The sequence below is a fragment of the Dermacentor andersoni genome, chromosome 10 (assembly GCF_023375885.2).
Source record: "Dermacentor andersoni chromosome 10, qqDerAnde1_hic_scaffold, whole genome shotgun sequence".
Lineage (NCBI taxonomy): Eukaryota > Metazoa > Arthropoda > Arachnida > Ixodida > Ixodidae > Dermacentor > Dermacentor andersoni.
The window spans coordinates 54731859-54792806 of NC_092823.1; the positions used below are offsets into that span (position 1 = coordinate 54731859).

A 60948-nucleotide genomic window follows, 5' to 3' on the forward strand; every position below is an offset into this window, starting at 1 on the left:
TAGTTGGAGCATGGCTGCCAACGTTTTAGCGCAAGAGGTAAGCGGAAGCAACGAGAAGGCGATAGGAAGTGCGCCAACCTAAATCTCGGCGCACCCGCTGCCGCTCGACGAAACATTCGCAACTTTGAGTCGGCCACCCAGTGCGGTGCACGCGACCGGCAGAATACACACAACCAGCCTCGGTAAAGGCGCATTCGTCTCCAATGCTCGGACTTGATAACTTAGCAAACGCGTTTAACATGACCGAAAGGGGACCGCACCACACCAAACAGCACGAGGACGTCCTGAGGCACGGTACAAACCAGATGCGGTTGACCGAGCTAAATCCTGAAACTGGGTGCTTGCTAATGTAAAGCGAATCCGCGAAATGATCGAGTGTGAGCTTGCGAGGCAACTGCGCTTTTTTACCACAACCGGTTGCGCGTCTCCTTTCAGTCGCGTTTCCCGCAAACGGATTGCGCCCGACTCCCAGGTGCGAACCTTTCATAGGATGACAGCGGACGCTAGCGAGCTTCGGTGGGCGCTCTTTCTGCCCATCTCTTCTTCCTTCCGCTTACCTTCTTCTGCGCCGCCAACGATGACAGCTCCCACATAACGACTTGTCCCAAATTTACCGATGTTGAGGAAGCCGAAGGCGCCCAGCCGGAAGTTCGGGGCCACCACGACGAGATCACCGAGTGCCGCGAGCCAGCGGCCGTCGTAGTAATTGTTGTCGCCGTTCTGGAACTCGATCGCGTGGAAGAACACCAGCACCGTCTTCCGGCAACCCGGCGTAGTGTACTCCGTGCACGGCGTCCACACGTTCAAGGGGAGGCAGTCCTCGGTCGTGCCCGCGTTGCAGCGGATTACCTGCGCGTCCGCAGCCATTCAATGCCTGTTTACTTTCGGGAGGCCCTCTTCATGGGACGCACTAAGTTAGTTTAGCCCGGCGCAACACTTCGTTCATAGGATGGATCCCGTGTTTTCTTCGTACGTCCGGCAGGGTGGCCTGAGTAGAAATAATACCTCAGTGCATAATCTCTGTTCCTGCAGTGTCTATAGACCCACTGACTGTAATTCCTGCGGGCTTGGCTGCAAATGACACATACGCACGACACCGTGGTGGTATTAATACGGTACACCGCTCAGAGAACCCAAATCATCATTAATGAAATGTATAATAGCTGCAAGCTGACGCGAAGGAGCGGCGCTGTTGACATGTTGATCTGTTGTTCTGGCCAGTACCGATGGGGTGAGAATGACTTTTTTTTCCATTCTTGTGCAGAAGGCCGCGCACGAACACCTTCTCTTGCTTTCGCTAATCGTTTTCTATTTCCTCCGCAGTATGACGCGAACATCGCACTTTATCTGATTCCGTTATTTTCTCCAAGGGTATTGTTATAGTCTCAGGTGTTTCGGGTCCAACTGCGGAGTCTGCTTGTTTCTGTTTGTTTTTTACAGCGAAGCTGTATATGGCTCGTGTTCCGTGTATTTTTCGTGTTTGTGCGTCAGCAATATAAATATGAGCGTGAGCCGATCCCACAAATAGTGCGGTACCGTACCGACCCACGGCGGAGGTGAAGCAGGCTTCAAGCACTCCGCCCCTAATAATATTAATGATTTATTGTTGCCATCTACAATCTTCTTACATCAGATAATAATAATAATAATAATAATAATAATAATAATAATAATAATAATAATAATAATAATAATAATAATAATAATAATAAATAAATAAAATAAATAAAGATGCTGGTATAGTGGGATCGTTTTTGAACAGCAGATGGACTCACGAATAGAAAGCTCTGCCATATACGCAAAAGACAAAATGTATCTACAACCATACACCCTTGACTCGCGAGAAGGCGATGCCACCAACATTGGATATATCTGTGCCGTACAAAAGAAAGAGGGTATAGGGATATCTACCGTGTAAACATATTCAGGCACACCCAAGTGGGATATAGAGAAATTCATGACCACGCGCTTCGCATGGGCTAGCGGTGATGACACTACCCCTGTGGTCATCGTTGCAGACTTCAATGGACATTTCAAAAATAGACAAGAAATGCTTCTCACCTTGTGCTAGAACAGTTTAGTTTGAAGGGCCACGACAATCCAAGGCCCCTATAACGTAAAACTATTCCAATATGCTTTTATTCCATTCTCATGACGTCAAATTTGCGTAACCACCGACGCAAGCACCGGGCGGTGACCCCCAGGGTTGTTTAAACACACCAATCAAACGCTCTGCTCGTTCATAGGAGGTCACTTTTGTTTGCTTGAAAAACGAATAACATTGCCTACACTGAGCGGCTGGTCTTATCTAATTGGCTGATAAGAGGCGATAAGCACGCTCAAGTGGAGAGGGATTATATGGGGCCGAGCCACTGCACTGAAAACCGATAATCGGATGAAGAGGGTGATGTCGGCGCCTGCGATTGGTCCGTTTTCCCTTCCTTAGCTCGCGGTGGCTGGTCGAAAATCGCGGCGGCATGCAACGGAAGGTTATGAATGCCGCTTAAAAGGATCCTCAGCAAAGAAAAGTTGGCTGAGCGAGGTTGTAAACGTGCCGAAAGTGCTCGAAAACGTTATGCGGCCACGGAAAAAAATTTATTGTACGCAAATAAACCCATCAGGTTCGAATAGCCAGTGCCTGCGCGATCGGCACCAGCCATCTTTTATTCCTTTTGGAACGGGGCCGCCTGCGGCTATTCAAAGAAAAATTCAGTTTTGTTCGGCATATTAATGCATCTTTAACGCGTACACGTCATTTTGACGTGGTCAGTTATTGCGGTTTTGTGACGTTGCGTGACAGCAGGTGAAGTGGGTGCAGCCCGAAAACTTTTGACCAATAGCCGAGGGCCAGTGGCGAAAAGGCATCGAATCAAAAATAACTATTTTTCTTTTGTTCAGTCCAGTCATGCATAATTAGAGTGTACCCGTCATATCATATGGGGAGCTATCGCGCTTTGTCTGAGGTCGCGTGACTTTTTAAGAACGGCCCAGCTGAGGTGCAAGTTTTGCCAGCCAGTTGCGACAGTGGCGTCAACTTTTCTTGGAAAGTCACCGTCATCCTCTAGCCAAACGGCGTCACTAAGTCTAGTGTGTACCAAGGACAATGCGCCACGTCCCCCACTCTGCGTCGCGGGATTGCCGAGATGAGTTCGACAAACCAGGCTTTATGACTGAACACGCCAACGCCGACCTGGCCTGCCGCGAGCGGGGGAGTTGCCGAGGGAACGTATTTGGCGGCAACGTCCCACGCGCCTTTCAACACGCAAGACGATGGAGAACCGGCGGCCGCGCAGCGGGGGTGAGCTCGGGGAATAAGATGCGCCTTTCCGGACGTAAGCCCCGAGTTCTGCGAAGACCGTCTGACGTCGGTGGGGACCGTGAACTTGTGCGGAAGTGTGTGTGTGTAAGCCCTCCCGAAGAGAGGCGGCTCGTCTACGGTGCCTGGTCGAACGTTTCCCTCACCTTGGGATCGAGGGAGGACCGAGTGTTTATAAACCGCCGTTGTGCGGCTGCTCAGTGAACTTTCTCTCGCAGTCATGCTAGACTGATGAACTGCAACGTCCTTATGTAGATACTGTAAATAAATCCATATTCCTCGTCCTCGATGAGAAGCAGTCCTTCCCTTCAACAATGCCCTCAGCGTGGATAAGTTGGAGGACGGCATGGGCCAGCTACCATCTAATTCATGCCCGACTCCAATCTTGACAGCTGGTTACGAACGGTGGGATTGACCTCCCAATCCTTACAGACTGACAGGTGAAGTGGGGGTGGCCCCAAAAAGTTTTTGACCAATCGCGGAGGGCTGATTGCAGCATTGGAATAGAAAAGTTTGGAATAGCTTTACGTTGCGCCCCAAGTCACTGAACTACTCAACAACGGTCGTGTACAGATTTATATTCGGCCAAGAATCTGTCTAAGGTTGTGACAGAACCAATCAGTGTATGTCGCAGTATTCACAAATCTATCTTCACTGCCATTACCAAATTGATAAAATAAATAAATAAATAGATAAATAAATAAATGAGTAAATAAATAAATAAATTAATAAATAAATAAAAACAGCTTCACTGGTCATCCACCTTCACAGAGTGAAATGGCTACTTAATATTTTTATACCTTTCTTTGCAGCGAGAAAAACAAAGCACCTACATAATTTGCCTGAGGCTTAGCACAAACGCACTTGGAAAGGCGGGGTGGCGGAAGCTTTGTTCTAGGGGCCTCCTTTTTGAATCCACAAGCATCGGATTGGAATAGTACGAGAAAATGGACTGTGAAAAACTTCCATAATTTCGGGCTCGTACCACAGCGCCGGTACTTCACTATGCCGTCATGGATTCAAAGTATTTTTGCCTGCATGAATCGTCCTTGTTGGGAAAACGTACTCAAAGCTGGCTATATGCTGAAACTTTGGTTCATTCACAATCAATTATTATCAACTGCTCCCGATCAGATGCTGTCCTCATCTTATGACGACAAGGAGAAAGCGGACATTCCAAACCAGACTTTTATTTTGAGTTCCCCCTCATTTACCAACATTGACGTTCCTGGTGTTCAGAGAGTTTAGAACTTTTCAGTCTTCAGTGTTCAGAACTTTAGACACCTTTCTAGTTACCACTTAAACCTCAGATTGCTGAGGACATACACACGCTCTTACAAGTCAGAACTTTACAGGCACTGAAACACTCCTGGTTACAACACTTTGTCATAGCACGCTCCAATAGCAAGCCCTCGTCAGTGGTCCGATTATTCTTTATGCTACAACCATTAACACTTTTAGCCACGAGAACAAACCAACGACCAATAAACGAGTGCTGAGACGGACCTGCGCGTTTGCCGAGTACGCTTTCTGGGCACATCCGGGCTTCGGAATCCTGGCATCGATTTCCGCGCGGCTGTCCGGGGAAACCGCGGAAGCATCCCTGCATTCGCAAAGAATAGGAGCGGAAGTAAATTTCCGCCACTCAACAGAGTCAAGGAAGAAACATGGATTAAGGTGCGCAGTGGTTGGCTTCAGAGCAAGATGCAGGCCGCTGGGAAACGTTTGCAGCCTCCAGATCCATACCGACATCGGTTAAAAACAAGTAAATGGTCTGGCAACTCGACAAAACCGGAAGTTTCTCAGAAATATTCCGCATAATCTGCTTTGTGTGGGTCATATGCTATACCTATACAATGCTACGAGCATTGCGCATAGCGCGAACATTGAATATGCAATAACAATGTCCCACGAGAACGTGGACCTAGTGGGTAGAAGTACTATGCAGACTTGCAAAGCTCTCGGCTTTAGAACTAAGGACCAAGTTTGACCGATTGAAATTTGTATACCCAATTATTCAAAACCAGGTTAAAATTAATCTCTGATTTCTGTGTAATTTCCTCAGATCAACGCTCCAGACACAAGCACAGTTTATACATACAGCCGCCAGTTACACGGAATGATATATTCAAGTATAGTTTTTTTCCGAGGGCGATCAAAGAATGGAATGAATTACCCAATCCAATTGTCACATGCTCTCTCTTCTGTCAGTGCTTTTACTGCTAGTTTGGAGAATATTATTTTCCCGGATATGGACGCGTCATAGCAACTGTTTCTGTTTCTGATGCGCACAATGCAAGTGTTTTGTCTTTAATCACTGCATGTCACTTTTTACAGAAACTGCCATTGTATTGTTTTTTGATCTGCATGTACCGATATTTTGTATCTTTTTTGTTGTTTTTCTATCCACTCCTGTAATGTTCCATTCTTGGGCTGACAGTATAAATAAACAAACAAACAATCTACAGGCGTCAAATTTACCGCAAACAGCGGAGCACGTGCGCGAAGCATAAATGAGTCTATAGTAGGGGTCGTCGGCAAGTCTTTGCCATTCAGTTCCGCCACTCACATCCAGTTTGCCCGCAGGGTTCTATAGGATTCTCACCCTACTGCGATAAGTAATTGCGTGTTTCTTTCTGTTGTTTTTTAAACGAAGCTTTCTTTGCCTCTTCCTTTTTTTCCGCCATGGCGCCGCAACCATCTGTAACCATCTGGAGATGGTTGCAGATGCTGCGAAGTTGCAACTTCGCAACCATCTGCAAGTGTACACCGACAACTTGCTGTTCTGAGACGTCCAATCACTTGGTGCGGCAGACGTCGTTCCAACGCTCCAGCGCCACGCACATCAACGAGCGACGCACCAGGGACCATCGAGGACATCCGATAACAATGGTGGCTTGTTGCGGCGATGTCTTCTAGCGCTCGCAAGGGAGGAAGGCGGAGCGCGTGCGTGTCGTCTTCTCATGTATTCCAGCTGTTGCGGGTGAACGTGGCCGCGCGTCTCCTATCTTGGAGGCAATCTGCGCTGAGCTCGAAGGCTAGCCGGTCTGCCATAGCTGATTCGTGCGCGCTGTGTTGTCGCGCGCCTTGTTCGCGTTGAAGTGAGAGGGCGAGAAGGGGGCACGAAGGGGAATTCGCTCGCCACTGCCTCCGCTATTCATGTCCGATGAAGAGCGCGGGTGTCCGCGGTGAAGAGCGCTGATGACCGCGAGCTCCGCGGTCATCGAGTGAGATGTGTTCATGTTTACCTCTGCGCGCCTGACACTGTGCTTGTGTGCTTGTTAATTTAGTTAGTAGGCGAATATTTACAGCAGTGTCTGCAGCTTAGAAATGACTAACTTTACTTCGTATAGCTGTCTAAATACTTGCTGTCGCAATCAATGCTTCGCGTGTCGGGGACTTCTTTACCTAATCTCTTGTACATCTTCAAATAGTTCTTTGCTATATCCTCCTTACCTGTTCTTTTACTCGCCCCTCTCCCTTCTTGACTGCTGACCGCGGTTCAGGTGTCAGCAGATTGTGCTAGGCAGTTACTGCGGTCAGTAGCAATTTTTAAAGCGAAGCTTTCTTTGCCTCTTCCCTCGATTTCCCCACTGTTGCTGCTGTGGCTGCTGCTTTCGGGCACACCGCACCGCGGGGTGGTTCAGAGCGTGTGTACACATGACGGGAGTGAGTCAGAGAGAAAAGATGACGCGAGAAACTCGTTTGCACCTCACCGCGTCGAATATGCACAATGCCCTCTAGAGCTCTCTGGGCGTCGCCACATTAGCCTCTTGACAACTGTAATTATCAGTGACTCTCCACAAAAGCATTGCAGAAAGTACAGCGCTTCCCTTTCTGCTAACGTGCGGGTCCAAAGAGAACGTAGATAGAGCTGTAGAGAGGAAGGAGGAGGAGGGGCGGAGGTGACGTAAGAAGGCAAGGAAACCCTACAACCATACGACAGTGGTTGCGGGGAAACTGGATAAGGTTAAGCTCAATGTACGGTACAGTACGTTCCTGCCATTTGTTAAAAGTAATCAACACGCATATATGTCAAGCGGACAAATTACGCTGGGCGTGCAGAAGCAGAGCCGCATTAACTAAAGCGCACCGCGGGGTTCAGGCGACACTACGGAAGCGGTCGACCGTGAAACCAACACTTCTGTGCCCGCTGCGGTAGCTTTGCGCCAATATCATTGCTAGAGGTCGAGGGTTTGATCCCAACCGCGGCAGGCGCATTTCGCCAGAGGCGAAATAGGAAACATATGTGCACTTGGAATTTGGGACACGTTAAGAACGTCACGGTGTCAAAATTAATCCGGATTCCGCCACTACTACGCCTCATAATTCAATTGTGGTTTTGGCACGTACAGCCCCATAATTCAATTCAAGCTTAATACTTCTTCCACGATGCGATGTGCCATGTGAGGGAACGACAGAGATTGTGAAATATGGTGAGCAACAACGCCTCAAGCAAACACGTCATATAAACGCACCTCACCTGTGCGTTCTGCGTACTACGCAGACAAACAGTTGTGGTGCAGGCAAGGTAATGATTAACATCAACTCACCACTCTCGTGTTGGACTTAACCTTGAAGAAATTAAGGTTTCGCCGTCTACATCACCGCTAACTATCTTCAATCAAAGCAACCAGCACAGAAAGCTTCGCTTAGATCGATTCCCGCAGTGCCTGAGATCTGTATATCCTTTTATCCTTCGCATCTTTTTCCTTTATTTATCTAGTTATTTAAAATGAACTATCGATTAGTATTACTACCCCTCCAAATGGGGATCGTTTGTTTCGTCCGAACCGAAGGCTCCCTCTCCCCTCTTCCCGGGGTTCCCTCTCCCCGGGGCAAGCCATCTCGCAAAACCGTGAGGTCGTTGGGAGGTGATGCACACTCCCAGCTCCGAAGGCCGGGATTTCTCTCCCGTGTGAATGCCCCTTTATAGTCTCTCTTCAAGAAATGAAGAGCTACAACAACACGTGGCCACAGTTCCGGACTAAGTGGACCAAGTCCACGGACCAAGGGGCGGGAGATTCCAGATTCCCTTCCTTTGGGAACCGGCCAGAGTCTTTTGTTGAGGCGTTGTATTACTGTGGCTATACTACAGGATGACAATGGCAGTGCACGACATAGGCACTGCCCGTGCCTCCGTCGGATATACGCACTCTCGGTTGTACGGCCCTCTGAGCAGTTGTATGAGCACTGGAGATTCCATACTACAGCCGAATTTCTTCTCTGTGGATGAATGTTACCTGAAATTCAGAACCCCAGTGCAAACGGGGCACCGTGGACTTTGCAGTGGAAGCGCCAATTTCAGTTTGTGCGCCTGAATTCCGAATAAATCTAGTTTTTTTCGTTTTTCTTTCGACAAGCCTGTGGTTCGTATACATCTGTTCGCGGGCATACATACAAAATATGCAGGTCCAAGGTTGTCTTAGCAAAAAAACATGAAGTGGGAGGCAACGGAACTCGTACAATAGCTGCACGCTCTGTTTACAACGTGAAATATTCCCGACATTTTCAACGACGAAGTTCTCGAATACCCCGCATGGGTGTAGTTGGAAGTTTCGTCTTGGCAACTTTGAGTGACGTTTAAGTGCTTATATGCTTCTCGATGAATTTGACATTGCGCAGCCATCTGCTATTGTTCTACATTGCTAGTTCTCTTGATTTCCCGATGTCCTAGGTTAGTTTCGGCGGTACAGGGCTCGTTTCCGCGGAGCGTGAAGAACTCGTCTTCAAAAAAGCTTACTTACCGAACGAAATATTACTGACGTTTGTTGCAGTTCCGCGTCATACCCAGGTGAAAGTCAACTTTCCCGTTTCAACGAGAAGAATAAAGAAAACCAAGGATCTCGATTTTTCTTACCGCAAAACCACAGAAACCGAAGCCAAGGAACTCGTAGGGAGTACTAATTTTCTTTTAACTGAAAGGCGGAAGTAATAAGGAAAATAAATTTATGCAGGCTCGACTCGAACCCACGTCTTCTGTATTGTGTCTGGTGCTCTACCATTGACTTACAGCCGCAGTGGTCCCACCTTCAGTTGAGTCTCCCACGAAAATAACTATAGGCAACCACGGTGCTATTCTTCACGGGACGTTGCAAGAATGGCGCTTCAAGCAGCTTGAGAATGATGGCCATATTTTACACGGATTGTTTGTAAAATGTCTCGGCTTCGGACTGCTCTGTGACTTTGTAAATTTATCACTGTGATTTAGGCATGTTGCGTATGTGTATCATCATATGTGCCCATGTACTGGTTGCGATACACATAAACACCTTCGGAATTTGTAAAAAATGACAATTTCACCAACACATTGCGTTAAAAATGCAAAAAGTCGAAGCGATTTCACATGTGCGCGACGACTAATTTCACTGTTGTGTTCAGGAAACGAAGACTGATTTAAAATCTAGAAAGGTAAAGATTATGAGCGTCATGTGTGATCCTTATTAGTTTCACCTGTATATATACTCATCACAATCCCTTCTCACCTGGTTCTTCGAAGCTTTGTTTCGCGGTTGCTATGGAACAAGAAATATCGCATCAGCCTACGTCTTACAAGCGTAAGAATTTAACGCCACAAGAAAGTTTAGAGCCACAAGCAGAAGAGTTAGACCGGTCCACGTGCTGCTCCGTGCTAGCTGAACGACTGCAGCTCAAGAATTTCCTCTAGTAGTTTCAGTAGGAAGCTGTGCACCACCGACCACCTTCTTTGATATTTGCATATGTCTACTAGACGGAGTCCCGGAGGCGTTAGCTAGCGCCACTCCCAGCCACGGTGGAGGATGTAGCAAATCCTCTCAACCGCAGACGTCGTCTGTTAGCTCTACGAGGCTTGCCATTGGTTCTCTTCAACATACCTATACGCTGCACAGCAGGTTGACGGTCAACACGGCTAGCATTCGCGTCCTGACGCTTGTACGGGGGGCACACTCACGCAAACCGCAGCGGTCCCACGGGGCTGCGGGCGAACGGGATGGCCCGGAACATGTAGACGGGCCGGCTCTCGATGCTGGACCGAAGCCCGCGGAAGATTGCAAGTCCGGGTACGTCGACCTGCACCTCTCCGTTGTCCCAGGTGCGCATCAGCAGCCACAGCACGGCCAGCGCGTTGAGGGCGAACACCGACATCACCGCCGCGACGAACAGCCGTCGCCGGTGGTCTGTCAGGTTGCTGCACGTGATGATGATGGTGGTGGTGATGAACAATGGAGTTTATAGACGCGGAGCCTACGATGGGACGGAGAGCACCAAAGCAGTGATGACTGTAGGCTCAACCTAATTATAATACTAGATGGACAGACCGTCGACGTATTAAGCGCGGGATTAAAAAAACTTCGCAGATGTATACCGATTCGAGCAACTATTGAAGGCCGCGAAACTGTCCGAGGGAGCTTCCACACCTTTAGGAAATATTGGATGTCTGTTTGGGCTTTGCAAATGCACCACTATATCCGTTGCGACTCCTGCACTTTAGCCGAGCCTTTCCATATGCTTTACTATACCCGAGCTTTGTGCAGAGAGCTGCGCTTTTGCTTTAAAATCAATTTTGAAAAAAGAAGGAACACTATGACGCGGCATAAACATATGCAGAGACTCAAATCGATCATAGATAAAAAAAAAAGACTCGATACACGTCCGCTAGGAGCATCGAAAATGGGCAACACGTTTGTCGATTTGAGACCCTCCTAGCAGGCCTCCCTCATGCAGTGTGTGAAACGCTACGTGAGAGACAAGTATTGCGGATTACTGGCAAAGAAAACTCCGCGATAATTTGTGTATTCGAGTGAGCTTCATACTCAAGGCAGCATTTAATTTACAACTCTTAATACGCTCGAAAGAAAACTTGGGGCTTGGACCCAGGCTTGGACCCGGGCTACGGTGCTTGCCGTCCGTCCGTCCGTCCGTCCGTCCGTCCGTCCGTCCGTCCGTCCGTCCGTCCGTCCGTCCGTCCGTCCGTCCGTCCGTCCGTCCGTCCGTCCGTCCGTCCGTCCGTCCGTCCGTCCGTCCGTCCGTCCGTCCGTCCGTCCGTCCGTCCGTCCGTCCGTCCGTCCGTCCGTCCGTCCGTCCGTCCGTCCGTCCGTCCGTCCGTCCGTCCGTCCGTCCATCCATCCATCCATCCATCCATCCATCCATCCATCCATCCATCCATCCATCCATCCATCCATCCATCCATCCATCCATCCATCCATCCATCCATCCATCCATCCATCCATCCATCCATCCATCCATCCATCCATCCATCCATCCATCCATCCATCCATCCATCCATCCATCCATCCATCCATCCATCCATCCATCCATCCATCCATCCATCCATCCATCCATCCATCCATCCATCCATCCATCCATCCATCCATCCATCCATCCATCCATCCATCCATCCATCCATCCATCCATCCATCCATCCATCCATCCATCCATCCATCCATCCATCCATCCATCCATCCATCCATCCATCCATCCATCCATCCATCCATCCATCCATCCATCCATCCATCCATCCATCCATCCATCCATCCATCCATCCATCCATCCATCCATCCATCCATCCATCCATCCATCCATCCATCCATCCATCCATCCATCCATCCATCCATCCATCCATCCATCCATCCATCCATCCATCCATCCATCCATCCATCCATCCATCCATCCATCCATCCATCCATCCATCCATCCATCCATCCATCCATCCATCCATCCATCCATCCATCCATCCATCCATCCATCCATCCATCCATCCATCCATCCATCCATCCATCCATCCATCCATCCATCCATCCATCCATCCATCCATCCATCCATCCATCCATCCATCCATCCATCCATCCATCCATCCATCCATCCATCCATCCATCCATCCATCCATCCATCCATCCATCCATCCATCCATCCATCCATCCATCCATCCATCCATCCATCCATCCATCCATCCATCCATCCATCCATCCATCCATCCATCCATCCATCCATCCATCCATCCATCCATCCATCCATCCATCCATCCATCCATCCATCCATCCATCCATCCATCCATCCATCCATCCATCCATCCATCCATCCATCCATCCATCCATCCATCCATCCATCCATCCATCCATCCATCCATCCATCCATCCATCCATCCATCCATCCATCCATCCATCCATCCATCCATCCATCCATCCATCCATCCATCCATCCATCCATCCATCCATCCATCCATCCATCCATCCATCCATCCATCCATCCATCCATCCATCCATCCATCCATCCATCCATCCATCCATCCATCCATCCATCCATCCATCCATCCATCCATCCATCCATCCATCCATCCATCCATCCATCCATCCATCCATCCATCCATCCATCCATCCATCCATCCATCCATCCATCCATCCATCCATCCATCCATCCATCCATCCATCCATCCATCCATCCATCCATCCATCCATCCATCCATCCATCCATCCATCCATCCATCCATCCATCCATCCATCCATCCATCCATCCATCCATCCATCCATCCATCCATCCATCCATCCATCCATCCATCATGGGATCTTCTCGCACAAGCACTTCACACAGAACACCACGACAACGGCGAATGCTCACCTGGAAAGTCCATATTGCTATCGTAATAAATATTAATCTCCGTCGTATAGAAACGCCTTCGCGCGGTTTATCGCAGTTCGCATCTATTATTATTTTTTTCATGTCGCGTATTACCGGTCTTACGTTGCAGGTCGGCTAGGAGGGCCCGAATAGACAAACATGTTGTGAGTATGGCCACTGGGAATTTCGGCTAAGGATATATTAGCACGTACGTTCATGGTCATGAACGCGAAGTACAGCGAAGGCATTACATTGGTTCTAGTGAAGCGTTTTATGAATTTTGCGTAAATTCGAACAATGCAAAACAGCCCTTCACTCTCTCCCCCCTTTCCCGATGTCTTTCGAACGGTGCTACAGCTCTGTCGTACGACTTCACTGTCTTTCTGTGAGTTGCTGTGATTGCAATACATCTGCGAACGTGTTTTTCTTTTTCTTTTCCATTATTTCTGTACCGTACGGACCACTGCGCACGTTCTTGCGGATAAATAAACGCAACACCAACCTTGTTTTCGGATCGTCACGAACTCGAGTTGAGCGGATCGACGGCCTCATACGGGCCTGCCCCTCGTGCTGCTGCGGTGATAGATCTACATGCTCCGCTTCATTCGGCCTGGCAGGCGCTGCTGCTTCGACATGCACCGCCTCCTTAAAAAGAAAAAGGTGTATGCGAGAATTATTAAAGTCTAAGGTTAACAGCGACATCTGTGATAAAACTGAAATAAACTAATTAGAGAGAGAGAGAGAGAGAGGGAGGGCGAAGGGCGAAAAGGTCGCCCGACCTCAGCCAAACCTCCCCCTCCCCCCTCGGGAGATTTAATACTTTCTGCCTATGGTACAGGCACTTGTACAGTTTATCCATGTAGTTATTTTTTTATTGAAAGCCATTGGCGTAGCGCAAATAAGGCGACAGGCACAGAATAAAAACACGCGCAGCGCTTTCTGTGCCTCTTCGTCCCGTCTCATTTGCGCCACGCCAATGGCATTCAATATGACGCACCAACAAGCCCAACGTGTAATCTTAGTGCATTTGTGTTCATCCATATTCCTGAGCCTTACTGGAAAACTAATTTTGCTTTGCGCTTTCATGACTTCAAAAGAGGCCCAGCCCATGTCGCCCTGCACTGTCTCATTTGTGGTTTTACCGTGGGCTCCCAAAGCCAACCGGCCTGCTGATCTTGGGTTAACTTCCAACCCTTTCAAGATATACGATTTTGAGGGTGGAATCTGGCGGCTGATCTGACGGCTCCTATGCGCCATCTGGTGACGGAGAGCGCTTAGGAAGCAAGACAGATATCGATGCACCTACGATTAAGTGGAAATGCGAGTCATGGAATGCTTTGCAATAAATTGTGGTCTTCCTTCCAATGTTTGTCAATCACGTCAACGTCGAATTCGAGGCTGACGGTGCAGTCGTATTGGCTCTTCTAAATGGTTGCTGTTTTAACCATGAAGTGTTTTAGCTCCTGTTTTCGGCAAACTTCAAATGACCTTGAGCCAAATGCCAGAGCCGTCATCCGGGCACTAAGATGAGAACATCTGTGCATCGTTGCGAGAACAGATCATCCGGTAACCAGTCAGAACATAAGAAAATGCGGCCTCTGGCCTCAGCCCTTTGTACAGGACCGCATTACATGGGCTAGTTACTGGCCAAACAAGTTACAAAAATTATTGCTTCCGATTTGTTCCTAATGTTTGTTCACAACATCACTCAAGCTGGAACTTCTACTACGCTGAAGTTTTGTCATTTCCAATAGCGAGGTTCAGATGGCAGATACAGTGTACCATACACTTGATTGTCATCTTTTGACACCGAGGCAGGGTTGCCTGTGCTCTTTTTAACGCCAGCGGTCCGGGAGTTCCCCGGCGCCGGTATTGCTCCGCCTCCTTCGAGAGGCGGTGCCACGGTGCGTGACCAGGTCGACAGCATCCGCGCTCCGCGCATGAATCTGAGATGGTTGTGAGTAGTCTTCGTGATTACTGCAACCAATCTGCTTTGCCGGTAGCCATTTCGTACTTACATCTAATCTCGATTAGGGGAGAGCAAGCATATTTTCGGTTCCATTCTTGCGCAAGCAGCGGCACACTTTGGCAAGAAGAAACAGTGCTGTATTTTGCTGCTTTGCTTACCTTTTCCTGTACAGCGACCATGCCAGCATTAGGTTGAGGTGGCTGAGCCGGGCCTGTCGTTTCGGGTGGCTGTAACGAGATATTGCGCAGTACTGATCGTGCATTGAAACGCTGCTACACGGTCAGCATATATATATATATATATATATATGCAGACAGCGTTCGTGTCGGCGTTCGTGTTGTCCACTTCAGTACTCTTGTGTCCTGTCTGCACGCCTCACTTCTTGTTTGCATTATATATATATATATATATATATATATATATATATATATATATATATATATATATATATATATATATATATATATATATATATATATATATATATATATATATAGAGAGAGAGAGAGAGAGAGAGTTGCAGTTGGCTCTTCACTTTCAATTTCAAGAAATAATTTATTCGTCTCTCTCAAGTGTATGGACCCACCGTCTTACACTTCCGACGGCTGCACCGAAAAGGCAAATCACGCACTACAACTATGCTGCCCGCAGCAGCGTCTGGGAACTGGGAATTAACAGGCTACATCCTTTCGCCGTATATATATATATATATATATATATATATATATATATATTTGTATTCAATAAATATCGGCGGACAGACTCCCCTTCTCAACTTTGTGTACAGGCAGACCTACCGACATTACAGGCTAGATCTAAATATGAGAGACTTAAATATATTTACCTAATAATTCATCATCATGTTCATATAGGCATACAGACTTTTTTGAAATTCTTTCTGGTGAAACCACTAGACATCGTCATTCAATATTTATTCGTCCCCCTGTTATACATACCGATTGTTTCAAGTATAGCTTTTTTCCAAGAGCTATCAAAGAATGGAACTCCTTGTCGGAAGAAGCCGTTTCATCCTCATCAATTGATTTCTTCGCAAAACACTTTGGAACTATCCTAGTTTGTAAATAATATACTTAACTTTGTGTCCTTGTCATCTTCAGCGGTTTACGCTGTTACCTCTTGGTGTTATTAACTTTAATTTATCGTCCCTTTTTGTGTTTCAATGTACAATTTTCCATGTACAAAATATGTGATTTATAATTGTTCGTATTCCTGTCCTGCTATAGCCCTGTGTAAGGGCTGGCAGTATCTGTAAATAATATATATATATATAGAGAGAGAGAGAGAGAGTTGCAGTTGGTTCTTCACTTTCAATTTCAAGAAATAATTTATTTGTCTCTCTCAAGTATATGGACCCACCGTCTTACACTTCCGACGGCTGCACCGAGAAGGCAAATCACGCACTACAACTATGCTGCCCGCAGCAGCGTCTGGGAATTAACAGGCTACATCTTTTCGCCGCGTCTGCCGATATTTTTTTTCAAATGTTGCAACCAGTGGCGTAGCCGCAAATTTTTTTCGATGGAGGCCGGGTATCTATCTGACCGGGGACCGAGCGCGTGAAGGGAGAGGCCGAGTGGCAGGGCACGCCCCATTACACGCAGATATTTCGGGAAGGTAAAAGATGCTACCCCCTGGCTACACCGCTAGCTGTTGCGCGACATTGTTGTGTGCGTTCAGGAAGTAAAATATACGCTACTATGCTTAATTAACTCCAGGTTAGGCACCACTGACTGCGTCACTGGTTCGGAACCTGGAAGGCGAATCAAGTGGTATGACACCACCGATTCGTCCATGCAGATGAACCAATGAACTACTTCACAAACGTCGTCGTAACGACTTCGAAGAGGGGTAGACGTAAAGTTTTGTTCACATCACTGTTTGGAGTTTATGCGAATATCGATCATGTCGAGTTATGGTTCCTTTGCTTGCGCAAACTTGTTCCTGATATGCAGAATGGATTTACCGATGTGTCAGGCTAGCCGATGACATTTCTTCAAAGCAATGTACTCGTTAGCGTTAGCGACTTGCATGTGCGCATTAGAAATTTAACCGAGTGTGCTGACTACTGTCTGAATACGTCACAGTGATGAGGGCAGCTGCTAAGCCAGCAAAGCGTGACGGTTTTTGTTGCTCTTCCTTTACAATTCTGAAAGCTGCCTTTAGACATAAATGAATACATAAATGCAGAAAACAAAGTTGTTTCATGCAGGTACTCCAATAGTAAACGGTAGCTTTTGTTCATGCTCGGATAAATCTCACAAAATAGCTTGCCGAAACGCATTTCCAAACTCTGTATCTTCCATATGCAACTTATCATGCGCATCTTACCTTAGTTACCATCTTGTCCACTTCCGTCTCGTCCTTGACGAGGGTCGGCTTCGGTGGAACTGGGATGCTGGTGGAAGCCCCCGATTCCAGAGAGGCTAATGACGGCTGCTGAATCACCTTGTTACACGTGTAGCAGCAAGAGAAAAAAAAATTGTACTGTCTTTCTGTCCTTCCGATCGCAATGAATGAGCATTTCTGTTCCCCACGTAAGAATAAAACTGAAACTTCCAGTCCAAAAATTTATCCTGTAGCGATTGCCGTATTTTCTTTTCTTTTTTTCATTTTTATTTCGCTTTACAGATGGAGAATCATAGCATCTTAGGGACGCCCCTAATTAGCATGCAAGCGCTAATAGCAGCGTAATTTTTTGACGAAGTCATGATGATGAACAGTTCATTTGTGCGCATTTCTGTTAGGCGCCATAATGACAACTTTTCTATAAAGGAAAATAGATTCTCAGGCTGCATTGAATACTAATGAGGTGCCTTGTACTAAGAGTTAACGACATTGAAAACATCGCCCACTCATAGAGGAAACATATTATTCGCAATGAACAGCTCCTCGAACCCTAAATGTGAGTAATCCACTTGGACATATCAGCGCTAGTGCTTCACACATATAGGCCGCATTTTTGCGTGCTATTGGCACCTGGGAAATCACTCAGGCCAGTTTTTGAGAACTAACTACACTGCCCACGTCCTCTGACGCATGAGAGGCCGACAGACGACACGAAGTTCGAGGCTTTAATAATTTGTTGCAAGCAGATTTTCTACATTGCCATACAAGGCCGCCGCTATCTCCAATCTACAAGTTGTTGGGGCAATTCGAAGCAATTCCCACTGCTAAAATTTATCTCTCTTGCGATTAAAAAAAATACAGTATTGCAAGCTTGCGGCGAGTTGAAGAGAAAAAATTTTGCCTTCTTCCTTCGAAGTATTTCCTTAAATGGCATTGTACTAACTGTAAATCCTGAAGATATTCTCTATTCCAACAACCATTGAATGCTTCCTCCACGCCTTCACTGCGCAGCGATTCTATGAAGGCTGATATCGGAACTGAATCTTCCACCTTTTCGTAATCTTCCAATCTTTCACGGTAGTTTATAGGCTTTCCTAGGTTGGTGAAGTTGTACGCTAGATTCCTTTCCCAAACAGCCACGACCTTAGAACCGCTCTACAAGCTCCTCAGGAAAGATTGTCCGTGGGAACGGACAAAAGAGTGTGAAACCAGCTTTCAGAAATGCAAGCTGCTCCTGAGCGAGGACTCAGTGCTAGCTTTGTAAGATGGAAACAAACCACTGCGCATGACATGTGACACATCGGCATACGGCCTTGGAGCGGTGCTCGCGCACACCGAAGGTCACGGCGAGAGACCTATCGCATTCGTGTCACGCACGCATGGAGCGACCGAAAGAAGCTATGTACAAATTGAGCGCGAAGCTCTAGCCATTATTTTTGGCATTACAAAGTTTCATAAGCGCTTGTTCGGTCGGCCGTTCGAGATTGTGACTGACTGAGATAGCCGCTGACGCAGTTGTTTGATTCAAAGAGACACAGCAGTCCAGTAGCGACAGCAAGAGTGCATCCTGAAGTAAATGAAGGGCCAACAAGTGGGCCAAGCAGATGGCTTATCGAGGCTTCCGTTGGAAACTACAACGGGGGAAGAGCAAGTAATAATTTTATTTTCTCCTCTATCAGAGGTTCCCTTTAGAGCCCAGGAAGTGGCTGAAGAAACAAGCAGGGATGAGGTTCTGAGAGCGGTAGTGAACATGACGGGGCGCGGTTGGCCTCAAGAAACAGAAGAGCAATGCCGCCCGTATTTTAATCGTTGACACGAGTTACCGTATAAATGACACCACTACACCACCATTACAGTATAACTAGCCTTCCCAAGCAGGGGGGGCTGGTCTTCAGATATTACGTGATGTACTGGCCAGTCGTCGTCAACAAACCTCTTGTGAAACTGTCGTCTCATTAATAGTTCGCACATTTCTCAATAATCCCATCAATGACCCTAACCTGACTTAAACTGAATATACCTTTTTAAAGCCTTCCTCATCCAGAATTGATTGAAGTGAGGTGGTATTTTCGTTCTGTGCACTGCACACTCTCTGGTTGTGAATTGCGCCTCGTTTCCGATTTTTTTTTTACTTATTTCGGACGGTCGCAGAAACAGCCGTTTTACAAGGACAGTTGGCGCAGCCGCGTACTCTCCGTACTAGGCGCAAATTCTTTTTCGTCTTCCACGAGTAAAGAGGCACCGATTCAAGCACGCGTTAAGGAATTGGTCAGAGCTGCTGGAAGTAATTATTTCGTCTGAAAGGACCAGCGACTGCATACCTCCGGCTTCGGAGCCTCTAGTGAGGCCGCAGATGAGCGTCGTCTCTTCGAGCGACGGCCCTTCTTGACGTCACTGCGCTCCTGGATTGCGCTGATCGTCGAGTGATCCGATTCAGGCCTCTCCAGGTCAGCCGCCTTGTCCGTGCCGGCCACCTGCATAGTGACTTCGAGAGTTAGTAGGAACCTGGTCTGGTCGGGAATAACCGCGAGGATAAAAACATTCAAATCCGGCACAAGGCGAGAATATAAGAAAACATAATTAGAGGCTTTTGCGAATTGGCGAGGTAGCAGCAGTGGCATACAATACGAGCGCGGCCTCTTCGTTTTTAGTACTTGGCTGTCTGCATCACAAAGACAAAAAAACTATGCACTATGATTATCGGGCAGGAACGTAGATAAGACGTGTATGTGGAGAGAAAAGCACGGAACATATCTAAATCCAATGTAGGGATTCTATACAACTTGTGCCGCAGTGACACCTTCATTCCGGGGACTTGTCAAGAGCGTGCGCGTGTTCAGTGACGCGTACCGAGTTGTACGCACCCAGTGGCGAAGCTGTGTACTATAGAGCAGACAGCAGTCAGTGGCAAGCTGACCGTTAGGGCGCATACCCAGTGAACCGAATTGTCTACGTGTATGCACAACATCTCCGACGAGGAAATGACGACGCACTAGCACTCAAAACATGGAGAGAGCCAGTGAAGCTCTATTCTAAAATAGAACAGATACCGTGCAAAAGAGAAAAGAGGTAACATGACGTCATGGATCGGAGTGAAAACGCCTTGTGCTATCTAGGTGGTGTTGGATTAGCTAGCTGTGCCAGTAGTGGCGTCTTGCTCTCCGTCGCAGCCGAGCGCACGTGGAGCAGTTTTTCTCCTGCTCCGAAATGGGTAGACCCCGCGTCATACGTACTCCTGAGGAGCAAGCAGCTTTCGATCAGCAACGCCGCGAGCAGAAGCGGGAGCAAGCTCGTCTACGCCGTGCCGATGCTGTAACCCGGGCACAAGAACAGGATCGTGCAGTCGATCGCAAGCAGCAACTGTGTACCGGGAATCCTGTAGCCTACCAAGCCGTCGTTTAGTGAACCGTCCGGCTTAACCCAGTGATAAACACCGTGGCCGCACGTGTCAGCATCGCTGGTTAACCATCGGCATGGAGTGCTTGGGCCGTGATTTTTTTCTGCCATTCCTCTTTCCCAGTATGCCTCGTCATAGAAACTATGCCCAGCGACTTTAAACGACAGCGCTCAATTTCTTTTCAGCCTCTTTTTTATAGCCAGCCGCCGCCGACAACGACTGCACGTGACGTCACCCTACTAACATGTTAAAACTAACCTGCCGATGATGATAAGGCCGCCTTTGACCAACATAGGTTCTTTCGAAACGCAGGCCAGCCTTTCTGCGACACCTTATCCCTGTTCGCGACTTTTATACCAAAATGTGCCTTAAGTATCCTAAGACTAATCGCATTGGTAATTTGTTGAATACGATCAATTTTCAGGGTTGCAATGCCTCCTGAAGCCAAAAAGACGAACTTTAAACATTATGCATGTCCGCCCACCATCAGTCCCACGCGGGCAGAACCACGATACTTGCGGCTTTCTTTGACCTTAGCGCCAGAGTTCTCTCCGGTATTTTTTGCGGGGGACCAAATGCGTGGATCTAGGCCACGCGCATCCTACTCATGTTCTAATCGTTGTAGGGCAGGCAATACGGCACGGGCATAAAAGGTACACGAGAGAACACAGAGCGCTGGTGTGCCTTCTATGTTCGCATCGTCAAGCCTGCACTACAGCAAATTACACGATGGCGTACCAACAAGCTCATAGAGCTAGCCGCACCCTGTTGAACACGTGACTAATCACTCCCAATCATCGCGGTACAACGTGTATATGATTGCACATTACCTGCGCCTGCTGGGCATCGATTACGGCGGAACTGCTCTTCCTCGAGCGACGGCCCTTCTTGACTCGGCTTCCCTCCTGAATGGTACTGGTAGCCGTGTTGTCCCTGCCAGGCTGGCCCAGCTGTGTGGCCGGTTCTGAGGTCGCCGTGTTTTGTTCGCCCACCTGCGTCGTGCGCGCGCGCCAAGTACCGCCACTGTCAGACTTAGCACTGACAATGATAATACAGTTACGGCCATTCTAACAAACATGGGCTGTGAGGCACAAACAATGATATGGAAGTAAGACGCATGAACCTAGCAATTTCAGCGTACACCGGTGAGAAACCTCAAGCAGGCCGCAGGAGAACAAGAAACGCGCCTAAACTCAGAGCCCGAACGCCATTCCACTTCAAGGAAAATTAGAACATCATTGTGTTTACTTCTGGTCATACAGAAAAGATTGGAAGCAAGAAAGAACACTTAAATATTGTTTCTGGCAAGAAACAATGGTATCTCTTGCGAGGGAGTCTTTAGCCTTTCTGCATACTTCTTACGGCACACTCTTAAAAAATTACGGCAGAACCCACCGCATGATGAATGTCGAGCTTGATGCGATTAGCATTAAAGCTGCGAACCATAGTCATGACACGCTCACGGCACGCTTCTCGGTAAATATGGTCATGCATATTGAGCAACAAAATTCCAATAAAGAAGGGCGTCAGGCAGGGAGATAGGATCTCTTTAATGCTATTCACAGCTTGTTTACAGAAGGTATTCAGAGACCTTGATAGGGAAGAATTGGGGATAAGAGTTAATGGAGAATACCTTAGTAACTTGCGAGTCGCTGATGATGTTGCCTTGCTTAGTAACTCAGGGGACCAATTGCAATGCATGCTCACTGACCTGGAGAGGCAAATCAGAAGATTGGGTCTAAAAATTAATCTGCAGATAACTAAAGTAATGTTTAACAGTCTCGGAAGAGAACAGCAATATACAATAGGTATCGAGGCACTGGAAGTGGTAAGGGAATACATCTACTTAGGGCAGGTAGTGACGGTGGATCCGGATCATGAGACAGAAATAATCGGAAGAATAAGAATGGACTGGGGTGCGTTTGGCAGGCATTTTCAGATCATGAACAGCAGGTTGCCATTATCCCTCAAGAGAAAAGTGTATAATAGCTGTGTCTTACCCATACTCACCTACGGGGCAGAAACGTGGAGGCTTACGAAAAGGGTTCTACTTAACTTGAGGACGACGCAACGAGCTATGGAAAGGAGAATGATGGGTGTAACGTTAAGGGATAAGAAGAGAGCAGATTGGGTGAGGGAAGAAACGCGAGTTAATCACATCTTAGTTGAAATCAAGAACAAGAAATGGGCATGGGCTGGACATGTATTGAGGAGGCAAGATAACCCATGGTCATTGAGGGTTACGGGCTGGATTCCAAGAGAAGGGAAGCGTTGCAGGGGGCGGCAGAAAGTTAGGTGGGTGGTTGAGATTGAGAAGCTTGTAGGGACATGGCCGCAATCAGCACATGACCGGGGTAGTTGGAGAAGCATGGGATAGGTCTTTGCCCTGCAGTGGGCGTAGCCAGGCTGATGATGACGATTGAGTAACAAAAGTTCCTGCTGTAATATTCAATGTTGCAGCAGCAACAACTCGATTTGGACGAGTTGCTTCATCTTGCGTAAAGCTTAAAGCAGCGCGAAGAATACGAGGACAGGAATCGAAAACAAACAGGACAGGACGTGCTGTTGAGAAGTTGTATAAGCTTACTGCATTGCCAAAGCAGGAGATAACTGTTTTAGCACAGCGTCACCCAGCCTTGGAAAACTTCAGATAATTTTTCTAAATAAGCACCTCTACTTGCAGGAAGTAGGCATGCCTTTCAACCATTCTGGTTATTCTTGGTGTTTTTTATACCTTATAAAAGCTGGTTGTTTTTAAAAAAATTTTCCTGTTGGCAGTACAGCGCTCGTCCTGCTGTGTTAATTGTTTACGATTCCTCTCCTCGTCTACTTCGCGCTGCTTCAAGCTTTATTCAAAACTCCTTCCTTAGCTGACAGCGGTGGGCGGCAAATTCAGTAAATAAACTTGAATTAAAGACTAAATGAATGAACGAAATCTAGAATTAATAAATGAATAAAAAAATTATTGTATAGTTGAACCCACCAAGCGAGAAAATGTCGATGTTATAGCTATTAGCATTATAACGCTGCGGATACAATACTCTTTCCTTGGCTACCACCCGTGAGGTGCTGATTCAGCGAAATAAAGACGGTAGAGTTAATTACCTAAACCAAAAATTAACAATAAAATAACTAATTGTTTAATTATTACAATCTGACAGGGTACTAGTCTTCACCTCGGCATTCAGCGTCTGGATGCTGCTGCGCTTTTTGGAAGAGCGGCTCCGCTTAGATTGCTTGGAACGCTGCATTGAAGAGCTCGATGATTGGTCGGGCTCCTGGCGCTCCATTTTAGAAAGGGGACGGTATGGTACGGGAACACGGGTGGACGCTCTTCGTGATCTCTGGTAAACTGAAAGAAACGACAGCGGATTAGTCTCGGTGCCGACCTTGAATTCATTGTATAGTATGCCACCGTCGTCCCTAATCTGATGCCTCATTGCCGCGCACTGGCTAGTAGGGCACAACGAAAAATATTCTGCGAAATGGTACCTGCCCTGTCGTAAGTGAACCTTGCTCGGTTGCACCTAAAATAACGGCCTTGCAGCCCGCCACCGTTCGACTTTTTCTTCTCCGTGCGAGCTCACGGCTGATGATGATGATGATGAAGCCACGATGAATGGCACAAACCAACCGTGGGCTATATGCCACAAAACTGGCAGTAATGATGATGATGATGAATCCTCAACAAATGGCACAAACCCACTATGGGGGATAGGCCACGAATCGGGTGGTAATATGATTGAATGAATAAAAGAATTTGGTTAATGAATAACTAACACAAAAAGTAAAATAAATATATAATCCAAGATGAAAAATAAACTGTGAATACATGAGTAAAACTTGTGATCAATACTATAGTAAACCTTGCGTTGATAGGAATACAAAAAAAAAGAATAATAATTAAAAAGAAACATATACCTAAACTTGGGTAAGCTAAATTTTTGAATAACAATACTAGAAGGATTTAAACTGTATATTTCTGCTTTTTTTTGAATTTCGTAGACTTAAGTAGAAGTAAATCAATTGTGGAAACTAAGAACTATTAACAAGGCATTCTTTTTGTGCCACATAGAAAATTATAAATGTCTAGGCATACGTTCCTGTGGCTGTATCCCTATACTGTTGCCCCAAGGGAGAGAATAGTAGTGCTGTTTAAAGGCAATCCTAAATTTTGAAGAGGGATTTCTAGACATATTTTTCGATGAACAGAAAATCGCCGACAAGATAATAAAAATGATCTATAAATTCCGGTTCATTGCAGAGGTAGCATAGAGGGGATACCGCCAGACCACACCTGTGCAAGTAAAAATTAAGTGTTGGAATACGGCAACGCAGCCTCGTAAATGAAACTTCTAATTTCCGGTTAGGACACCATTTCCGTTTCCAAGAATAATTTAGGTGCAAAAAATCTGTACATTTTGCTAATGACAGGGCTTTTTTGTCTTCGCTCAAAGAAAATTGTCTATATCTGGCTGCAGTGACGTGCGCCGTTGCCGGCAGCACAGATAACACAAGTAATATTATTACGAGCGCCGTTGCACGCGGAGCGGAAATCTTTCTCTTTTCCTATATCATCACCATGAGAAAAGCAAGAAGTGGCAGTTTGGCACGGAAGGCGGCGCATTGATAGTGTTAGCCAAGGATTAGAGTATTACACGAAGTAATGCTCTTTGTTTTTTTCGGCCACGTAAATTGTAGTAAACATTCGCTTACTGCCTCAATCAACGAGCATGGGGTCAACAGTGCACAGAAATGCATGAGCTATCTCGCTAGACAACCGCGAGCACTCGCTGTGACAGCGCTGGCGTCATGAAGAGCGCCGGCAACGACCAGCTATCGTTTCGTGCTTCTGCTCGCTTCACCGCGTGTCTGAGGCTTAGATTACGCGACCTCCAAGACTATAGGCGTACGAGAATACAGAGCACACGAAACCATCGGCCATCTCGGCTCGGCCTTGGCCTTTGCATCCACTGCACGATAACGCCAAGATAAGGCGGGCGCAGGTCGCGTATGCACTCAGCCGCGCGGACAGTCGTGCGGAGATTGTTGGGCTGGAGGAGAAGCACGCTCCCCAACCATGGCGCACTTGATCACCTGACGTCCAACACTGGTTGCGTGGGAATACGGCGATCATCGAGCCACCATTCTTCTTTGACTCACTCTCGCACGCTTTTCTTTCTCACCTGCCGCATACGGCAAGTGGCTGGCTCATTCTTATGTCGCCCGGACTTTATACTGAATGTCACAGCAACGGCGACGATGGCAAAAATTCACCGGGAGCGTCCGTATAACTAATTGCTACGGTAATAGTTATAATCATCAAGCATGCTGCCAAGCACGCTTCATAAAATCAAGTATGCTGCCACTGCAACGGTTTTGTCGATGCGCGACAACGTTTATAGATGCTTTTTAAAAGTAGTTGTAAACGTTGGATGCGCGAGAGGAAAACGACACCCTCCTTGTCGTTTGCTGTGCGCTTGACGAGTGCATAGCAAACTGTATTGTGCAAACTGTGTTTCTGTGTTGTGTATGAATGCCAAAGGGCATTCATACACAACACAGAAACATAGAGCTGACTCAGTTGAGTATCTCATTATTCAGTACAAATTGGCGAATTCTGTACTACGCTCCTGCATACATAAGACAGTTTCCTACAATTTCTCATAGACAGTAAATGACTGCAGAGGCCATGTTTGTTTGCTTTGCACAACACAACTCTACCGAATTTTCGTCGCAACAGATCTTTGTGCATAATAAACACATTATCAAGAGCAGCTGATTCACGTCTTTCGCATATCAGTAAAAACAACTTCCTTTTTTATTCTTTACAACGGGTATAGTTGCTAGTACAAAAACATGCTATACTTAATAAATTTTCTCCTTGTGCTAATCGACAGTAATTATTTCGCAAATTGTAATAAAGAGGTCTATAGTTTTTTTTCATGTTTGGTTTGGTTCCACGATACATTTAACACTAGTAGAGCTTCATTCACAGCTGTGGCATCGCTAATAAGGTATCATTACTAAATTCCTCACGAGCATATCGCAGACGCTGATAATTTGTAATGTACTTATTTTGTTCTATCACCATCTACGCATAAATGGCACATTTCGAAGACAAGTGGCACCGGATGTTTTTGTTGATAGACAGTAAATGCAGAAGAGATAAGGGAGAAAGGAAAGGCAGGGAGCTTAAACAGACTGAGTCCAGTTTGCAACCCTACAGGTGGGGAGGGTGAGGGGGTAGTGAAACACAAAGAGAGAAGAGAATGTACAGAGAAAAGTTTCTGAATATATATAGCACGGGTTTGATTCTTCACTGCGCCAGATATATATTAATGAATCTTTCTTTCTTTTTCTGACTGAGGAGCGGCAATTATCCAGTGGGACATGCTGTTACGATTGGGGGCTCAATCCCATCGCTCGTGATCCGTTGTCAAGATTGGAGTTGGGCATGAATTAGAAGGTAGCTGGCCCATGCCGTCGTCCAACTTATCTACGCTGAGGACGTTGATGAAGGGAAGGACTGCTTCTCATCGAGAACAAGGAATATGGGTTTATTTACAGTATTTATATCAGTCTAACATGACTGTTTGAGAAAGTACATCAGTCTAACATGACTGCTTGAGAGAGAGTGTCCTGAGCAGCCGCACAACAGCGGTTTTTAAACACTCGGTCCTCTCCCGATACAAGGTGATGCGAACGTTCGTTTCGTCATCGCAAACTAGCCGCCTCCCCTCAGGACGGTCTACACACACAAATGCACACACGTGCGGAGGTCCGGAACCGACGTCAGAGGGGCCCGGTAGAACTCGGAGCCGTTCCGAGTAGCGCGTTGTCTTGCGTCTAATGTAATTAAACATATTCAGTAATTTAAACATATTCAATGCTAAAAATAGTTACGTGAAACTAAAGCGACGGTTGAGGAAGTTGAGAAAGCTAGAATACCGAGGCTGCCCCACACACAACCACAGCGGTAGCGGCGTTCGCATGCCCTCTCATGCACGGTTGCTCCTCTAGCGGCGGGCGCTGGCTCTATATGAAACTGAGGCGGCAGTTTCGTGACCAGAAAAAAAAATGGAAGGACTCTGGTATTACACATGATTAGTTAGATTCCTCTTACATAAATTAGTCGTTTTCTAGGCAGTACTACACACCTTCGATTTCCATCCACATGTACGCCCATTCTCCATAGTGGGTGTGAGCCATCAACAAAGGCGAAAAAAAGATAAGTTCTGCGAGTACAGAAGAAGAAGAAGAATCTATGGCCCAGAACGAACGACTCCAAGGAGCGCAGTCCCCACCGGCCGGTCCTCGTACAGTACCTCCGACGCCCCCACCTCGAAGAAACCGCATTAAAGCAAGTGGCGCCGTCGTCGGCCTCTCCTGCTCCCTTCTGATTTTTCTGGCCGCCTGTGCCCTGGTCTTGCTCTCGGTACGGCTGGCCGCCATGCGGCGCAATGACACCGTCCTCCGGGAGACGCCGTTCTGCTGTCCCAAGCAGGCGGCCGCACTGTTCGCCGTCATCGACAACCAGGCGGATCCCTGCGAGGACTTCTACGCGTACGTCTGCAGGAACGCCGTCGAGCAAGGCTTCGCACAGAAGCACGCCGCCCACGACATACTGGTAAGTGGCCTTCGAATGGCACAGCGTTGTCTGAATGAGGGCCCGGAAATCCAGACGTCAGGTGGAACGCACATCGCGTAGCAGTATGTTTTCCATCCATAAAATGTGTAGTAGCGTCCACGAGCCGGTCGGACGAGTAGCCGACAGAATGAGGCCTAACAGCCGGTGCGCGGAGGGCCTCAGAGAAGAACAACGACTTCCCTGTTCGGGGACCAAGCAACGAGTGAGCTTTATTCAGCCAACAGATAGAAGGTAGAAAACGGGGCGGTACACTGCGCAGACAGACTTGACCGAAATGTCATACAATATTGAGTGCGGGCTAGTGCTAGTGATCAGACCCATATATCATCTGTTACCGCACCTAAAGAAATCGATGAACTTGATCGACATTTTTCTATGGATTGTTAAACATTTTGGTTGGAATAGTTCTAGCACCATCATGCACCGTCTAAAGTGAACACTAAACTCTTCCTATCTCTCAGGTTTCACAATTTTTGGCAGATTGGGAAGTCGGGAAACATAAACCTTCGACTGCAGGTATCGTAGAAACTAGCCTCCGGTACTCCTAGCACTTCTCCAATAATAGGAATCAATACTCCAGCTTTCGTCTACTCGAAAAAATATTTCTGAATTGACAGCAGCAGTGAGGACACAAAAGCTTTTCTCGAGTTTTCAATTTCCCGATCTGAAATATAGGGTTTCCTTAACGATGTCTCACACAACGCTAGACGCCTGTGAGTTCGAATTACATGGATAATCGTGTTCGACCAATATCAAGTCCAGCGTTATTATTCCCCCCGAGGGTTGTTTCTATCCCTAATCCTTCGGCAGCGTATGTGAAAATTATTACGATCAGCCCTTCCCGTCGCGTGGGTTTTTCACTTGCACAAGAGATGGCAGTCGACTTAAGGCCGACATTCGATCGCAGGTTGAATAGCAGTCTAATAGCGCGCATTCTGAACACCGCATGTGCAGGTGCCTTTACTCAGGGCTGTAACACAGTACACAACACCCCATATTACTGTACAGCATTGTGCACGAAATAAACAAACCATGTGGAACCAGCGTCAGTTGGGCGCACAATAGTCCATCTTGCTTACCCAGTAAAGCTGTTCGGACGAAATAATCAAGTATGCCGAGGCTTCTGCGTGGTCTCCGATTTTGCAGCCATTACTTCGTGTGCCTAAAGAGCGCAATAAACAAACGAGGTACTGGTATTGACACCAAGAACTGTCATAATTTTTTTGCATCATCTGATTTACAAAAGCTGGGAACTAAGAACCAGGTGCACCTTTTGTATTTTTCTGATTTGTCATTCTTGGTACAGTTGTGATAAAAACAGCAAATAATTACTTTCGTTCGTGTTTCTTGAGGTGCTTGTTTGAGGTTTCACACAATAATTCTGAAAAATTGTCTTAGCAGCTATTGGTGCTATACGTCCGTTCAGAACACCTGTGATCAGGCTATACATTTATGCATTGCAGCTTACTTTGCGCCAACGTGGTCAGGCTATAATGTGTTAAAACATAATAGCACAGGAAATGAGCGTATTTCACGCAATAACGAGAGGTTTAGGCTTTATCTATCCGCAGGCGTGTTTTATTATGCTGTAACGAAAGATATCTAACATGCCTGCTCGCTTCCTCTGGGGTGACGTAACCACGGCACCTATGTGTCTGGCAGCACTCAACCGATAATAAGGAGGTCGAGGATCTTGATCTTGTGTTAGTTACAGCCATACGTAGACAACCGGCAACAAAGCGAGAGAAATCACAGGATAAAATAATTGTCATGCTTTACTGTTATGTATAAATCTTCAGAAAAGTGACGAAATACTCCCAAGTAGAAATTACTTCGTATAACCTCCCAACTTGACGTTCATTTTTGTAGGCTAGCCACCACTCTGTTGGAGATAACTCGCCAATGTCAGCGCGTGCGCTGTTCTACTGAACTATGCAGTCACGCAAACTTTTCCGCTTTAGAACTACGCACTAGGATTGACCCTTGAAACGTTTTTCTTCTAATTACGCCTACCTAGGCTAAATTTATTTTCCCTAATTTCGGTGTAGTTTCACCATATCGACGCTTCATACGCAGGTACATTTTATACATACAGTCGCTGATACATGCAAATACAGCTTTTCTTACAAGCGTGATTAAAGGACCAGATGAATTACCCAATCCAGTCATCACATCTTCCTCCGTCAGTGCTTTTACTCCTGGTTTGGAGACTCTTATCTTCTCTGATATGAATACGTCTTAGGGCATATTTCTGTTTCTGATGCGCATAACACAAGTGTATTTAGTTTTTCTTCACCGCATGCCACTTTTTTATGGACACTGTCATTTTACTGGTTTGTCATTTTTCTGTCGACATATAGCGAAATCTTGTGTTGGAGAGAGAGAGGCAAAGAAGAGCAGCGAGTAAGGGTGGCAGTGGAGGAGGTAAATGGGACGAGGAGGAAGATGAAGTACTGCTTGCAGAAATGCAAATAACTTTAAAACAAATTACTGTGTCAATACCTTGAATACAAACTTTGCAAGATTGGAATTCGTTATAAGGCATTATACAATTTGGCGCACAACAGTTTCAGAAAGACCAGTTGGTCAAGCCAAAAGCCCCTTGAGCGTCATTTCCGTTTCTCGCTATTGCGTGAGGGCAAGAAAATAGCCAATCAGCGCGAATTTCATGTGGCCCAAACTGGTATTTCCACTCTACGTAGGAAACGCCATTGGTGGGTGGCCGCATAGAAGATGTGTCGGACATAAGGAGCAGTTCCGCATGGACGCATAAAAACAAAGGTCATAAAGAAAAATACAGGTGAAAGAATTGACCCAACTTCAGATAACTTCTCTCAACTTCGCATAACACGACAATTCGACGACTTTCAACATGGAGAAATGAATCCGCTTGGGACAACTCAGCTGTTATATAACCGTGCGATAGAGCGCATGCGCTGAACGGGCTTATTTAGGGAGAATTAGGAAATAGGTAATCGGCATGATCGTGGGGGAGTCGAAACAGCAGACTACGCAGTTAGGGAACTACTATGGCAAGTTTGCCGGTGGCAAGCCTGCTTTGTGCATAATTGCTTAGGGTTTCTAAATTAGTAAGCCCTTGCCGGCCAATTTTGAAACTATATTCGTTCGATTTATATTAACCATTGAAACTTATTTAAGTGAGATCACACGAATCATCGAATTGACGTTATTAGGTATACACTTTCGACGTTGTCCCGTGGCCGGCATTAGGTATTCAAATTCCTCGGTAAACACAGACGGCCTCGATGAAATGCCCATTGGGAATGCATATTTATCTAGCATTCGAATTTCTCAATAAGTCAAAGGAGAAATAGCGCTTTGCTTATGATGCCTATTTCTTCATCGTCACTAGAGTAAATCTAGCGCTCTTCAAATCTATGACTGTACCTTATTTCCTGTGTTGTGAACACCAGAATGAGCCACTGGCGACTCGCTGAAGTTTTCACAGTAGTTTAAATAAGTGTTTGGCAAATTAAAATGCTCCCTGAAAGATATCAATTTACCCTTTTGCATGAAGTTAAAGAACCGTACACATGCAGAGCTTCTACCATCAGTACCCCACTCCTTTCTCCCCTTTCGTAGTTATCACAGGCTATCTCACGGCATCTGCGATGTTGTGTTAAGCCATATAACATGACATGCCACACTCCTTGACTTCTCACCTATTTCTTTACTCGAACATAATATTGCATATCCCAATCCTTATTGCTGCCTAAATCTGTTACAATCTATTCTAAGTAACCCCTAAATGCTAATAAATAAGCACGTCCTCCAACTTGCAGTGGGACATCGACGCGCACATCATGACGGGCACCTCGAACTACAGCTCGAAATCCGCTGCGGCGCTTCAAGCCTTCTACGAATCGTGCATCAAAGAGGTATGGCAGCCAGATATGCGACTGAAAGACGCCGTGGCGGCCGTTTTAGAAATCGCCAACACCACCAAGCGAATGAGCAAAGCCCAACTACTTCGCTTCGGCCTGGAAGTGCACGCCCGGTACACTCTCAATTTCTGTTTCATTATTTCGCGGGACGGAACCGATGTTTACATCCAAAGAAACTTGTTTCGCATCGGCACCTACAAGAAGCTCTGCGATGAGTCTTGCCACGCCACCGCCCTATCGGCAGTAAACGCGCACATCGGTGCAAACTGCACGGTCGAGCAGATTGCCGCGTGGGGGCGGCTGTTTAGCAACAGGTTCACTCAACCAAGCCTCACAACTTGGGACGAGCTCCTCGCCGCCTTTGGAGGCATCGAAGCCGAGGAGTTCAAGGCCATATTTCTCGAGTTCGGCGTAGACATGGACGCCGCAGAATCCGTACTCGTGGACTCCAAGGCGCAAATGTTCGCCGACATTGAACGCCTGTGGAAGGTCGCCAATCAGCCTTGGTCGCTTTGCTACGTGCTGGTCTACCTCGCCCTGGACACCATCGAACTACTCGTTGAGGGTGACGCGACAATTACCTCACCGACGGCTTCTATCAGGGAAGTCTGTGGAAACCACCTGCTCCGCTGCCTACAGATGTGGCAGGTTACGTACGTTGCTGCCCTGACGAGCGCCGACAAGGACCGCCAACTGCGCGCCATCTTCGAGGCGACGCGCCGGAGCTTCGCCGGCTACGAGCCGCTCAGACGGCTCGTGGCGGCCGGCGACGACACGGCGCACTTTGAGAGCCTCGTGCACAACATGTCCCTCATGCTTCCGAGGGACCTCGTCCTGCCGCAGATGGGCATGCCCGTGTTGAACAAGAGCGGTTTCGTGCGCAACGTCTTCCGCATTATGAGCTTCGAGTACGACACGCAAGTTGAAAAGCTGCGACGAGGGCTGCCCGACTTCGACAGCTCCCCGGAATTGACGATAAACCGTATGCTGTTTGTGGACCAGAGGACGCTGTACGTGACTGCGTCCGCTTACGCTTGGTTGAGCGAGGGCACCACTGATCCCCTGCTCGCTGATGCTCCGGTGATCGCAAGTCGCATGGCGTCCTTGATGTGGCGGAAGGTTGAGAAATGGGACGGCTGGTCTGGAAGTACTCGGAACGCGCTGCATTCTTTTCGGTAAGATCCTCCTCGTTAGTTAGCGTCAAGCCTGGGAAGCTATAGCAGACGCTAATTCCACCAGTTGGTGGAATTCGCCGTCTTGCCTGCTCTGATTAGCTCACATGGCAGCAATGCTTTCTCCGACTGGCTCAAAAAGTCGGAAATGGCGGCGCTCAGCGAAATGCTGAAATTGTACTCACGTGTGCAATTGCGTAATCGGGGTGTTAGTCTACAAACTGTCACATTCCGCCATTTTATCAGCTCTGACAGGCCCACACGGCTACGATGGCTTCTCTGATGGGCTCAAAACACCAGAGAATCTAAAATTGATTAAATTCGCAAAATTATCTCCCATCCTCTGGGTCACCATCAGAGCCTGAAAGGTACTTCGTTACATATGTGGTGACGGCGGAGGAGGGGTTACAGGGACCTCCTTGTTCTTGTACCTGCATGAAAGCCGTGTGTAACCATTCTTTCTTCAGCATACAACAGTGGCTTGCGCCAAACGGGCTTCAGTGACTTGTAGCGCTGCGCAGATTATATTCAAGAAGCTAGTCTGGCAAAGGTAACAAGGAGCAACAAAAGCCTCTGGAGCAACTGACGTTCACTTCATGATCACCTCAGAACAACTGGTGGGCACTTATAACCCCCTTAGAATGATCATGCAGATATGTGATTGCAGGGTATAAAATAGAACAAAGTATTTATCTAAAAAAAATCAAGGTATGAACGAGCACCTTATAAACATAATCGCCTTCTTAAAGGCCATTCGCATTTCGATTTTTAAATTACACGATGGTCCAATATAAGTTGCCAGTAGGGAATTGGAGATGTCATGCACCCTTTGCCTGTTTTTCAAGTTGAGCTTGTGTGATTCTGCAAATCCCGCTGAAATTCCCCAGTTAGCCTGTGTTGAACTCCCGGTGAGTCTTCACCAGTGGCACCGTCAAATACTCGAACCACTGGCTGACGGTATCATGCCGGTGTCAGGTCACAGCACGTGTAACATTTCGTTCGACACTGCGTTTTCTACTGGTGGAATATGGTTCCCATGAAGTAGGTATACTCTACTGTCTCAGTAAAGTATCTATGTATAGTGCCTCTATATAAATTGCTATCTTCGATGCTACATAATCGCTGGCAAGGGAGTGGGAAGGCTGTTCATGTTCCCGTTAATTGTGAGTGAGATAGGTCAAGTAGCATGAATGCATTTCGCCAGGTCTTCATCTTCAAGAAGCAGCTTCATAATCTGTAGTGTTGTCATTGTGTCGACGTTTCACTCGTTTACTTCTTTTAAATGCGAGGAGCGTAACTACCATCCCACACTAGTCCCAAATGTGGATTCAGCACCACCCGGTTACGTGCGACCGTGCGCCCCTTCTCTCCGCGAGGACACAGGTGTCGTTATCGAACGCGCTTGCTGACCGCATCCACGGCAGTACCCTCGCACTAGCACTCGCCGGATCACCGGTGACGTCATCGCCCAAGCCATCTCATATATCAATGGCACAAAGGTGCGCTACTTCCTCTGCGCAGGCGCGCCTCGGTACTCAACCAGAGTCGACCGGAGAGTGACGTTAGCGCTCGCCTGCGCTCGCTCTAGCCAGTCCCGTAGCTACTATGCTCCTCGCTTGCATCTATTGCGCCAACTCCTCCCTCCTCTAGGCGCAGTATTCGCAATTGAAATCGTTTACGTAGTCATATGACTAAAGCCGCTGACGTCCTGCAGATTGCTTCCTCAATAAGATGACCAAAAGCATTCGCATGGCTCAATTACCAAGTTATATAGCGCTGGTCACCTTTAAATCATAAAATGTTGAAGTTTGTATGTGTTTGTATTATACTAATTGTTGGCATCTATTTGCAAGGGATATTTTTTCTGAAGTAAGCACTGGCGTCAACTTCCGACGTAGGGAATGTGCGGTGAGGGTAGAGGACCTACTCAAGTACGCCAAACACGACCTTCTTGCGGTGACCATGGGCATGCGCATAGCCGCGCTGGCCGCGACCGCAAGTTCTCGTGCCGGGGACATCGCGAGGACTCAGTGGTTCCGGATGAAGAGCGCCTGGAGCCTGTCCCGCATGTCTGAAGCGCAGTTCTTCTACGCCCGCTATGCCTTCTTTCGGTGCAGCCCAGACAACCCCCGGGGTTCGGTGGTGGGGCCCATCGTCCACGACCCCGACTTTGCTACTGCGTTCCGGTGCCAGCCGAGGAGCAAAGACCGGAACACGAGTTACTGCGTCGATGTCACCGCCACACGCAGCGCTTTTTGATGGCAGTCTTGGCGAGTCTGGCATTAGCTATCTTGTGAACGCGTTAAGCAATCGTACAGCTGGCAATATCCCGCAAGGCAGTTTCACTTAAAATGATTTGCACGTAGGCCGTAGTTAAAGAACGGCGCACATGTTATCGCCTTCTCGTGGTGTTTTATCGAGAGGCCGCGCAAGCAGATCTGAATCCTCTCGACCAGTAAACAATTCGTGTTCAAAGCTGTTCCCAAAACTGACTGTATTTGTTTCTGTTTCAATTCTTTTTATATCCGTGCGTCGGTGCGGCAAAATGAAATAACTTTTTGTTGCCTTGGTTGTATCTTGAAGGCTGCTGTGGTGCCTATGTACTTGATATCAATCATTCCTTTGCCCCCGTCTCAAGTGTATATAATTATTACAACTGTAACGGTAACACCGCGAAAAAAACGACGACGGAGTGAAAGGATACAGGACGGGCGCTCGTCTTGTATCCTTTCATTCCGTCGTTTTGTTCGCCCCGTTACAATTAATAATATTTACCAACTCGCCCAACTTACCGCTTTATTGCGACTGCTTACCGCGTTTGTTTAGTTGGTGTGTGTCAACGAAGCCGCTCAATGCCACTTCTTCGAAGCCCCTTCACCAAAGTGTTGTTTTACGCGCCAGTGTATTCCATACCAAGTAAGAAGTATGCAACTGTTATCAATGTATTTATTATTGCCAAGCATTGTCGATAGCAGACCTGTAGCTTATAATGCACAATCTTTTGATATCATTCTACTTCATTTTGCCTTTGAACGAGTGGCAATGTCCACATGCGTTGCTATTATCTCCATGAACTGCAGCTACTTGCCACGCTTCCAGTGGGCATTGTCCGTATTCTCCTAATTACTCTTTTCGTCTGCAACACAGCCTTCCCCAACCCAGCACCAGTTCCTCGAGAAAAAGCATAGAGTGTGCAGACTTCATGTACACAGTACACCTGCAGTAAACTGTCATGTGATCACGCGTGCATTCATGTATCGCGATTTCTTGCCACTCGCAACCTCATGTATACATGAATACAAAAGAGTAATTACGTTACAGGACCATTATTTTTTTTTTTGCTAGGGAAGATACTTTTGTGGAGCCATGCACAGAGTTTGGATGTAATCAGGTATGTACGATGTACACGCATGTATGAAATTCCTGGCGCGGGAGCTAGGCCAAACACCCTTGCAACCTGCCTTTCTATGTGGGTGTGGTGGGACACCCAACTGTAGGGTGTAAAATGCGACACCCATTGTTTGCGATGTGCAGGGAACATAGTATTGTTTAAAACTATGTCAACCCCTTTGTAACAGTTCTTATTTAACAGAATTACTGTTGGTCGTATACATGAAACCATGAGGTTATTAGTACGCCGGCAAGCTGGACGACTTCCTAAGCATGGGAAAGTCTTCCGTGTGTACAGCATGCCCAGATATGCGACTCGTGAGCGCGATCTCTGCTTCCGAATGCTGTCAGTGTGTTGTTTGTCGCAATGGTGACAACCGAAGTCATCAAAGCGTACTTGTTTGAAGCGGCTCCCGGCCAAACACCGCTAAGGACATGCATCCCTTATTTTCTTATACCTCTTAAGCGTTTTGTCCTGATTTCTTTTGCTTGTGTGTTGCTTTTAGACATTTCTAGCTCTCAGTAAAGGCGCATTGACGGCTTACTCCACCATAGTCTTGTGTCTGTATTCTGTATGACGACAATCGAAACCAATGCATGTGCGAGTTCCGTTCACTTAGTCTTAAAATAAGGTTTTGCTTTCTTCACCAATTTATTAAGCCTGTAAAATTGCTTTTGAACTTCTGTCTCCATGAACAAAGTTTACAAAGCTGTCCGTCTTTGCTCGGAGCCTTTATTAACGCTGTGCACCAGATGTAAGGTGCATCCTGTTTGTAGTTTAGAGGGTGCCAACAATAAATGTTGCTGTTCGTGTATTTACCTGTTTAACAGCTGCGTTGAAACTATTGTTGAAATGCTATCGGTACAATGTCACAGAAAATAAAAAGAATGTTTCACTTCGCTGCACACAATAGAGAAATAACATGGTTGATATAACAGCTCAACATTGCGCAGAGAGTCTTGCGCTGTTTCACGCCGTGTAATTCGTAGGGGAAAAAAGCACAAGCACTAACGCCGTGGTATTTGAACACTTTCATAGAAAAAGCGCTCTTCAAAAAGCGCTCCAAATCTTGCTCCGTGCTGGCCGACAGAATAAACGCATAGACACACCATCTTTCGGGTACCGGGGCACACTGAAATTGAGGGCAACCAAAGGGCTGATAGCATGGTTCGCGAGCATACAAACCGAGCGGACCTAAACAGAGATCCTGAGGATTGCATGACAGTGATCCCAACGTACTCTGCCATACTAAATTACCATAGAGGGACGAGGATCAGATATCCTCCACCCCACAATACACTCGCTCAACAACAGGCAGTTTACTGGCGAAAGCTGCAGACAGGAACTTTCCCAAATTTGCATATACTAAGCAAAATGTTCCCAAGTCAATATAGGGACACATGCCCGTGGTGTGGCGCAATACCCACACTTTATCACACCACATGGGAGTGCAATACGAATAAGGCATTCCACTAAATAGAAAATCCGAGTGTGGAGCAGTGGGAGAGCGTGCTCTCCAGCGGCAACCCTAGCCTCCAACGGAGACTGGTGGATTATGCCCGACGAGCAGCAACGCTCAGTGGTGCCCTGGAATAAGGGCGCCAACCATACAGGCCGGAGATCTTCATCAACCAATAGAAGTTGAAGACATCCGGCCTGACCGCTGAATTACTCTTTCTAGAGCAATAGAGCTTACTTCCTCCTCCTCCTCTTCCTTTTCTCATTGTTATGATATAGGAAAAGAGAAAGAGTTCCGCTCTGCGTGGAACTAGTTCGTAATCATGTGCCAAACTCATCAAGGTCATTATCATCATCATCATACTACCCGGTTCGTGGCCTATACCCCACAGTGGGTTTGTGCCATTAATTGAGGCTTTATGATCATCATCATCAGCCATGAGATCGCACGGAGAAGAAAAAGGCAAACGGTGGTGAAGTGCAAGGCCGTTATTTGATTTGCAACCGAGCGAGGTTCACTGACGACAGGGCAGGTACCCTTTCACAGAATATTTTTCGCTGTGCTCTGCTAGCCATTGCGCGGCAATGAGACATCAGATTAGGGACGACGGTGGCATACTAGACAATGAATTCAAGGTCAGCACCGAGACTAATCCGCTGTCGTTTCTTTCAGTTTACCGGAGATCACGAAGAGCGTCCACCCGTGTTCCCGTACCCTACCGTCCCCTTTCTAAAATGGAGCGCCAGGAGCCCGACCAATCGTCGGCCTCTTCAGTGCAGCGTTCCAAGCATTCTAAGCGGAGCCGCTCTTCCAGAAAACACAACAGCAACCAGACGCCGAATGCCGAGGTAACGTCAAGTACTCTGTCAACTTGTAATGAATAAATAATTGATTAATTATTTCAAAAATTACGGTATAAGTAATTATTAGTTCCGTTTTACCTCCACTGAATCTGCCACTCAATAGTACGTGGTAGTCCAAGGAAGGCGTATTGTATCTGCAGCGTTATAGCGATAATCGCTATAACATCGACATTTATCGCGCGATGGGTTTAGCCTTTAATTAAGTCATTCATTTAGTCTTTCATTCATTACCTTTTTAACTGAATATGCCACCCACCGCTGGCAGCTAAGGAAGGAGTATTCAATAAAACTTCAAGCAGCGCGAAAAAGACGCCGACAAGAATCGAAAACAAACGCAGCAGGACGAGCGCTGTACTGCCAACTGGAAAATTTATTCAAAGAACAACCAGCTTTTAAAACGTATAAAGAAACTCCAACAATAGTTAAAAAGGTTGAAAGGCATGCCTACTGCCTACAACTAGAGGTGCTTATTTAGATAATGTATCTCAAGTTTTTCTAGGCTGAGTCACTGCACTAAAACAGTTATGCATTAAGCTTCTACAATTTCTCGACAGCACGTCCTGCCCTGTTTATTTTCGATGCCTGCCGTCGCATTTCTCGCGCTGCTTTAAGTTTCACTCAAGATTAAGCAACTCGTCGAAATCAGGTTGTTGCTGCTGGCACATTGAATATTACAGCAGGAACTTTTGTTACTCAATATGCATGACTGTTTACCGAGAAGCGTCACGTAAGCGTGTCATGACAGTGATTCGCAGCTTTAGTGCTAATCGCATCACACTCGACATTCATCATGCGATCTGTTCCGCCACAATTTTTTTTAAAGTGTAAGCCGTAAGGAGTATACAGAAACGCTAAAAACTCCCTCGCAAGAGATACCATTGTTTCTCGCGAAAAACAATATTTAATCGTTCTTTCTTGCTTGCAATGCATTCTGTATGACCAGAAGTAAAGCCAATGATCTAATTTTAATTAAAGTGGAATGGCGTTTGGGCTTTGAGTTTAGGCGCGTTTCTTATTCTCCTGCGGCCTCCTTGAGGTTTCTTACTGGTGTACGCTGATCGCGCTAGGTTAATGCGTCTTCCTTCCAGATCACTGTTTGTGCCTCACAGCGCATGTTTGTTAAAAAGGCCGTAACTGTATAATCGTTGTCCGCGTTAAGTCTGACGGTGGCGGTACTTACCGCTCGCGCACGACGCAGGTGAGCGAACAAAACACGGTGACCTCCGAACCGGTCCCACGGCTGGGCCAACTTGAACCAGAACTCAAATGTAAGCGGCAGAAGTCCCGCACTGACAAATTGGGACCAAGACGCACCGACTCGAACCTCGCGCAAGACAGACTCTTGCAGGAAAACAGAGGCTTGCCACGCTCCGGCAGCGTGATATCAAAATGTAGGCAAGGAGACCGACTGTAGAGAAGATGAGAGCAGGACACGCAGCTTGCGAATTCTGTAACTTCATTACGCATATGCGGCAGTTTATCGCGACCGTAGCTAAGGGGTTCACGACGAACACCACGCGCTCTGCTGTTCGCGTTTCATTTCGTCGGGATAATACCTCTGCATAGCAGGCAGTTGAAAGTTGGACGCCGAACATAAAAATTAGAAATCAAAAGACGTGGTATTATTTCTGAATTGTTTAATTTTCGGCGCCCAACTTTCAACTACTTGTAATATCTCCTCCCGATCAGATGGGTTCCCGTCGAGTTCTTGATTTCATACTTCTATACAATGTGAGTGAAGGAGAAATCTCGGTCAGACAAATGCGCGGTTGACATGTGGCTTCCCTGACAAAAAGAAGGCTATTTCCTTTACGTCTCCTGAGGAGAACTGGTATATATAAAGGCTTGTAAAGCTAACGAATATATGTCAACTCCGAAGTTACAAGTGCCTAAAGAAGTGAGAGATTATTATCTACTAATTATTCAATAATAAACGGCAGTGCAGCCCAATGCTACGATTTCTTGCGTGTTAACTGACGCATTGTTCATCGATTAAAAGATTCCTACAATCAACCAAACAAGCGATCCAAAGTGTTCTCATGGTCAAGCCGCACACAGGCTGTTCATGATGTATCGGTACTACTTAAAATAATGTAGTTATATATGTGTAGATGCAGGTACTCGAAGAAGTTACTCGTTTGCTACGTTTGCACTCCTGTTAAGTTCTGTACGATAGCAGGATCGTCCTTCGTGTCGAAATTTATCTGCAGACACAGGTGATACTCCTGCAGCGTGCCATCATTAAAAAGAAAAAAAAATTATCAGTGCATCCTTTAAGACCCAGCTTACTCTTTTTCAAGGTTGACGCAGATTCTGCCCTTCATCGAAGAGTATACAGTGACACTTGGGCTGCTTTGTCGCGCATACTTGGTGGAACAGCTCGTGGTTTGTTTTGTCTGTTCACTTGTTTCGTTTTATAGACACGTAGCTTGCGTTCGACTCGCAGCGGTGACTTGTAGCTATGGGGTTGCGCTGCTCAGCACGAGGTTGCAGGGTGAATCCTAGGTGGTGATAGCGGCCAAATTCCCAAGGGGGGAGGGGGGATGAAAATAAGTCGCAGTTTCGCCCCAAAGGCGAAGCATCTATTGCGATAACAAATTAGTAGACAGCTATACGAAGTAACGATAGTATTTTTATAGGCCGTGTAAACTTGTGAACTTTCGCATACTAAAATAACAATCACGGTGTCACGCGCACAAACGCAAACATGGTCACCTCTCTCGATGCCTGCGTAATATCGCTGTCAGAACGCTGGATTGAGGAAATGCGGCAGCAGCAGTGAGCGAATTGACCTTTGTGCTGCCTCTCGCTTCAACACGAACTACGCGTGGAAAGCACACACGCGCGGCATTGCCGTACGCACCTGCCGCCGGAGTAGAACAACCCCCCTCCCCCCTTGTCTCTCCCTGCCCCCCCGCCCCCCGTGCTTCGCACGCGACGGAAGACGGCGCTTGCTCCCCGCTTTCCTCGCTTTCGCGCGCAATATCGAGCCGCGATCTTCGGGTGACCCTCGCAAGTTTCGCTCGCACATACAGCATTTGGCGTGCGGCGAAGATGTTATCGTTTTTGGACTTTATATGGAACAACACGGCGACGACGACGGTAGAAATGCGCCTGGAGTGTTTGTATATATGCTATCGCAATAAAACGGTCGTGTACGTTGATTTCGGTGCACGTTAAGGACCCACTGGCAGTCACATTCGCTCCGGAGCCCTTCACTACGGCGCGACTCACAAACATATCGCGTCTCAAGCCCGTAAAACACCAGAATTAAAAATTTACGCCCGTCGTCAAGTGTTCCTACGGCGATACCAGGCCAGCTAGGTTGCCTAAAACGACGATTGATTGGCAGCATGTCCCTCAGAAATCGATCACTAAACGGTTTCTTCGGTTAGCGTTCAAAGCTTTCGAGATGCAATTGAGACCACCGCGCAAGGGCGTTTTAAATTCGTAATGTTTGACGCGTCAAAATTACGCAAATGATTACATGCGAAGCGTGTCGTAAATTAGGTTATAATTCGTACAGTGTGTCGCAAACAATCAGCAGAGCCTGACTTGACTGACTTACCGGAACAACGACACTACTCTGCTAATAACCCGAAACAAAAGTGAGAGCACCGAGATTGTTAAGTGGAATGTGCTGAAAAGTTGCTTCAAATGTGTGTACTTCCTCATGCTTAGCGGCGAAATGTTTTTAATATACAAGAATGTAGACAGGAAAAGAGAAAAGCTTCTGGCTGGTAACCATCGCCATCACCATCATCATCGTGAGCTTATTTGTGTTCAGTGCAGAACAAAGCCCTCTGCCAGTCATTTGCAATTACCCCAGCCTTGAATCAGCTCACCTAGTCTTGTGGCCTGCAATTTCTATATTTGATTTCATCAGACCGTCTCTCTGAAGTTCTCGACGGCACTTGCCTTCTTCCGGCAACCACTCTGTAACTATTTAACTGGATAGTTTATTTCAGTTTTACAACAGATGTCGCTGTTAACCTTAGACTTTAATAATTCTCGCATACACCTTTTCTTTTTAAGGAGGCGGTGCATGTCGAAGCAGCAGCGCCTGCCAGGCCGAATGAAGCGGAGCATGTAGATCTATCACCGCAGAAGCACGAGGGGCATACCCGTATGAGGCTGTCGATGCGCTCAACTCGAGTTCGTGACGATCCGAAAACAAGGTTGGTGTTGCGTGTATTTAACCGCAAGAACGTGCGCAGTGGTCTGTACGGTACAGAAATAATGGAAAAGAAAAAGAAAAACACGTTCGCAGATGTATTGCAATCACAGCAACTCACAGAAAGACAGTGAAGTCGTACGAGGGAGCTCTAGCACCGTTCGGAAGACATAGGGGAGGGGGGGAGGGAGTGAAGGGCTGTTTTGCATTGTTCGAATTTACGCGAAATTCATAAAACGCTTCACTAGAAACAATGTAATGCCTTCGCTGTACCCGAACCTTATATACGAGCGTTATGCAGTAACCTAGTTTAATCATATAAACTTACGTAAACAAAAGAAATTGAATGGCCATGAACGTACGTGCTAATATAGTCTTAGCCGAAATTCCCAGTGGCCATACTCACAAAATGTTTGTTTGTTCGTGCCCTCCTAGCTGACCTGCAACGTGGGGTCGGTAATACGCGACGTGAAAAAAATAAAATAAATGCTAGCTTCAATAAACCGCGCGAAGGTGTTTCTATACGGCGGAGGGTAATATTGACACGTGTACTTATCTTTATCGGGCGACCACGTTTTGCCGCCTAACAAATCTGTATGTATTTTAGGTCTCCGAAGCCTCCCCCAAGCAGACCATACCATGCCTTGAGTCAGAAAACCAGACATGCTTGTTCCGTACGGTCGTATTTGCTTGCTTCGGTTTCCGTGTCCATGCGGGTCCGCGTGTACTTAATGATTCGTTTATATGTATGTTTTGCAAAGAAAAATGGGAATACATATGAATTTGTACCAGTACATATGTATAGAGCTTTAAACTTTTGTAATATCACCGCAGTGGTGTCCCTTTGACTCGAGGCATCGGGTACCACTGGGTAGGTGAGCAGTGGGTTTCAGGTCTCATTGACACCTTCGCGGTTGCGAAGGTGTCGAAGGGCAGACTTCCCGGTTGTTGCCAACGACTTGGACCATGCGCACCGGTGGGATATCATTGTATTCAGTTGTGTACGGGATCATCAGTTTGGCCCCAGTTGGTCAGGCATAGGCGACGCGTCCCAGTATGGCTGAGGCCCGGATTGTGGTCCGGTCGGCAATTCGGGTTAATGGAGAGTATGGAGCGGAGGAGGAGGATTAGGAGTCCCACTTTTCTTTTTTTTGCCTCAAGTTTTCAATGATGCTAATTGTTTTTGACGTGAGGCGTGTTTAAAACTGGTCAGAGAGGGGTCGCTGGCTAAAATTGCATGGTAACAAAAGCATGGTGTACTCAAATCGTTCATATTTACACGTGTACTTATCTTTATCGGGCGACTACGTTTCGCTGCCTAACAAATGTTATCGCACAGCGCGGGACGCGCCTGCATGTATCCGAAGTTTCTGGAAAGTTATCGATGCTTTTATACGGTGTCTGTTGTCGCCGAACCTTGTGTTATATGATTTCATCGCCCGACGCGAATGTGTAGAACTTTGTGGAAGGCATGCGGGTCCCAACAATTAGTTTGGAACAATCGACGACTGCTGTATAAACGCCCACGTGGTTGACCCACAACAACCTCGGGACCCACCGACCTTCCATGGAGCAGCGACTGAAGACCCGGAATTATGCCTGGAGACCTACGAACGAGTCGCGACATTTAACAACTGGGACTCCGACGACAGGCTGCGGCATGTATACTTTGCCTTAGAAGACGCCGCCAGAACGTGGTATGAGAACCGGGAGTCGACCTTGACAACATGGGACCTCTTGCGTAGCGGCTTCCAGCGCACCTTTACGAGCGTCGTGCGCAAGGAAAGGGCCGACGCCATGCTGGACGCCCGAGTGCAGCTACCTAACGAGAACGTTGCCATCTTCAGGGAAGAAATGAGCCGCCGATGCCCATACCGGGAGATGGGACAGCGAGGGTTCGCCGTTAACGCTCCGCGACCGCAGATTGGTGAACGACCTCGCGATATCGCCGACTACCCCGCCGCCACTCAGTGGAGCCCTCGACGACCGTCTCGTTCGCCATCACCAGGCCGTTACCTGTTGCCGCAGCGCCAACGATACACTGGCCCAGCCCGGGGCCGGTCAGCGAGCCCATATCCGGAAAACTAAAAGCAGCAACGTATGGAGGTGCGGTTGCTGTTCGTCTAACTTACGAAGATCCTCCGCCGCCGACGAAGACGACGAAGAGACCATCTCGACAACATAATAACGACACGCCGCCGTCCCGACGAAGTAAGGAAGCCAAGACTACACCGACGAAAGACGACTTGACGATGCGACGTTCCAGCTTCAGTTCAACACGACGCAGCCGTGATCCGATGCCAAGACCTAAATGCAACGCCAGACAAGGAACCACCGATCTCGACGTGCTTCTCGACGGCCACGCAGTTACCGCCTTAGTGAACACAGGGGCCGATTACTCCTGAATGAGTGGACACGTCGCCGCCAAGTTGAAGAAAGTTAAAACTGCATGGGAAGGCCCTCAAATTCGAACCGCTGGGGCACACCTTATTACGCCGACTGGTATCTGCACGGCAAGAATTACCGTTCAATACCGGACTTACCCTGCCACCTTCGTTATCTTCCAACAGTGTTCACGAGACGTCATTCTCGGCATGGACTTCCTGAACCAACACGGCGCAATCATAGACCTGAAGTCAAAATCGATAATGCTGTCGGAAGATCAAGCGATACCGTCGGAGAGCTCTCGTAGTCACCACGCCTTGAGTGTGCTGGAAGATCAGGTGAGCATCCCGCCGCGCTCCAGCATTATTATTTCCGTCGGCACCGAAACACCCGCTGACGTAGAAGGCGTCATCGAGTGCGACCAACATCTACTGCTCGACTGTGAAATTTGCGTCGCAAGAGGGATCGCTCGACTCCACGGAGGGAAAACGGAAGTTATGCTAACCAACTTCAGCCAAGAGTTCAAGCACATCAACAAGGGCACGACAATCGCGTACATCGAGGAAATTGTGGAAACCAGCAATGCCTTTGTCCTCTCGGATTCTGCCGCATCTACCCCGATGAGCATAATCCCCAAACCAGACTTCGACGTGAATCCAAGTCTTCCTATGAGTAAGCAGCAACAGATCAGAAGTCTTCTCCGACGATAGAAAGACTGCTTTTCGACGTCATCGAGGATTCGAGAAACACCAGTTGCAAAGCATCGCATAATAACCGAAGAGTGCGCTCGACTACTCCGCCAGAGCCCTTACCGAGTTTCGACGCGAGAACGTGAAGCTATTAGGAAACAAGTCGGCGAAATGCTGCGCGATGACATTATCCAACCGTCGAAAAGCCCGTGGGCCTCTCCTGTCGTTCTGATGAAGAAAAAGGACGGAACCCTACGCTTCTGCGTCGATTATCGTCGACTGAACAAGATCACGAAGAAGGACGTGTACCCCCTCCCACGGATAGACGACGCATTGGATCGGCTCTGCAACGCTAAATACTTCTCGTCGATGGACCTCAAGTCTGGCTATTGGCAAATAGAAGTCGACGAAAGAGATCGTGAAAAGACTGCCTTCATCACCCCAGACGGCCTCTACGAGTTCAAGGTTATGCCATTTGGGCTGTGCTCGGCGCCTGCAACGTTTTAGCGCGTGATGGACAAGGTTTTAGCAGGATTGAAGTGGCAGACCTGTCTCGTTTACTTCTATGACGTCGTTGTCTTCGCCGGAAATTTCGACGATCACCTTAGGCGTCTTGCAACAGTATTAGAGGCCATCAGGTCATCAGGGCTTACTCTGAAGCAGGAAAAGTGCCGCTTCGCTTACGGAGAGCTTCTGTTTCTAGGCTACGTCATCAGCAAATCTGGAGTCCGCCCTGACTTGCAGAAGACAGCTGCCATCGCAAAGTTCCCGCATCCCATCGACAAGAAGGCAATGCGTAGATTCCTTGGCATGTGTGCCTACTACAGGCGCATTGTCAAGGACTTTTCACGCATCGCGGAGCCGCTAACACATCTAACCAAATGTCATGTCGAGTTCAAGTGGGAAACGCCGCAGGCCGATGTATTTCAAGAACTCAAACGACGCATGCAGTCGCCGGCGGTACTTGCACACTTCGACGAGAACGCCGATACCGAAATCCACACTGACGCCAGTAGCCTAGGCCTCGGTGCCGTCCTAGTCCAGAGGAAGGACGAACTTGAACGGATGATATCTTATGCTAACCGGTCGCTGTCAAAAGCGGAAGGCAACTACTTTACGACCGATAAGGAATGCCTCGCCATCATTTAGGCTACAGCAAAATTCCGCCCATACCTATATGGGAGGCCATTCAAAGTGGTCAGCGACCATCACGCGTTGTGTTGGCTAGCTAACTTAAAGGACTTTTCAGGACGGCTGGCAGGGGGGAGCCTCAGACTACAAGAATACGACGTACCCAGCACAGATTTCCTTTATGATAGGATGCGTGCCGCCGTGGTCAGCCGCCGCAGCTGGAGTAGAAAAGCAGATGCAGGCTAACCGGCCCCCAAAATGCGTCACAGGATCAGACGTGCGTGCTAAAAAGCAGAAAGATTAGGCCAGGGGTGCTAAGCAGGATGCGCCGAGTTTGGCGAAACTCGGGATCTTCACGAGCTCTGGCGACACCCCAAGATGAAAGCACGAATGGTACCGAGACAGTTTATCTTTCGACAAGCCTCCAGTTTCATTGGTTTATCTAGATTCACTCTGGCTGGCTATCATTCCTTGGGCGTTGCCTTCTGGGCGGTCGACAAACTGGGGCTCACGTGATCATATCGTCGGTGCATGGTCGTGCCTTCTTTCACTTGTTTGTCGTTCCACCGAGTGCATTAAATGCACAAGCAAGTTATAAAACAAATGCATTTAGTACAATATTATTAGTTACTTTAACGTGGTATAGAAGCATTTTAAAGCTTACAACATGTACACTGAATATGCATTCGACTAATTTGTAATTTAGTACGCTTCGCATTATACCACGAGGGAACGCTGTGGTGGCGTCATCACATCCATTCACTGGGCGAGCATGGCGGCTAAACATCGAAGAGGCCCAGTGTAAACAAACTCGTACAACGAGCTTCCAGTGCGCGACGTAGTGATCAGGCTCGACAATGACCACTATTTCTTGGATAGTTCTGTTCCTCCGTCAGCAATCTTTCCGGGCACACCGTAAGACTGCCAATAGCTTCGGCGATTTTACATATCGCAACGCGCACCTACTGTTCACGGCGCCGTGCTCAAGAAACAACTTGTCCGGTGCTGCTTCTGCGAGTTCATCCACTCTGCGTGACTGCGAGCGTCACGAACATTACATAGTGTGTAAAAAAGGAAGACAGCCTATATAGCTGCGATGCGACAAGGAGGTGGTACCGACGATGGATCTCGCTACCAACACAGTGAAGGAGACATCGACAATCTGCAGATAAGTATATTTCTACTGTTTCATATATAGCATAATAAGAGTGCACGGATTAAGTCACTTTTGTAGTAACGAACTGAATGTCCAGCAGCTTAAAGAAGGCAGTGAGAACCAATGAGTGTTCGTGCTTTTACATGCAAGCGGGCCAGCGAAAATATGGAAAAGATGAAGGTAACCTTCACTAACTTCGCGAGATAACAGAAATTCATGAGTGACATCAAGCCCGCAAAATTTATGGAAGAGTATCTTTATCCAGGTGAAATATCAATAGCAGGTACTGATATAAAGCAGGAAACTTATACAAAAATTTCACGGGTTGAACAGCATATGGAAGGCATTACCGAATCGTGATCGCCACGTTACCGATATCCTTGAAAAAAGTTTAGAATCATTGCATTCTACCGGTTATGCAATATGGGACATAAACCTGGAGGTTAACAAAGAAACTTGAGATGTCAAGGACTGTGCAGAAAGCGATGTAACAAAAATTGTTGGAGATAGCATTAAGGCAGGAAGACAGTGGCCTAGTAAACCGTGGCAACAGATATGCTAGTTGATATTAAGAAATAAAATGGAATCGGCAGGCAGGCCATGCACGTATTCGATCACATGTTGCCAATTCATAACAGGTGATTACATAAGCGTGACAGAATAGACGTCAAGGAGAGAGAACTACAGCCGAGTATGGTAGAACATTGCGTAATGGGATAAAAATATGTTTGTAGGCATAGGATGCAATCAGCTCGTATAAGACGGGATTGTAGGGTGAAGCATTTGCTTTGCAGCGAACAAAAATAGGTTTGTGGTGCTGACAGTAGAGACTCATGAAGGTGGGGGGCACCTCAGCTGCTGGCACACTAATCAACATGACAATTGGCTCTGAAAAAGAAAACCCCAGTTATGAAAAATAAAGCAACGTTGTCCCGACACATTATTTTATTATGCATACTACACTAAAGGCTTCCACAGTTAATGGCACTTGGTACTAATAGTGCAACGAGCATTTTTCTTTGTAAATAATGGTTTGTATGCGGCTGATTCATTCCAACACACTTTTTTTGCAGCAAAACATTCTGCTGCTGGAGGCACTCAACCGCCTGGTGGCAGTAGGCGAGTGCCAGGCACGTGCTCTTGAATGTGTGGCAGAGGTCCAGAGGGCTGCTCTGCAACAGTAGTATCGGTGCCCTCACTGCTCTCCTGTCGAGCCCGCAGAAGGCACCTTATAAAGGAGCTTTCAGTTTAATATTTTGTTTATTATTCAAGATGAATAAAATTATTGCTGTAAACATTGTGCTGTGCATATTAGGAGACTTGTAACATGCACTTGGTGTCCCTTCAAAATAGGCAAAAACGTAAGACAACCTGTGCCACTCTTTGACCATGTAAATTAAAAATACACTAATGCAGCATACACGTCATTGTGCTGTTTGTTCTTTCTATGTGCAAGAATACAGTGCGTGTTGATTAGCCACAAGATGAACGGTGTGCATAATTCACAATGAAGACAGGAAACAGCAGGAGTTTAATCATGCTATCACCTACATACTGTGCATATGACTGCAACACTCCCCGATTCAAATGTGCCGTTACATACATGTTCGATACCACATATTCTTTAACATTGTCTTATAATTGCATGTACTAATTTCCACACATCTTAAGCCCTTGCATAGCACACTTCTCGTGTATCTATTTCATAGGCCAAATAATTGTACACTTTGTCCTCTCGTGTAGTATGAAAAGCAGCATCCTTTAGAGTCGGATAAAACTTCAGAAGACAGGAGAGGCCCCGCCCAGATGACCAAAGCGCAGCAGTCGATTGCCTCCATCTCTAAAGAAATAGTCCCTTTCCAACGAGCAGGTATTTGTCTGGCGGCACGATGTCAGTCTAGAGTGCGTGCCCATTGGTGCAGGCTTGTGTTCACCTGCCTTAAAGTGCAGATTCCGCAGCCTCCTAAAGTTGTATCTGACTAGAGAAACATGTAATGCCTTGCACCAGTTGCATAGACTTCTGCAACTTGATAGCACACAATGATCAGGAGCAGAAATCTATAAAGGCATCCAAGCAAAGCTGGCTGGCCACACTTCCTTTATGAGGGGCTGTAAAAAGGTCTCGCCAAATATTCCCATGACATCCTTGAAAAAGAGGTGGTGCTTGGCACTTCTTTAGAATCAAAAACAGATTACAGTGAATGTTCTGTAGCACGTCAAAACAAACTGAACTTGGTTATCTGCACAGCATGTAATGGAAGGTTGTGCTTCACATAGGAAACAAACTGCTCTGTCCAGTACAATTTTGAGGCCGGTATGGCACCTATTGTGTCAACAGTGTAAATATACAAATTACACTTTTCACAGGCCATTGATTTTACCATTATTTTTGTATGATAGTTCTTTCAATCAGTGCTTGTATTACATGAGCAGGTGGATGTGAAAGCAAAGCTTTGTTTGCAAACCTTTAGACTTCCATAATTGTGTGGCAAGGCACTGGCATATTGTCGAATAGCTCACACTTCCTCGGTCCTGCACCAAAGAAGCCCAATGCTCTATTTGAACTTGGATTGCACAACAATTCAACGGCACACGAAGAAGAGTAACATATACAGCAGAGCATTCTGCTGTCTGTATTTCTCTTTGTGTCCCGTCGAATTGTTGTGCAATTCAATTTCAAGCTTGTATACCAATACACCCAGTCTTCAACCTCACCAATGCTCTAGTTATTAGGCCACAATGGCGCACATCTTTGAAATACCCCAACACAAATTAGCTCTCCAAAAAATCACAAGTGTTAAATTTTGCAGCACAGGTGTATGTATGCACGTGCCATATTTTTTACCACTAAACTCGCACGAATCAAAGGGGCAAGCATTAACCAGCCTTGCTGCTGCCGTTACCGTTACCATCATGACACCAACGGAAAGACATTGCCACGTTTCAGTAAAGGGAGTGCCGGAGGCAAAGGTGTCACAGAGAGGGCTTACAATAAAAATAACGGTTACGAGACATGTTCAATGCCAATATATGCTGCATGTCGCCCATCCTACTTTGGCATTGTGGCAAGTGTTTACTCATTTCAGCATATCACATTTTGTGTAATCATTGCTCTAAAGCTGTACAAACGGTCTATATGCTCTGCAATATTTATTTTTATCATGGTGGGTTAAAGACCCACTTTTCATTGGCATCTGCACCACATTTCTCCCGATATGTAATTTTGCCTTGGTGCTTCATGACATCTTCACGTACAGAGAGTTCTGCAGAGCATTGGAAGTGCATTGTTCTACTGCTTAAGAATTAGAGCCCCATTATGAGATGAAAATATATGATTTATCAATCCAGAATAACGCCGCCCCCCCCCCCTCCAAAAAAAAGAAGGTGCATTGACCCTCTGGCACATGCATCGACAGTGAACAGGGCAAACACTCTGAAGTATTTTCTTCATGCAAGCCAACACACCAAGATTCTTAATGCATTTTCATTTCGCCACAAATGCATAGGCACAACCGGCTTGGCGCAACATCCACATCTCGCGCTGCAACAAATGGTGCAATGCCTCACTGTTTCATAGTGCGGCCGATAGATTACGCATGACCAAAGTTCAGCATTGTGCATACTAAGTTACTTCACCAATGAAGAACCCCAAGTTCTTTATGAAATTAGCATTCATAGGTTACTTCACAGAATTTGTGATATCCATTTATCTATTTATACTTAATTAACCTCTTAAGAAAGTGAGCCATTTGGAAGGCACCCTGACAGACAAGTAGAACAACCGGACAAAAGTCATCAACCAGCGAAAAAGTCAGTATCATAAGCAGCCGCATGTGAGATGTCGCTAACACAAAATTTCAATCGGCTACACAGAAGTGACAAATTTGGCAGTATGGCGCGTCTAAATATTGCTTCAATGTTAATCACAGTAACGCTGACATTGAAGGCGAATTCATTCCTACGTACGTTCCGTCGACACACCCGACTACGTTCGTAATGTTCCCACGAAGTAGGAAGCATTCTTTTATATATGCCCGCTCAGCCGCAGTATTCGGGCAAGCTAGCCACCGCTTACGCACTGCCGCATCGATAAGCGCGTCAGACACATCTCTGATACAGTGGCTAACAGTAGTTTGATGGCGTCCAATGTAACGCTCGGCGCCGACGCTTCCCTGAAAAGTCCCAGTCCCGTAGAAACAGAGGCCACAGAGGACTTGCTCTACGACGGTGAGCGAATGAAGCCCGCCACGCTGTCTCCGCAGACGAGAGCCTTCGCCTAGCACGTCACACAGCAAGCGCACTGATGTCTTCGACAGGCGAAAATGACGCTGAAACTTTCCGTCGGTCATGTAGGTGAACGGGTCCGGACGGTCATACTGACGCTCGCTGCCGCTGGATGCATTGACACAGGCTGCTGCTGCCGCCGCCATGTTCCCGAGTTGAACTCGGAGGGGGTTTCGCGATGTACGAGTTTAGCACGAGTTCGCCTGTCAATCAAAACCAGAGGTCACGCCCCACGCGAGGCATGTAACTCTTGTGCGCGCACCCACTACAGTTGGGCCACGCCCAAGTTATCTTCCGGCAACAGCGACGCGGTGTCGAGCCGGTGTCGGCAACAGCGACGCGGTGTCGAGCTGAATCTTGACCGCCGACATAAAGCACGCACAACGCACTGTCATCGGTGATGTACTGAGCACCACTATCAAAAACAAAGCGTTGACTGTCGCTGGCTTATGCATACATCTTCTCGGGCTCAGATGGCCCCAGAACACGGTTTCATTGCCTGCATTGTGGCGCGTAGCGCATAGTAAATTGTCGGCACGTCACTGTAGCTGCTTGCAAGGCGTCGATGCGCCGCCGAGGGGGACGACGATGCTGAGGAGTGCGTATCGCAGCAGTCGTATGAGATGGCTGCTCTGTCATCGGTGATGAAACGGAGCCACAGCGTCGTAAACACGATCAGCGTCCGAGAATCGCTCGTCTTCTAGACCCAGTGCAATGGCATTTCTTCATCACAAGCACTGCGCACTCAACAGTTCCAACAGCTGTCTCCGTTCGAAGTCTATTTTCATAACTGCACACAAGAGCCCTCACCTGCCAAATGCGATTGCTGCGGTGTCGTTACGATATCCATCTGCGATCGCTGCTGGCTCCAGCAGAGGTAATCCGCAAGCACCTTCGACTGCACAACACACTCATATACTGCGTACATGCGCTCAGAGGCACCTTCACTGGGCAAGCGATGACAAGCGATGAATTGTGTCGCTGGGAAGCACGCACTTTTCGCAATGTATCGAAGAGGCTTCGCGCACAAAGATAAACTGATACATTTTCACTGAACTGCGTCACTACGGACTCTAAAATAACATACCGCCATTTTGCAACGACAGCCGTTGTGTCGTTTTTAGTTGCTAAAGCGGGGCCCTTAATAGCCTAGTGAAGCGCCTGCGATGAACAGCCGTACCGCGGCGCTGCGTTTCTATTCCCCTAATAGAGAAAGATTGGCCATGACCCTCCATGGATCATGACTGACTTTATTGAGAATGGTACTGCAGCGCCCCTAGGCAACTTATCACTGTATGAACGCCCTCGTGTGTTTGACCCTCTTCAATGTATCTGCTTCTAAGCTTTCGCCTCACTGTCGCCACTCGCGGCAAGAAGTGCAAAATTTAATAATTTGCTCAATCTCCGCTTGTCATCACAAATTTCTAGCACTGAAAACAAAAAAACAGATACTTAGAGCAATAAAAATGTTCGTTATTTTATTTGTTGTACTTTAACGTATTCGTTTGAGTGAAAGTGTAGGTGCAAGAATGCGCCACCTGTACCCTGTTCGCATTCGAAGGAGGAAAGAATGATAGAGCACGAAAGAGGAGGCACGCCCTAGACGCGCCCGGGAAAGGCGTGGCAAGCGGTTCACGGCAAGTGTGCAGACAGACAGCGGGACAGTCACGGTATTTCTAAGTTGCGATAATCCGCTGATAACAATACGCGGCGCTGGCGCGTTTCGTTGTGTAGCCTTCTGCGCTTGAAACGTGGAAGCAGCGTGCCGCGCAGGGTGCGCTCACGTTGTCATACGCGGCTTTTTGTCTACATATTTTTTTGCCTGTAGCTTTTGCGCGTTCTGCGCTATCTCCGTTCACTGACTGCCGTCGGGCAAACTCGGGTAAAACTCGGGTGAACGAGAAACTCGGCGCATCCTGCATAGCACCCCAGGAAACGACTTTGCACATCGTAACGGAATGCCAAGATATTCACACTGCGAGACCTGTAGAGAGTGTCAGCTTCCCAAAAGCTCTGGGGTCGAAATGATGTGGTTTAATTGGCCACCAGTCGAGATAAGTAAGATGCGATTGGAGTATGGGTGGAATAAAAGCAGGGAAGAGATTGACAGAACAGGAGCCATTGCAAGTGCAGGCTGTGGTACACTATAGTGATAGAGGTGTTAAATAGTATCAAATGCCAAAGATAAGAGCAAGATCAGATAGGCAAAAGAATAGAAAGCGATAAATGCAGTAAAACCCGATTAAGTCAAGCAGGCTAGGAGACTATTTGTCCCTGGACTATTCAAAGGGGATGCCAATAAACATCATCATCGTACGGTACCTTTAATAGTCGTGGTTTAGCCAACATGGGAATGATGGATTTGCCTAAACTTTTTTCATGTCGCTTCAAACGACCCTGAGACACTGCAAATTGATCATTTTCAACGAAAGATTGCGCTTAAAATGCAAGAATTTGCCATATTCGTGCGTGTGTGCTTAGCTTATGGGTGCTTATGTTGGAACGGTGAAGCGTCGCAAATAAAGCCGCAAGAATCTCTGAAACCACGAGCAGGGAGTTTAGACAAACCACCCAGCATTGCCGTGATAGTTGAACGATCACAACGCCAGGATTTCCTTTACAAATTTTTGCAAGAAACTCTACGGCGTCAACGACTTGAATGTGTGGCCTGTCTAAACTTAACAGCGCTAACGCATTGCAAATCTTCGAAAAGCGTGCAAAGCATTCTACAAGTTGTAGGCATCGCCAGCTGGCAGCCTGAATCTGCCTGTAAGTGGAACCGTTCGTTGTGGCCTTCCAGGAAGTGAGGGACTACCGGAAGAAGAGCTGCGCCGTCCTGCCGTCCTTTGTTGCCGATCACGCGGCGGTGCCGACAGGCGGCGCAGCTGTCGGGGTGACCGATGGCCGCGACGGCACGTCGAGCGAAGGTGGCAGAGCGTGACTTACCCTGCACGACACAGAACTGACGCCTCCATCTCGACGTGGGTTTAGTGGCTGTTGGTCATTGTTTTGCGAATACAGGGACACCTGTCCTGAATCTCTCGCACTGATGGTTGCTATGCTTGCAAGAATATAGGTTGTCATGTAGTTTGCTTACGTATCTTTCTTCAGTTCAGTACTGTATAGATTTTCCTTTTCTTTTTTGCTTTCATTTTAGAGTCACAATTTCACGAAAACATTGCAGGAAGTACGGAATATTCAGCAGGAGGCTTCACAGTTGAAGAACGAAAGGCAGAATTTGATGTTAAAGTACGAATGAGGAAGAGAAAAACGCGGTTCAATAAATCTTGCTGCTGGGTGAGTGGGTTCGTAATGCTGAGAAAGAATAAAATGCCCAATGCAGACAAGGACGAGAGTTCAAGGGACACGGTTAAGCACAATCCGTGTCCCTAGAACTCTCGCTCTTGTCTGCGTTGCGCATTTTATTCTTCCCTAAGGAAAATGTGAGCACACATAACATCATTAAGTGATCGCACATCGCGGTGTTCTACTAGGATAGCTTTACTACTTCATCGCGTTTGGACGTCGAAATAAAAACGAAGACTCAATTGCTTTCAAATATGAAGGCGCTTAAAACTATATCTGCAAGACATCTCTCTTCTTACGCGAACGGTGGCTGTTTAGTGTGCCCATATACGCATAGAATATTTCTGGTCATGACTTGCAGTGACCCCTGGCGAATAAGCACGAGAAGCATGAACTCATTCGACCTCATTAGGAGGAACCTATGCAGATCTTGACTCAAATGCGATGCTCCTATTGAAACACGCATGAAGCACTATACGGTGCCGACTGGGGTAGCTGCTGCCGCCTTGCCGAATAACCCAAGGGTAGAAGAATGAAAAAATTGCGGTTACATTGATGGAACCAATCCTTGGACTCCTAGCAAAACAGCCTGACATTAAAACCATTGGGCCACAATCGCAGCCAAAGTTCTTTCGTGCGCTCAACCTGTCGGTGCGAGCGGGATTGAGTAGCACATGCGAGCAGTTTCCTTTAACCCCTTATTTGGCAGCTCAACAATATTGTTGACCTAATGAAGACATCTCGAAAAACTAGACAAATTAACATTTTACTCTATGTCTTTCTATTTACCTTTATTTGTGTACCTGCTCATGTCGAACGTGAGAAGCAGGAGATATTTTGGCGACAAAACGCGTAGGCTTTGTCGGTTTTCTCTTAGCGCGTCTGGTGATCATATGCTCGCCAGAACGATCTTTTTCCTTTGTTTAGGCAGGCTCCTTCGTTTTATCTCTATGGAGGGCCGATTAAACAACACACATTATCAAGGCAAGTACCAAACACGAGTTGCTAGCTGACCATACATTTACTTTCAGGCAGCTCGTCAACAATATTTCGACCTTCTGTTTCTCGCTTTGGTGTTAGAGAAAGCCTATACTATTTCACTTGGCATCTGTTGGAACAGTACAAAAAATAAAGCATTAAAAACAACATAGGTGAAGCCTTGCTCATCTTGACACCCAAAGGATTAAGCCAGTGACGCAGGGTTTGAACCGGGCAAAATGCAGCCCGCGTGACCACTGGTGATCGCGCGCTATTTTTCTTTGCATGCGCCCCTCCTCGCCATTTTCCTCGCCGCCTTCGTCCTGGTCACATCGCTGCGTCGACGCCTGACGTTGAGCATGTGCACCGGAAGCTGCTTTCATTTCAGCATTGAGCGGTGTAGTGCATCATAATAAAATGGCACGAAAAAATAAACGTGGTGCAGAGGATGACGATAGAGAGAGTCGTGGGGTGCGCTTATTTTTGTAAGATCAATGAGAGCCCGCTTCACATAGATTCGAACATTACTGAAGGCGCATACCAACTATGGAAGATTGGCCAAGGGCCTGATGGAATGAGAAAAGAAAGTAGTTCTCCATAGGAAGCAAAAGGAACATGAAATGAAAAGACAGGCATGAGATACAAGGACCCAGCACGAGCGAGGACGGCGCAAACTTTCTCATCTTTCTGCCACTCAAGCAGTAGTACCACTTGGGCAAAAATCAAAGAAATAGAAAATAACAATGTACTTAGAATTTAATTTAGAAAGCTACCTCGAAAGAAGCGGAAGTTCCTCGATTACTGAACAGACATTTCCACGATATGTTCAGCAACAACAGCTAGAGAGGCCGGTTTACGGACAAGCCAGCCCGAAGTCAAACTGTGGTACCTCGTGCATGATCAGTTTCGCGAAGCACTTCAACAGTTTATGCACGAGGAAGGCTTGCACGTAAGTAAGGATTACAATATGGGGCTATATTAACAAGAACGTCTGAATTGTAATAAAACAAACACCAACTTGTTTTTGGGATGCTTCGGAACCAAGTACTGCGCAGTGAACAGATCTGTAACTTATGTCAATTGCGAATAATGCCCTTTAATATCTTGAATCAGAAGAGAAAAATTTAGAGCCAATATATGTGGCAACGCGATTACGTCAGCACTCGTGGCAATATGTTACGTGTCCTAGAAATCAGCCGTGTAATCATCAGAGAAATTAGTCATTCTGAGTTCCTTTCTTGCAGCCACCAACTCTAGGACCACTTCCGTAGGACTTTTTTTTTTCGAGCTCTTGGGGCCTTCCCGAAATGTACTACACAAGCAGTACGGGCCATGATATAAGCTCTGCATCACGCGGGACTAAACTCACAATTTCAATTACGCAGCTGTATTAACGACCAGCGTTCATCGTACCAGCATTATTATCATCATCAGCATCCCACCGCTTCTGTTCACCACCTGTGCAGAAGTGGCAGAATAGAGTGCACAGCATGAAGCTCGCCTCTCTGCCACTCTCTAAATTATACAATCCTCCTTAACGCCAGCTTAGGATGAGGGGGTGGATAGATCCTCCTACCCAGTCTATAGTGGCTCAGGATATCGGCCTATCCTTTAGGGACGCTATCTTGTTGGTCTACCGGTGCTCGTGAACCCGGTGGGATAGCCCGGAGACATTCCCGCACGGCACCCTGCTACTCGCCATGTATCCTACGAGCTGTACTCACAAATGCGCCCTCTACCGCATGGTATGGGAATGTCAACAAAACCCATCGACACCGCCCATCACCGGACCAACCGTCAAGCAGTGGGAGGCCCAGCTGGCAAGCTGGAGCCCTGAAGACCAGCATCGCCCGGTGAGCAGGGCCAAGCTATCGGCTCAGGCCCACGGCATCCTGGACTAGGGACGCCGCCCACCTCAAACAATTTTACCGTCGGCTCATTTTTACTAATAAAGTTTATTCCTCTTCCTCCTCCTCCTTAATGCCAGTAAGCCCCAACACCGTTCCACGTCGAGAAAAGTTAGAAAAAACTTTTTCCTTTTCTTTTCTGACCGCGGAGAATATACATGCCTACTAAAATACAATACAATGTTGTTATAGTAAAACTTCATTTGTGTGTGGTTAATCACTTGGTAATTGCTTTGCCAAACTTTCCGAAACTTACATAAACGATTGGTTGTGTGTTAAGGTTATCGCGTTTAAATCAGAATGTCGAGGTATGAAACTCGGCATATCATAAATTATATGTTACGTCTTGTGCTGTTAACAATACCGATTTCTAGTCAGTATACTAATGTCGACACCACAGTCATTCCTCCTTAATTCAACATTCTCTTTTTTTTCTCTTGCGTAGCTCGCTTCTTCTTCGGCAGTTCCCGGTAGTGGATAAGTGGCATAGGCCGGACTCGAGAACAAGAGGGCACCATGGATGATGACTTGCAAGTTTCCTTCCGCCCACGGGAGCGACCTGCGACCGACGCGAACGCGCCCACTGGTACGTGTTACGCAATGCGAGTACGGGGCTGGAATACCAACCCCGAGTGCGGAGCATGATCGCGGTAGCGGCGTCTCTTAAGGTCGCTGAAATGCTCAGCTCCGTGTCGTGTGCAGCCAGCCCTCTTTAGTTTCCGTCTAGAAAGACGGAACGCTGTGCTGCTGAACCCAGGACTAACATATCCTAAGGCAAATTTAGGCAGAGGGTGATCCATTACTAAAATGCCCCAATCGTATCAAGTGAGAATATTTTGGAAAAACAACCTTCGCACACCGAATCGAATATTCAATCTCGAATCTAAACATGAAGTGTAACGTTTGCTTGTGAAGTGTAACATCGGTCAGGTAAAAAAAGGGATTGTTTACAGATTTTTGTATAAAGAATGCAATGCCGTTTTCAAGTGAATGAACAGGAGAGCTTGTAAATTATGGGGCGCTGTGACGTAAAGCTGTTCCACACTTTTCTGTTCCATTTCTGCAGTCAGGCCTCCAAGATTGGTCAAAAGCTTTTTTGGGTCACTCCCACTTCGCTTGTCTGTCACGCAACATCGAGAAAGCCGTCAAAGCTGCTCATCTGATATGACGTATACACACTGATTATGCATGATTAGATTGAATAAAAGAAATATATTTATTTCCGATTCTACGCCTCTTTTCACCATTAGCCCTCCGCAAATGGTCAGGCGTTTTCGGGCTGCGCCCACTTCACATGTCTGTCATTCAACGTCACTAAACCGTCAAAACTCACCGCGTCAAAGGAACGTGTAGGCAGTAAAGGAGCATCAATACGCCGAAGAAAACAGTTTCTTTTTCGGAGTAGCCGGATGCTGTTTCATTCCGAAATGAATAGAAGATGGCTGCCCACCGATCACTCTGGCACACTGGCTACTCGGAGCTGCTAGGGAGAATGAATATGTTTGCATGTAATATTTTTTGCGTGCCAGTATAACGTTGTCGAGCTCTTCTAGTACGTACACGGCACGTCGCCTCGATTTTCTGTCAGACACCGAAAGCTAAGCAAGAAGAAGCGGCCAGTCGCGGACGCTGGCGCCCCCTTTCCTCATCCGGTTATCTACTATCACTGCGCTAGCACGTCCCTACCTAAACCCTCTCCACTTCTGCATGCTCCTCGCCTCTTTTCAGCCAATAAGATAAGAGAAAGCGGTCAAGTAAGGCGATACTATTCGCTTTAAAACAGACAAAAGTGACCTGTAAACGAACAGAGCATTTCAGTGGCCTGTTCTAACGACGCTGCATGTCACCGCCCAG

The 60948-nt window shown here is 47.1% G+C and overlaps 1 protein-coding gene across 2 annotated transcripts; it reads left to right on the forward strand.

Moving 5' to 3' along the window:
- Positions 1-27947: 27947 nt before the first annotated feature.
- Positions 27948-55942, forward strand: LOC129388017 (uncharacterized). Of its 2 annotated transcripts, none has more exons than XM_055077976.2 (4): positions 27948-28273; positions 38894-39069; positions 43120-43262; positions 55704-55942. In XM_055077976.2, the coding sequence occupies exons 1-3, from the start codon at positions 28097-28099 to the stop codon at positions 43175-43177; spliced, it is 411 nt and encodes a 136-aa protein (XP_054933951.2). In that variant the 5' UTR covers positions 27948-28096; the 3' UTR covers positions 43178-43262; positions 55704-55942. The 2 variants fall into 2 exon arrangements, 1 of the variants encoding a protein (XP_054933951.2); XR_011890519.1 differs by lacking the exon at positions 27948-28273 and adding an exon at positions 38679-38753.
- Positions 55943-60948: the final 5006 nt, after the last annotated feature.

What these genes read in the sequence shown, in the direction of transcription:
- LOC129388017 (XM_055077976.2), top strand. Translation starts at nt 28,097, where the DNA reads ATGCGGCGCAATGACACCGTCCTCCGGGAGACGCCGTTCTGCTGTCCC. An exon ending in ACGCCGCCCACGACATACTG is followed by an intron (nt 28,274 to 38,893) that starts GTAAGTGGCCTT and finishes CGTTTCTTTCAG; the next exon opens with TTTACCGGAGATCACGAAGA. An exon ending in ACCAGACGCCGAATGCCGAG is followed by an intron (nt 39,070 to 43,119) that starts GTAACGTCAAGT and finishes TTTCTTTTTAAG; the next exon opens with GAGGCGGTGCATGTCGAAGC.